This window comes from Mya arenaria, chromosome 9 (genome assembly GCF_026914265.1).
Source record: "Mya arenaria isolate MELC-2E11 chromosome 9, ASM2691426v1".
Lineage (NCBI taxonomy): Eukaryota > Metazoa > Mollusca > Bivalvia > Myida > Myidae > Mya > Mya arenaria.
In genome coordinates this window covers 69,253,536-69,313,974 of record NC_069130.1, presented here as the reverse complement: position 1 = coordinate 69,313,974, position 60,439 = coordinate 69,253,536, and the positions used below count along the sequence as shown (strand labels likewise).

Sequence of the window (60,439 nt, the reverse complement as noted above, 5' to 3'; positions counted from 1 at the left end):
TAATAGTTTATCACCTGTGTTGTAATTGTTTATCACTTGTGTTGTAATTGTTTATCACATGTGTTGTTATTGTTTATCACATGTGTTGTAATTGTTTATCACCTGTGTTGTAATTGTTTATCATGTGTGTTGTAATTGTTTATCACCTGTGTTGTAATTGTTTATCACGTGTGTTGTAATTGTTTATCATTTGTTTTGTTATTGTTTATAACTTGTGTTGTAATTGTTTATCACTTGTGTTGTAATAATTTATCACTGGTGTTGTGATGGTGTATTGCATGTGTTGTAATAGTTTATCGCTTGTGTTGTAATTGTTTATCACCTGTGTTGCAATGGTTTATCATGTGTGCTGTTATGCTTCATCACTTGTCTTGTAATTGTTTATCACTTGTGGTGTAATTGTTTATCACTCATGTTGTAATTGTTTATCACTTGTGGTGTAATTGTTTATCACTTGTGGTTTAATTGTTTATCACCTGTGTTGTAATTGTTTCACTTGTGTTGTAATAATTTTTCAGTTGTGTTGATTTTGTTGATCACTTGTGGTGCAATTGTTAATCATTTGTGGTGTAATTGTTTATCACTTGTGGTGTACAGGAATAGCTGTGCCTCTTTTTGGTGTAATTAATGTTAGATTAAATGCGGTCCATACTACAGCTGTGAGAAATATACTCCAAATGCAGCTGTGCATTAATGTTTAACTGGTCACATGACAATTCATGAAATAAATGCAACAAGTGCGCCACTGTTTAAATAAATATACAGAATTGTCATTTAATCGTAAACAACAATTAATTAAGTTAACAGTATGTTATTAAATGCCTGGTTGGTTGTTACAGTAATCAGAACTGAACACATATATGGGCGATGTCGTACGAAGTACAGGTCTTGATGCTTCATAAGCAAAAAGATGAGGCAGAAACCTATTGTAGGATAATTCTACCAAACTCACATTATTCAGCTTTGGATTAGTTTCGGTCATTTGTATGCGTTGCTCATTTAAGAATAAAAACTGACCGGTTTGAGTATTTTCTTGAATTTCAAAGAACATGTCCATTTTGTTCAACACTGAAGTGACATGCACGATGACCTTGATCTTGACGCTAGAGACCCATGTTGTCATCCAATGGTCACTATTGCAGAATTATACCAAATCCAACCATCACTATGGCATCAAAAACGATATTTAAACGACACGAAAGCAGGAACTTGACAGACAGGATCGTACGTGTGATTTTTACTTCGTGAAGCAGAGGGTATCATAGATAGATTCTATCTTTTATTATCCTATTATAACGAAGTATTGCTTAATCAATGTAATGTACAAAAGATTATTCAAATATCTTAAATGATTTTTGAGTTGTAGAGAAGGTTTAAGTTAAGTGCGCTGAAAGAAGCTGGATGTCACATTACTTTTCCACCACAAAAAACGACAACAATAAAATGATACAATATATGAGCAGGTCTAATAAGACAACAAAGCATGTTTATTTACAGTTTTCTTGATCATTGTATGCATTAATGGGGAAAACATCAGAAAACTGTTGGAAGTTTGAGGCCTTGAAATTCAAATGACGCTGTAATTATAATATATATAGATAACGGTAACGCAATCACCCCATCTCCAGTAATATTCATTTTATAATAAAATTTAAGAACCATCAATGAAATAAGCATTTTATTATTAACTTCATCAATATGTGGTAAAATAAAATGTCTCTCCCTATTGTTTTTAATGTTTTTGCACAGAGATGCATGACATCAAAAAGGTGTATGACTAAATCTACACTCAAAAGTCATTAATCCATCCTCAGGCTGCATTAGTCATGCTTGAATGTTTTCTTGTGTACTCTTTCAATGTGTTCTGTAGCAGTTCTAGGTTGTTAATTTTATCCTCAAATAGTCTTTGCTCTTCCTCAGTCTTGGTGGCTGGGGTCATGACTGACTGAGTCTGTATCACGCTGTAGGCATTCTCAACCTGGTCTTTTACATATGCCTGAAAATGTATATAACATAGCTGATAAAACTAGCTCTGACAATCGAGGCGATATATATGTGATCATTAAATATGGGATTATAATAGCATCATGGTTTTTTCCTCATCCCTGGGAATGTCTCTCAAGACATGGCTGGAAAATATGATCTGCATCAGCTCCAATTAGAACCAGGCTTACAAGCTTAAATACATGTAGCTTATTTCATCAAGCCAAATTTCATACTTACCCGGTAATTGTGATTTTACTAAATAAAACATGGCTAATGGTGGTGAGCATAAAGATAATTTCCTTTTGAAGTCCAAAAACTGTTAAGAATGTGGATATTGAGCAAATTATACCTAAACAAAACTAGTGAGCTTAGCTTCAGCCTGTTATAAGGGTCTCAAGATGTTTTGAGAAATTTGGGCCGGATTCTGAACTTTAACCCAACCACCAGACCAACATAAGATTTGTGAAAAGAAAAAAAATGTGTCTTGAGAAAAGAATTAAGTCAGGTTCAAGACCAGAAAAAGTAACCTACCATGAAGGTGGTATATATATATGACCTAAGCTCACTGCTAAAAGTGCTCCTATTCTCAAGTCCTGTCTTGAGGTGTAGACTACATACCTGTACCACGGTGAACACACTGCCCATTGTTAACTTCTCATTGCGGACCAACTGTCCTAGATGTATTGTATCCCTTGTCTCCATCAGCCTGTAAAATATTACCATAACACAAATGTAGTTGTTCAGAGTATGGGTTATACAGGGAACTTACCATGAAGATCACAAGCAGATTCCAACTCTTGTCTCTGACTGTTTAACAAGAGTAAATGTATTTGGAACAAAGTTCGCACAGCCATTACTTGGGAGTTCCTGAAAGCCACATTCCTGGTTTTCAAACTTGTTTGAGATGTTGTGCCAATTAACATTTAGACCAAATTTTGGTGAGAATAAAATGGTAGATGATGGAAGTCAGAGAGCAAACTATTAACAAGCACAATATGGTCAAATATTGACATTTTAAGGCGGTAAAACTCAGGAATTACTAAAAGAAAAACTGCTGGCTATCAAACTTGTCCGAGATTACATGCGTATATTAACATAGTGGCCAACATTTGAAGGGTTTGGATCAAAATGTTCCAAGTTTAGAAATTGGTCATATTTTGACAATTAAAAGGCCATTTGTCATGAGTTATACATGTGATAAAATACACAAGTACAATATTTAAGAACACATTTAACCATGAATTGAATTTAGCTTTAAAAATCATCGCTAGGTCTGATTGTCTAAAGTTAATTTAAAACGATTGGTAAACAAGTTAACACAACATTATATAAATCACTCATGTTGGCATGATTTTATGAGTGAGTGTGGTCTTGTGTTGTGGAGGAATCTGGAGTAACTGGAGGAAACCCGCTTGGTGACCACAAATCTAACTCACATGTTAACACAAATAATGCTTATTCTATCACCCGACTGGGTCACTGTTTTCTCACCTATCTTCCTGTATATAATACACCAGTAGCGGCTCTAGTTTGTCCTTCACAGCAAGGTGGAATACCAGGGGTCCGAAGAACCGCGTCCCCTCAAGCACTCGGAAATTCTCATTGGCGGCAGCATGATCATAAATAAGATGAGTTATCTGAAGGTTGAGAACATCAAGCCCATTACATAAGTGTGTGAAACACCTGTTTATTGTTATGCACATTAACTCTAGCAAAAGGATTCAAATTACTGATTTTTGTAATGTAAGAATCTTGACATCTCCCATGTTGAGGTGGATTTTCAGGTTGATACGTATATACTCGGAAGAAAATGTCTTAAAGATTAGTAAAAAAATTTTTTCGATCTGTTCTAATAATCTTTATAAGAATACAACCTACATTTACAGCCAATGAAATTGCAGTTAAGCAAATCATTAAGAACTAGGCTTAATCATTAAGAATTTCAACTTTCGCAGGTGTTTAAAGGTCCGCCCACTGATACTCATCCGATACACACTGAGCTTGCATTTTAAGTCAGTGAGATGACCTGAGTTAAAGGTTAATGATTAAGAAGGGTAACTTCTAATGCCTTCAGTTCATACAGAAGATACCCAAGTGCCAAAACCTGCTTATTAGATTAACATGGTCGATTTCATGCTGAAATGATTGCTTAAATTAATTTAGTCTGGTAATACACCTGTCACAAGTGCCGACTGATATTGATATAGCAAATCTTGTAAAATAAGATGTGATGGTACAGCCACAAGTTTGCAATGAAGAAATTTGGTCAATACCAATATAAAGTTCAAGAAATGTCAACAATTTCGAGGGGAGCCTGTCAGACTGTAGTAAGTCCTTCTACCAATATTAAGGTAGTTACTACATTTTGTCCCCATTCTTCAATATGAAAAAATGGTATGCGAATTGGCATTCATTTAAAGATAAAATTTTCTGTTATTTTCAGACAGTGATATCTTGACATTGCTCTTAAAGCCTTTGTGAAGAAATGTATCACTACACTTTATTCCCTGCTTTTTGTCTAATCGAGCTAGTGGGGTATACCAGTGTTGTTGATCACAGTATTGGGGAGAATTCCTTTACCTGACATACCCAGTTAACAACATTATGGAAACCAATCAACGTTTTGTTTGAAATTAAAGGCAAGTATTTCATATCAAACAAACTTTATGATAAGTGATTTGATATTTGGGATTAATACTTCCCTGTCAAAAATATTTATCATTCACTTTATGATGTACATGTATATAATATTCTTAATGCCTGAGTGGTTTCTCCGCACCATAGTTATATATTCATACAAACATCATTTTTAATATGAACTTATAAAAAGAAAAGCATAACTGTCTAGCAGAGTGGAGCATTGGACAAAACACGAAATCACATGTACTTAGAATGTGAAACAGTCTGTTTAAAATTAAATATGTTAAATTGAATGGAACAAAGATTGTTGAAATGCAAATTAAGTACGAACCCGTATAAATTCTGGATTATCCGGTTCAAACTGGCTACAAGCCAAGTCCAGAAGATACAGGTATTTCTCTGGCTGCAACAACTCCTGTAAATAGATTTTTGTACTGTACAAAGTATTTTGACCTTAAGAATAGTTTGATAATATCACGTGATAATGTCAATCAACCAATCACACTTCAGTAAATCGCTGAATCCCGTTAATAACAGTATTCAAAATTGTTGTCTTCAAAGCAATATCTGAGCAAATATCAACATTAAAATTTTGCTGAAGGGTTCTAGCTGTCAGTGTGTTTCTTTTAACACAACTATTTATTTGCCACACTTTATTACGAGGGCATAGCCAGAAGTTCGTGGAAAAGCTTGATAAAATGAAAACAATACGCAGCGTAGAATATCGTTAAAACTTTCATACTATAATAATCAGGTAATTTGAAATTAGGAATGTGAGTTTCATCGTATAGCATGTTATTACGACAACGTAGTGATCACTATGGAAACAGGTGGTCGCGCATTCCTCCGCAGTTGCTAAAATAACCCATGACAATATCTTGTTTTGTTGACCACTCACATTGAAACCAGTAAAATGGCGCGAAAGTTTGCACATTTGACGTGACATCAATAATGTGTGATGACGTGAAGTTTTAAGTCAGTGCGTTTGTTTGTTTATTTATTTCAAAGGAAGAATTTTAGACTGAACGGTATAGTTAAGTTTTGTTTAAAATGATGCCAGAAGACAGATTGAAAAAACGGGCAGTGATACAGTTCTGTGTGAACCTAAGAAAAACTCCATCGTAAACACTTAAACTGATGAATGAAGCATCGAGTGAAACTCCAGTGAAGCGAATGCTCGTGTACAAGTGGCACAAGCCGTTTAGTGAGGGGCGGGACAGCATTTATGACGACGTGAGGTCTGGGCGACCAGTTTCACAAAGTACGGAGAGTGAAGTCGAGGCCCTGAAAAACATCGCTGACGCTGATCGTCGAGTCACTCTTTATGAAATATGCAAGATGTTGGACATGAGTTATGGGTCGGTACAGAGGATAATGAAGACAGTTTGAAAATGAGTCGAGTGAGTGCGCGTTGGGTTCCACGGCTGCTGACAGAACATGAGATGAGCAAAAGAGTAGGGGAATCACACCGATTCTTAGCTCAGTACGAAAAGGAAGGAAACCGTTTTCTTGAGAATATAGTCACTTGCGTTGAAACCTGGCTGTGTTAATACGAGCCTGAGAAAAACAGCAAAGCAGTCAATGGAAGACTATCGGTTCCCCGCCTCCGAAGAAGGCACGATCATCCCGCACGATAGGAAAGCATATGTTCATTGTCTTCTTTGATGTGCACGGTGTTATTCTACTCCATGCAGTTCCGCAGGGCCAATCTGTGAAGGGTGCTTTCTATTCTAAGGTAAAGTGATATATAACAAAATTCATTTTTATCAATATTTAGTTCTTAATTAAATCTGTATAAAACAATGTTTAAAAAAGTTTATGATTAAAAATATGGGATTGAATAAGTGTTAGTTTTAATTTTAAGTTTTAATTATAATATTTAATGAAGTACGCAAAACGTGACAAATGCATTAATTTATGTTACAAGCCTCAGTTGTGTTCTCCATTTAAGGTTTTGAGGCCTGACTTGTACAGGGCGATGGCATTTAAGAGACCACAGGCGTTGCAAGATGGGTGGATTCTCCACCAGGATAATGCACCAGCGCATAGACCGGAGGAGGCCCAGACTGCCGCGACAACCCAGCTTGAAGCGGAGATCCTTCCACACACCCCTTATTCGCCAGACCTAGCACCATGCGATTTAGCCCTATTTCGGAAACTTAAATGTGAACTAAAAGGTAAACGCTTCAATGACTTTCAGGAACTACAGAGTAAAGCTCAGACACGCCTGTATTCTTACAAGTCAGAGTGGTTCAGTGACATTTACCGGCAGTGGGTAGCGAGACATCGCCGTTGTATTGCGGCGAATGGCTCTTACTTTGAGAAGTTATGACGTTGACGTCAGATTCTGACGTTTGAACTGCGGGGGCTATACTGACCTCATGTTAATGAAAAAGCTGTAGTTTCCTTTAGATTGTATCAGTTTGAAATTTTATATGTCATTTACAGCTGAAATAGATTATATAGCCCGCTGACGTTCGTTGAAATATGTTAAAATGTGTTGATTTTATTAAGCAATTCCACGTACTTCTGGCTATACCCTCGTAGGTATAAAAAAAAAAAAGTTTTGTAAAAAGTGCATTTTACAAACCATGAGTGAGTGCCTTTAAGTAACACATTTATGTTTATCATAGTGTACAATGACTATCAGTTTCATGTTCATATTTTAATGGTTTAAAGTAATGGCCAACATTTATGAATTTGCACACTATCAATGACACTGACATCGAAATGATGAAAATACTTGATTCTAAAACAAAGACATCGTGAATTTCTCTGACTGAAAACTAAATTTCCATAATTATTAGGGATGGCAACGAGTAGTAAAATTAATACTCGAGTACTCGGACGATCGTTCGATCAAGTACTCGGGTACTCGATTACTCGGAAAAATTGAATATGTGTTCGCGAAGACAAGATTGTGTATACATGTATCGTTAATGGCGTATATTGTGCATTGTTCGTATTATTGGTCATTTTCACCTTTAAAGTAAACTTTCTTTATGTATTTTAACAAAAAATGATATAAAAAGAAATTAAATGTTGTTTCTGGCTTTTAATTTGTTTTATTCTTTTCATTTTATACAAGCATGCACTGCAGAAATGAACAACAATCAGAATTTCAACGAACGAAAATTAATAGCATACATAAAAAAGTGAATGAAAATCCATACGAAGTTCAGTTTTTTAGTTGTTTATTCTACAAATTATTTTTTTTACTGTGTAATTGTTGTTTACCTCATTCATATTCATAATTCTCGATTTAAAATATCATCCAATCAATTGTGATAATCATTGCAAAAATAGTTAAAATACGCCAATTTAGAAATCAATTCTCGTAACGGTCGATACTCTTTCGCTTGTTAGCGTCCATTGTTTGGTGAAAGGTCTCTAATTGGTATACAAAAGAATTGTGTAGGTGAAAGTACCGCTATCAAAACTTCGCTAATTGACATCAGTGCTAATTTGAAATAGGGGTCCTTTGTTGACAGTTTGCAACTATCACAACAACTGTCAACTAATTGATTGAGGTCAATTGTATACATAGCGGGGATTAGAGGGACTGTAAATTGTCCTATTGGCAACTAACCAGATCTGATATTTTGTCTGTAAATCGTGTATTTGGTGATTTTTATAGATTTTTTTTTTCCGAGTACTCGAGTAGTGATTTGGTACCCGAATACTCGGACGTTCGATCGAGTACTCGGGTACTCGTTGCCATCCCTAATAATTATTGTTCTTTGTTGATAGTTAAGAAGGCCAAATTGTTACCAGTCTCAATAAAATTTTGCAAGGTTGTACTACTAAGTTGGTCAAACAAGTTTTCCTCACTGTTAATCAAATGACCAAAATTTGTAAAAACAGTAAATAATTGCACAACCTGGTACCTTAAGATGTTTGTCCTGGAAGAGTGTTGGTGGAATAACCTCCTGGCCTGGCTCCAGCAGGTAGGTGCGCACCACACGGTCATGAATCTCTGGATCAGCCACACACAGGTCTCCATTCTCATGGCGTACAACAACAGGGCGGGCGTGTTTCATCTGGTAAATGTCAACAAGTCATAAGTTATGCGTAAAACAAACAAGCACAACTTATGATTTTTGACTGATTTCTTAAACTTGTACATACCGGGGCTGGGGGCCATATTCAATATGATCCTTATTTATTCTGATCCTTAATTCAATAACTCACTCTGTATTGTTCATCAAATTTATTGTCCAATGAAAACATCGGCTATTTCCTTTACATTTTGATATATCTACTATGTTCATTGACCAGTAGCACACAGTATTAATACTATAAAGTTGGTTACATTCTTGGTCCGGTCAAGGCCAAATGTTTATTGTTGATCCATTTTTATCCAAGAAATACTATTAACAAATCAATTCTTAAACTAGAATGTATGAACTTGCCTTTAGATATCATAACCCCTAGACAACTTCTCAAAATTAGATACAATTTTAAAGTGGAGAGGCTTCATGCTGCATTTACCACTCTTTTTGTAACATTGATTTGTTTTCTCTGGTTACCTTGGAATATCAGGGTTAAGGCTAAAATGCTCAATGTACAATGAATGTTTCCCTATTTGAGATGACAGTGAAGTTTTTACAATTGTTATTATACCAAAGTCACTTTTCTGGCTTTATCATATCACAATTTGTATGATCCCTAGTCACACTGCATCAGGTAAGCATACCGTAATTAACATATATATATAAGGCTAATGTTGTGTGGCTAGACATGGGTTTAAGGGGGCAACATGTACAACAGCGTGTGCAACATTACAGCCTGTACTTACTGGTATTCGCTTTGACCTCGCTGAGATGTCTATGAACACATACTTGGAGTCTAATGCCGGTGCGATCTGTGGGTCTTTTAAGAGTGGTTTGCTTGGCAATACTCTCTCACTCATGTACGGGGGCATCTGCATACGTCGCTCTGTGAGACTTTCTGCTCGCTTCTTTTCCTGTTGGAGAGAACGATTATTGCAAAATACTATTTTGTTACACAAGAAGCCTCATATCTTACTCTACAAGAGCATGGGCCTATGCTCTACAGGCATGATTCTTTTTGTCATTTTCAATCCAGAGAATGTATGTACAGTTGGGTAACAGGCAACATACTGATATTTCACAAGACAAGGGAGAAAACCTACTGCACAAAGTCAGTACAGGTCGTCTCTCTTTAAATGTGCTTTTAACCTGTTAAACAAAGCCAAGGGAGTGAAAAAAAACTCAAAAAACACTACACTGACTGAATACAGGTTGTCCCCCTTAGGCTGTAAATTTTTACTTTGCAACAAAAGCAATTCTGATCATTTCAAGAGTTAATGTATAAGTTTGGTTAAGATGCTATCAAAACTGAAGACTTTATCACATTCACAAGCAATCGTTTACAGCCAAACAAACAAAGGACGCCTTTGACCAGTTAAGCTAAATTTAAAAAAAAAGGTAAAGGGTAAATTATACTTGCTCATAACCAGAGCTTGATTCCTTGGGTGAAAATTGAAAATTTTGAACAAATCTGAAAAATTTGCTTGGAGCTCAGGAGCCAGGGACACCAGAATCTCCTTAGGAAGAGGGGTTTCAAAGGGTTAGAAATGCATGTCCTGAGAATAAATTGACTTTGAAATAGGAATCAAGCCTGTCTTGAATTATACTTAAGAATGGCTTAATTGAAAGATAAACACACTATTATCAATTCATTTTAGTTACAGTATACTTAAATCATCTGATACATTTGGTAAGAAATGCCACATAAAGCACCGAGTTTTAAGTACATTGTAGTATGAGCCGCATCGCGCGATTTTCGGACATAATTATTACAAATGAAATAATCATTAATAAAAAATGCCAAAAATAATGATTTTTCCTATGTAAATCAATTTCTTCCCGACTTCTTTCTCTCTAAGGTTTGTCATTGGTGCATCATTTTCTCGACAATTTATGACCATTGGTTAACTCATGTTTCCATGGCAACCATGGATTTTGTCCCGACATATTTTGACTGGGTTGATAGTCTGTGTTTAAAATGGCCAAATGTATTAAAAATACAAAAATGATTCATTATTTTTATCTTAATTTATGTTCTTTAAAGATTCTGTGATAAGAAAATAATTTAAATCATCAGCTAGTTTCAATGTTGATATGATAATTTTGCACGCAATTTGAATAATGCACTTTCGTTACGACATCATTTGAATGACGTCAGATTTAGCATTCAAAATGCGCAATACATGGTCTCAATTGTAAACACGTAACTTACGCAATTTAAGTGATATCATCATGAAATTCTCAGAATATCTTCCTGAAATATCATGCCATTCAAATACCTTAAAACATTGTAATAGTGAAATATGTCCGAAGGCCCTAAATCGCGCGACGCAGCTCGTATATAAATGTCATACAAAGTGAATGTACCACAAGGAGAGCAGTTACGTTGACAGGAACTGTTTCAATGGTTAAACAGAAATTCAGCTTATAACATTAATAAACATAAATCATTATTATTAAATCTTAAAATCAACCAGAAAAACTTGTTTTCTAATACATTACACTATTACAATTGTAGTAGTAAAATATCTTTCGCAGAGGACAGTAGTAAACTATTTCATAACTTTTTCCTGGTGTATATATTGACTGTACATATATACTGGTACATCTTAAAGTACCAGCAATTATTGAATTCTATTTTACATTCACAAATAGATGGTTAGATGTTATTACATTTGCATTATGATGAGTCAAAAATTTAACAAAATTACATCATTTCACAGTCATCGAAATTAGCCTTTCGGATCAACAAGCCCGAATTATTATACTATTGCTTGGCATCAATTTTTTGAACAAGCCCTGCTATATAAAATTCAGAATTTGAGCAAGCCCGAAATACATTTTACCAGTGGAGGGGTTGCGGGCTTGTGCTAATTTTGACCACTGATTTCATTGTCCAAGCACAACATTAAATGTACCAACCTTCATTAATTCTTCATCAGACAGAAGATCATAGTTCACAAATTTATTTCGGCCTGCAACAGGCATTTGTACAACATTGTCATTCTGTGTTCCAGTCAAACGCTGTAAAATCTCAGTGACTCCAGGATGTAAAAACTTCAAAAGAATATCAGGAGTGGGTTTCTGTGTTGCTGTTAGAACTGTAAAAGAAGAGATCATTCAAAATTATCTGAAGAAGTTTTTAATACCAAACAGTTCCAGCATTAAATCACATAATTCATTCATTTTGTAACAAGAGATGTTTGTCAAACATTATGCCCCCCCTGAGCACCATGTTGTCAGGATTAAATGGACAATTGAATGAAATATGCAGGGACCGAAATGACAGCCGATTTGTCACTGACATTGGATGCCGTTGAGGCAGTGTTAAGATTATGACCATTCAAAGTGTGAGGATAGAGTGTGTTATGACCATGACCTTTGACTCTATGACCTCAAAATCCATAGGAGTCATCAGCTGGTCACCAAAAATCTAAATGTCAAGTTTGAGGGCCATGGGTGCAGGCATTGACAAGTTATCACACAGACAAGCTTTTTTCGTTCAAGGTTACTGTGACCTTGACCTTTGACCCGATGACCCCTAAAGTCACAAAGGGTCATCTACAGATAAGCCACAACTACAAGTCAGGTTTGAGTGCCATGGGTGCAGGCATTGTCGAGTTATCTCTTGAAACATTTCGCATTCAAGGTCACTGTGAACTTGACCTTTGACCAAATGACTCCTAAAATCAATAAGGGCCATCTTCTGGTCAGGCCCAACTTCCATATCAAGTTTGATGATCATAGGTTCAGGCATTGTTGAGATATCACTGGGAGAAGACTTGTCAACTTTTTAGCATTAAAGATTTCTGTGACTTTGACCCGATGACCCCTAAAATCAAGAGAGTTCATCTACTGGTCAGACCCAACCTTCATATCAAGTTTGATGACCAAAGGTCCAGGAATTGTCGAGTTTGCTTTCAAGATCACTGTGACCTTGACCTTTGACCCCTAAAATCAATAGGGGTCATCTACTGGTCAGGCCCAACCTCAAAGTCAAGATTGAGGGCCATGGGTGCAGGCATTGTCTAGTTATCACTCGGACAACCTTTTATCATTTAAGGTCACTGTGACCTTGACCTTTGGCCCGATGACCCCCAAAAACAATAGGGGTCATCTACTGGTCCAGCCCAACCTCAAAGTCAAGTTTGAGGGCCATTGGTGCAGGCATTGTCGAGTTATCACTCGGACAACCTTTAACCATTCAAGGTCGCTGTGACCTTAACTTTTGGCCTGATGACCCCCAAAAACAATAGGGGTCATCTACTGGTTAGGCCCAACCTCCAAGTCAAGTTTGAGTGCAGCTTCAAAAGTTAGCTACAATAATGAGCAATCAGGGATACTTGTTTATTATTTTGACATTTCTTATGTATACCTGAAACGCTACAACTCACTACCATATAACAACGGGCGAAATGATATAGTTGTAATAATATGCATTGATGTTGAATAATAATGACAAAGTTGTTCAATTTTTATACGACAGTGATCGGAACTGGATTTAATTTGTCATTAGAGTTGTTATTTTCACATTAATATATTATGGGTCACGAATACCGTTATACATGTACACAACCAGTCAGCTTTTTCCAAGATTTATACTTGATAAACAATCGACACTTGTAAGTGTTTTATGATAACTTAACATGTTTTTTGGGCATACTGACATAACTAAATATGTGTTTAATAGTAGGCAATAATATTTTCGTAGAAATTTGAATTTATAACGGAGATAATTTCAAAATTGTAGCCGCGAGGATTCTCTGCGCAAGGACCGCTTGCTACTTTTTGCTGGAATGGTGGACGTCACGAGTCTGCCATAGTAAAAAAATCGTCAAAAAACTCGTTGACGGCCATTTAGGTGGACTACTTCAAAAGTTAGTTATTTTCTTCTTAATATTGCTGAAAAAACAATTATTCCCTAAGTTTTATTTGAAATATGTATTTTTTCCACAAATTGTTTTTAAATATAAAAAAACTCTTACTTCACTTTTGCATATATGGACAATAAATGGAATTACGGAGGTTTCGTCAACTCTCCAGTTCGTCACACTTGTTCTATATAGTAAATTGCCAAGATGTTTCGTTACACCTATTAGCGGTTTCGTCAACTTAATTGTTTAGAACTATTTCACACATTTATGCAAAACCAATTAGCTTAAACAGTTGATGACCCAATTAATCGCACGTGTCAGCGTGTGTGTGGGCTTTAATGTGATAATGCTAATGAGACATCGGCTTGTGTTTGTACGTTTCTATCAGTTTGCCATCTTAGTGATGGATGTCAATAAGTCAGATTGCTTAAAAGCAATGTTCGATCTTGTTTTGTCACCAATCATGGCCTCTATAACCAACTGCGTACATTGCTCTAAAATAGTAACTGCTCGCATGCATGCGATCTGTTGCGACGTGTGTGAACGTTGGCAACATCGTAAATGCAATTCAGGGGTATCTGCGCAGCAGTACCAACAGATGGTAAAAAATGAGCTAAATCTGGCATGGAAATGTGATGAATGCCGAATGGATGTCGACGATCAGTCCAATTCTACGGCATCGATAGATATAACTCTTCCGGCTATGAACATCAGTGCATCGCCGATACGCCTGCTGTCTACAACGTTTGTCATCAGAGCAGCCGACGAAGTAGCAGAGGATGACGATGACGAAGTAGCAGAAGAAGGAGCAGATGACGAAGCCAACACAGTAGCCGCCGCCGACGAAGTAGCCTGCGACACCATCAGCACCAACGCCGCTGATGGTATCCTGGAAGACCGGACGTTTGACATCTCGAACAGGAGCTTCGATCGACCCCATCATCCACTGGATGAGTCGCTACCGGACAGGCCTCTAGACAAAGAGGTTCCCACTGATTTACCGGTGACTTTCGAGGTCGTAGAGGGTGGCAGCAAGCGAGGTGGCCGGAAGCTCGTCAGTAGTGCCGGATACACATACACAGCTCGCCGTAACAAGGGTGGTCGCACTTACTGGACGTGCAGTATATGAAGCAAGAAGATGACTTGCCCCGCAAGCGTCAAGCAATTCGGCGATATGTTCACTCCAAGCATCGTCGGTCATGTCCATCCGGCCGATCCCGGTGCCGCCAAGAAGATAAAGATATCTACGAAAGTGAAGGAAGCCGCTAGGGAGCGTGTCTTCGAGTCCGCAGCAAATATCGTCGAGCGAGTTATGAAGCAGATGACGACACAAGATGACTTCAGCCTACCAAAGCCTGAAAACTTGGCGCGAGCGGCAAACCATCACAGACGGCAACGCCCAGATGATCCAGCTGACCTTGAATTCCAGTTGGAGCGGGAATTCATCGGCGAGGAGTTTATCCTTGACGATATACGGGTCGACGGTCAGCGCCATATCATCTTCGCGACGCAGCAGCAGCTACACCACCTCCGACAGTCTAGGAGATGGTTCATAGACGGGACCTTCAAGCTGGTGAAACATCCGTTTTATCAGCTCGCCACCATCCACTGCTTTGTAAAGAAGGGTGAGGACACAAAGCAGGTCCCACTTGTCTACGTACTGATGTCACGAAGAACTAAACACGACTACATAGAGGTACTGAAGAAGTCTGCTACGACACATAGGCCAGCCCTTGGTGGAGTGGTTCATGCTGGACTTCGAGGCCGCCACATGGCAGGCAATCCGAGAAGTTTTCCCAGGAACCATAATAAAGGGTTGTGTCTTCCACTGGACGCAACGGATATACAGGAAAATCCAAGGGGAGGGCCTGGCGACTGCCTACATCCAGAAGGGGGACAAGTTTGAGTTCCTTCGGAAGGTTATGTCACTACCCTACCTGCCTACCGAGCACATCGTCCCTGCGTTTGGCCAACTGAAACTGACAGCAGCAGAGGTGGGCGGTCCTGTCTATCGGGTCGTCGAGTATGTGGAGCGGACCTGGATCAACGGTTCCATGTGGCGACCAGAGAACTGGTCTGTGTTCCGAGAACACATAAGAACAAACAACGACGTCGAGGGGTGGCATCGCCGCATCAATACCAAAGCTGGTAGAGCAAACCTTGGGTTCTATGTCTTGGTCCCCCTCCTCCGCGGTGAATCCGAGACGGTCGACCTGCAGATCCGCCTGGTCAGCGAACTTCTGCTGACCCGCATCCAACGTAAGAAGTTTGCTTCAACTCATGGACGACTCTTCGACGCCTGGGACCGCTACGAGGAGGACGAGCTCACCACCACCCAACTACTTCGGACGATCAGCAACATTGCGGGACTGGGACCAACGACTCCTTCTGACGACGTACACGACGGTGACATGACGAATTAAAATCAGAATCTAACTCATGCCCATTTATTTTTCATTATTGACTTTGTCATATATATGCCAATGAATTTCATATAATCTGACTGTAAGTGAAAAAAAATGCATAGTCATGTATGTCACATAAATAAATATGTTGTGTAAATGATGTGTCAAATATTGTGTTTATTAAAGTTGCATAAATAACTAATAAATGACTTTTGAGATTGTTGAGTTAAAAATATATATGCTATCCTGTTTATATTTATTAAATAGTTTTAAACACCAAGATTTCTTCATTTATTAACAATGCTATTTTAAATAAAAAATATGCAAAAACACGGTTTTGAGTAATAAACGATTTTACACACTACGCATGTCAACATACACATCAGAAGGTAAAATATTCAATAAAATGGTCTACTAAATTATTCCTTTCTTCCTAAATTGGTGTTTGCTCACACATAATAAATTGTACATAATAGTTGCATTAATTGCTACTTATAATAAGGTTGACGAACTGTAAAAATATGTTGACGAAACAACCATTTTGTACTATAAAATAAGGTAGACGAAATGGTAAGGTGACGAAAAATCCGGTATTAGTTGCATCTAAACCGGTGGGTGGGGAAGGAAAAAATGATAGCAATCATCAATTAATAATTCAAAGGAATCAAATGATATTTAAAAGATATGTCACATAAACAATTATACCATTTTTGCATGTGTGAAAGAGTTTCGATGAAGGAACTGGTTTGTGTTTGCAAGAATTTCTTAAAAGTGCTTTCAACTTGCAATATTCTTTGCACATGGACGCCATCTTGAAAGTCAAACTTAATATTTAGGTAGACGAAAAGTATTATTTTCATGTTAAGTAGAATATGATTCAAATTAAGATAAATAATTAAATACTTTGTGCTTTAATCAATGATTGATTTACAAAATAGTTTTGTCTCATTCCATTTTGATTTTTTTAAACAAAAAAAAAATAAATTCGTTTGCCGTAAATCGACACGTACATCCTTAGCAACGTTGTTATCAACGACGCTTTGCTATTTTTTCCTGAAAAGTAGTGCTTGTTATTGGCATTATTTTTATAATATCTAATTATTTGTAAGCGTGAATTTGAAGTTTTCAATATTAAATTACTTAAATGCTTTGTAAATATGATATTATATCGACATGACAATTGTTCTTAAACTTTTTATTCACCTAACAGCGTATGTATACATCATAACATCTGTCAATTTTTCCCGCAATACCTGTTATAATTGATCGTGTTGATAGGGTCAAAAGTAGGTTTTTTATTACAGTAAATTAATAACTTAAAATGGCTCAAGGAGATCCTATGAAATGGCACATGCCAGGGTGGAGAATAGAGCAAAAATATTCGCCAGGTGTTTTGATAGGAAACTGGGATGAAGAAAAGTATACGGTGAGTGATTTACAACTCTATTTTCATGTACACTTATAAATTGCATAAAACATTGTCATTGTTATGATTTAAATAAATACTGGTTGTACAATATACACCAGTGGGAAAACATCATATTGAATTTCACCACCACAAGTCAGGAATGATTAGCCTGAATAATCAATGAAATATTAGTTTTAATTTTAGTTAAATTAGTATAATGATTTTTCCATAAGATTTGCCTAATCAAAACCAAAAACATAAATTTAACAGGCTGGGTAAAATCCTGTTGCTCGTTAAGCTTAGTTGTACAGCACATAGTCCAATTGTCCAAATAATTGTACATGGTCAAATTATTTAGACTGTAAGTCTTATGGTGAATAAAAAATACTTTTTGTGTGTAAGGAGAATACTGGAGCTTTCTATGATGCAACCAACACTTTCTCTTAGAAGAAAAAAATAACAAAAAAATATTTGTATATGTTATACTGGAAAGAAAATATATGTCAATATGCACCTCCAAACATCTAGCTGAAAATAAACCTTCAGGGTGCATGTCCTTGAATCCACACAGAAATTGGCCTATACAATTTATACATCATGGGGGTTCATAATCAGAGGCCAAATTTGGCCTCAGAACAGCAGATTGAGCCCTGGATTGTATAATTAAGTCTGTATATAATTATGCCCTTTTTGATTTGCATTTATATAATTATTTACAGAGCATTACAGAAATAACAGTATGAATGCATGTTATACATTCAGATCTTTCAATTTTTTATTTTTCTATTTTAGTTTCAAAGAGGCAATGTCAAACATAACAGCACGCACCGAGTGGACTTCAGAAATGTTGGCAGTCATCGCCCGGATGTTTTAGTGCGTAGGAAGGCTTTACTTAGAAATGATGGACTTGGCCCAGAAAATCTTTTCTGGCATCATGGAAAGAAATATACAAACAACATGTTATCGTGGTACGATGAGCATTATAATGGCAGATGGCGCGAGAATCAGCTACCTCCTAGTCGACAATGGAATAGCCATCAGCTTGCGTGGGGACCAGAAAAGTCAGACTATCCATTACAAGGTAAAACTATGAATAGTGCACATACATTATTATTGAACCATTTATCCATATGAAGAATATTATGATAAGCCATGATGGCCAAAATTCAGATAATATCATTTGTGCTGGAATGTCATACTATTATATAATGTAACATATATTAGCTCTAAAGAGCCTTTAAATAACATATATAGCTTCAACACTGACTACTGTTAACATAAAATGAAGTAGCTCATGTAAAAAAAAAATCACCAACTGTTATCTGATGATTTATTCATCACAAATGATATATTTTAGACTCATTGCTAAATGGTCTTCTTGTGTTTGGTAAGTTGAAAGGATGTTTTTTAAATGTTTTATATTTTGTTGATTGTTTAATAAAATAAATTGGTGCTGTTGTTTGGCATTACTTCTGAAAGTGTTATAATGTTGTAAAAAGGCTTTATTCTTATTATAAAAATATCAATAGCCATTCATTGTATTTTTCAACAGGATTTGCAAATTTTGGCTAACAGTTATTTGTTCATGAACAAACGTGTTCAACCACTTTTCTCCCTGAACTGTCTTTGATTCACTTTGTCATACTTGTATTGAAATTAAAAGATTATTCAGTTATTAACACACCTTTAAGGATTCTTTGCTTTAATAGATTATTAAAAGGCATTTTAGTAACACATTTCACTTTGCCATTATTTTATTAATGTTTTGGCCAATTTTGTGTTTGGTACTATAATTGCGTTGGCCATTTAATGAAGGGTACTTTTGTTGCCTTGGCCCATGAAGGGTACTTTTGTTGCCTTGGCCATTTCATGATGGAAACTTTGTTGCGTTGGCCATTTCATGAAGGGTACTTTTGTTGCCTTGGTTATTCATGAAGGGTTCTTTTGTTGCCTTGGCCATCTCATGAAGGGTACTTTTGTTGCCTTGGCCATTTCATGAAGGGTACTTTTGTGACCTTGGCCATTTCATGAAGAGTACTTTTATTACCTTGGCCATTTCATGAAGGGTACTTTTGTTGCCTTGGCCATTTCATGAAGGGTACTTTTGTTGCCTTGGCCATTTCATGAAGGGTACTTTTGTTGCCTTGGTCATTTCATGAAGGGTACTTCTGTTGCCTTGGCCATTTCATGAAGGGTACTTTTGTTGCCTTGGCCATTTCATGAAGGGTACTATTGTTAGCTTGGCGATTTCAAATGGGAAATAAAGCCTTTAATTTTATTTCAGATATTGACTAACACTGTGGCCATCTTATCAAGTGTATCATCACTTCTACGAAATTAATATCTTAAAGCTGTTAAAATATCTATTTCGAAACTAAGAGCTTATTTATCAGTCTGACAGTTTAGGCAAAGATTATTTGATTTTGTAAGTAAAACTTTCAATTTAATTTGTGACACTGACTTAATGAATAACACTAATTGATGATCTCGCAAATTCTTTTTACGCTCTATGATAAGATGGCCCATTCTGTATAGTTTGCTTTTTTTTTTTATACCTGTGCAGAATGTGAAATGTAATGTGTAGTTTGATTTTCTTGATTTATTTCTAATGGCTTGAAATGTTTGTAGTTATTATTAATAGGTTGACATAATTTATTTCTATCATGATATTCTCAGATGACTTTTACCTACCATTGTTGCTCATAATGTTTTTGTTCACTGCACTTAGATTCAAGAGATGGTGACAGAAGAGGTAAAAAACTGCATGATCCCTTCCATGTTATAATTTACATTCCTGTATAACAGAAAGTGTTTTGTTTATCCCTTTTTAACTTCCATTACCCCAGATTTTTGAAGTCTGTTAAGAATTTGAATGGTCACTTTGACCTTAGACAACGTATATATATATATATATTATATTAATACTGAGAATTTTTTTAGACTGATGTAACAAGATCTAAAGAATGTAAAATTATTATATCATAATTTTTCTTCTAAGTTTATTCATAAAATATTTTGTTAGAACTTCACTGATATAATGCACCAGTCAATTGTAACCATGGCCCCCCCAGGTCTGGTGAATATTGGCGACTTTGACTTTCGGTTAAGCCAACCCCGGGTAAAATCGCCGCCCTGTGGGGTAGAACTGATGGTAAAATCCCCACCAAATTCCCCCGCACCCCAAGGACCCTAGGTTAGGCGCATTCACGGCTATATTTTGCGCAAAGACAAAGCCACCGTATTCACCCGGCACTGCGGGGTCACCTGAAAGGTAAGAACATGGCCCATTTCCCCGGTATACCCCCGGACCTGGGGAGGGAGCCGTGGTAACAATTGACTGGTGCATAATTATTACGTTAATGAGATAATGTGCTGCCTTTAGAATCTATGGGTCAAAGTTATCATTTTGGCATGTTATGTAATTGCATGTATAAAGTATATTCCATATAAAATGTGTCATGTTAACAAATAAATGTAATGCAATTAAACCCAATTTGTTTATACATAATGTAATGCAATGAATTGGAAAAAAGTGTGTATTATGTTTTTAAAATCATTTAACCAAAATTAACTAAAGCGTAATTTGATCCAAATTTCATTTAATTGTTTGTGAGTCACATGTGGCCAATTAGACAATGTTTATAATTGTTTACTTTTGAGTTGATGATTGAATATTATTATTTTGTTTATTCAATGACCCAAAATTGCCCAAGTAATATCAAAATGAAATATTTAGGGTTTTATAAGTGTTCACTATGGGGCCGAATCTGGCGACAATATATTGGTCATTTTAACTTTGTTGTTTAGTTTTTCAATTTTGCAGGTTTGTTAAAAGTCGTATGGTTTAATACCACAAATTTTTAGTCATTAAGATAATGCAATGGAAAGTTGGTTAAGCCTTTTATTATTTTAAAATATTAATTATGATTAAAGCTGTGCAATATTTCAATTACTGCTTTTGAAGTTGTTACTTCTAAAATCACAACATTTGAAGATTTTCTAAAATGAGCAATAAATTTATGTTATCTTTCAAATGACTTGACACTGTTAAACAGTTTTGAGCCTCCTTTAAGAGCATTTAATACCTAGTTGGCCACATTCTATTGCATTTATGTTTTAGTTGAAGAGTCTATACTTCAAGGATTAAACAGAATTTCAGCTATTCAATTTAAAATCTTACAAGATTAATGATCTGAATGCGATCAATAGGGTGATATAGTTGATCACAGTTGGCGATATTGGTAGTATTTGCTGTTGACTTTCTTCAAATTCTAAACAAATAAAGAACTGTTAGAAAGTTTGTTCAGTATGAAGAACGTTTGAAGTATCATTTTTTGCAGCTTTGCTTGTGCCTATTGCATCAACCAATATAAAACTGTTTTATTGCATGACACTGTTTATTCCGTTAAAGCTGCACTCTCACAGATTTACCGTTTTTATGCCCCCGAAGGTGGGCATATTAAAATCGCACCTTCCGTCCGTCCATCCGTCCGGCTCTGTAACTTTCCCTTGTATGGACAGATTTTAAAATAACTTGCCACATGTGTTCCACATACCAAGACGACGTGTCGCCTGCAAGACTCGTGTCCCTACCTCAAAGGTCAAGGTCACACTTAGTGTTTATTCACAATGGAGTGCTGCATATAAGGACATAAGAGTATAGGTTGTCGTGTCCGGGCTGTAACTTTCTCTTGTATGGACAGATTTTAAAATAACTTGCCACATGTGTACCACATACCAAGACGACGTGTCGCGTGCAAGACCCGTGTCCCTACCTCAAAGGTCAAGGTCACACTTAGTGTTTATTCACAATGGAGTGCTGCATATAAGGGCATAGAGTATGATTGTCGTGTCCGGGCTGTAACTTTCCCTTGTATGGACAGATTTTAAAATTACTTGCCACATGTGTTCCACATACCAAGACGACGTGTCGCGTGCAAGACCCGTGTCCCTACCTCAAAGGTCAAGGTCACATTTAGTGTTTATTCACAATGGAGTGCTGCATATAAGGACATAGAGTATAGGTTGTCGTGTCCGGGCTGTAACTTTCTCTTGTATGGACAGATTTTAAAATAACTTGCCACATGTGTTCCACATACCAAGACAAAGTGTCGCATGCAAGTCCTGTGTCCCTGCCTCAAAGGTCAAGGTCACACTTAGTGTTTATTCACAATGGAGTGCTGCATATAAGGACATAGAGTATAGGTTGTCATGTCCGGACTGTAACTTTCCCTTGTATGGACTGATTTGAAAATAACTTGCCACATGTGTTCGGCATACCAAGACGACGTATCGCGTGCAAGACCCGTGTCCCTACCTCTTAGGTCAAGGTCACACTTAGTGTTTTTTCACAATGGAATGCTGCAGATAAGGACATAGAGTATAGGTTGTCATGTCAGGGCTGTTACTTTCCCTTGTATGGACAGTTTTTAAAATCACTTGCTACAAGTCTTCCACATACGAAGATGACGTGTCGTGTGCAAGACCCATGTCCCTACCTCTAAGGTGAAAGAAGGGAATTCTGAATATAAGGACATAACAGTGTAGGTTGTCAAGTATGGGTGGTATTTTTTTTTTTATGTTCAGAGGCAATTTAAAATAACTTGCCATATGTATTTGACAAGGCAAGATCCACTTTTCATGTACTGACCTTGTTCGTAGGTCAATGTCACATTCGGGGGCATTCGTCACATACTGTGACAGCTCTTGTTATTATTTGTCTTGGAATAAGTTTTTTTTCATAAATATCTGCAAACCAGTGATAAAAGACAACTGACAAAAGATCAGATCGTAGATTTTCATATTTTTTTCGCTTCAAAATTAATGTTTTATGGCTTAAACCATTACTAACAGTTTAAGAAAAATGCACAAAACATCCATTTTTGAACTTAAATATGAAAATCTGCATCTTACATGAATTTTCGCATAAACTGGCTTAAAGACAAAAAATAAAAAAAAGTTATAAAAACGTTCAATCTGTGAGAGTGCGGCTTTAAGAAATGATATTTACTCATTTTGTTATTTCTGTTTTTCAATCTTAATGTCATATATTCTATGCACTTCTTTTGATTTGTTTGCATGTCCTTGGTGTGCAAACAATATAAGAGTTAAAAACACATTCATTATATTCACTTAAAAATTAGTTCACATGCTGCCCAAGCCATTATGCACAAGTGTAGTAATCAAAATATTACTGCTCTTTTCAGCTGCCCCGACCAACTTTGGCCTTCTCCAGAGTCTACAGGAGAAATGGAAGTCTGAGATCGCAGATGAGACCAGAGGGGATTTCAACTCAACCTACTCATCTTCCTTTGTACCTCACAGCAAGGAGGACATGACAAAAACGAGGTATAATTCAATAGTACATATAAGGCTCATAACTTGGACTTGTACTATATTGTGGGAGTTTTGAGTGTTTTCTTTTTTTAACATCCATATCAGAATCAGACCCCTACCCATCTCAATTTTCAATATAGGAGAAAAAGTGTGAAATATGACCAAAAAGCACCATTTTACCTAAGTTACGTCCACTCAAACGTCAATTTTTTGAAACGCCACTGCAAGTTTTTTACATATATTTTTTTGTTCCTGTGACAAAGAAAAGAGACATCAATTAGAACTAGGTATTTTTGAGGTGAAGATCAAGGTCACATTTAGTAGTCAATTGACTATAGAAACCACTGGAACAAGCATAGAAGCCTAAAATTTAACCAAGATCCTGTTTAAAGGCAGGGTTTCCCCTGGGTCCTTAAAAGTTGTCGCCACTTTTTTTGCAGGGGTTAAGGGGGTCGCGAAAGGCCCTCTTACGGGTCCAGGGCAGCGCCCTTGTGGGGGTTCAGAGGGGGCGAAGGCCCCTGAAGCACATGGGTTTTAAGCATTTTAAGAGCCTTAAATTGCATTCAATTAGCACCTTGTCTTGTAGAACATAATATAATATTGTTGTACATGAAGCACAAGTATATAAATAAAAAGAAAGGAAATATTGCAAAAAAAATATTGTTGTCTCCATAAATTTGCAAAATTTGAAAACTTGTCGCCACTTTTGCAATTATGTCGCAAATGGCGACAATGGCGATCGCCAGCAGAACCCTGACATGACAACACAATTTAAACAACTACCCAAACAGAAAGCCTGGTCTTGATTTTGGGTTTGCAGGCTTGTGCTTATTTCGATCACTAAATATTTCAAACTATTTTGCAGGTATGCAGTAACACGAGCTCAGTCAACTAACCTTCACCCTATCAACAAGATCAACAAGGATCTGCATTTCCGTGGAACATGCGTCCTCAAGTCCCCAGAAAAACTCCCTGAACTGCCAATGCGGTCAATGACCACTGTGGGACTGTAAATTAGAAATATATAGAAAGAATTATTAAAATATCAGCAAGAAACATTTTGCAACAATGCTAACATTGCATTCATAACAGCAAGAAAGGGAAAGACACTTTTGAGAACATTTTTTTTTTTTAATTCCTGTGATGAAATAGAAGTTTTATTTTTTAAATTGCAATAAAAATCTTTCTCAAGGAAATAAATTATTTATTTCTTTAACATATTGATAGAAGTATGTAGAACTTCATTGTTGACTTTTTAAAAAAATGTACAAGAAGGGTGAGTTAAATACTACCTTTAAATTGTATTCTATAAAAAATTGCCACAGTCATGTAAGTCTTTAAATGTTAAAAGTATTAAATATCAGTACAGTATTTTACATAAAGTATACTTTGTTACAGCGTTAATTGTAGGACAAATATTTTTTAGATTAGCTACCCTTGTTAAATGTCTACATATCAGTATTGTGTGTTTTAGACTGTTTTAGACTGTTTTCTTCATTTTTGCTCATATCAAAGTTATGTAGTTGGAAATTCTATCATTATTAATGGATGTATTTGCTCATTTTGTTTTTTTGTGTTACCCCATTTTTGTCTGTACAATTAGCCCATTTCATAAGGTTTGAAATAAAATAAATGTATTAAGATAAAAGAAAAAGGTTTTGCACACATTATTAACACATATAAAAGTATACTCTAACTGTTATGCTATCAAATGAAGTATGTTTGTGGTTTTAATTATTAAAACAAAATTAAAATATCATTCTGAATATCTGACAGTACTCTTTTAAGCAATAATTTTGTTTTCGTTTGCTTCTGAGCTAATTGTTCTAAAATGGTTTTATTTGAAATGTGTTGCATGTTGTTGTCAATTAATAATGACTGAAAATCATGAATACAGCACGTTGCTCTTTATTCAATATCCTTACATAATTGTATCATATTTTTTCAGAAGTGATTGTTTATTCATAGTCAACTTGAGAATTAAAATAAATAAATTTGTTTTACTGATATATTTCAAAGATCACTTAGATAGAATTACATAAAGAGCATTTATTAAGTTTCGTTGTCAAATAAAATCTAACGTTTTGTCAAATAAATCTTTTGTTTACAGGAAATAACCTTTGTTTTATTATGCATAACCTTGAGCAAAGACACCATAAACTGTCTGAATAGGTATAATAACGGTCATGGTAAATCAGCCTATTTCAATAGTTTTCTTGAATTCTCATTTTTTTTATATATTCAGAGGACCATTCCTGTGTTTTTCTACTTCTGACAAGCTCTATTGACTATGAAGTTTACGTAACTTGAGGTTACTATTTTACTGTAATGATAAAGGTATTCAAGTTGGAACTCCAATTTACATGTTGTTAAAGTGTCTTGCTCACATGTTGATTTTACTTGTAATAAGATGTACATTAACTGTGATATATTTATGCAAATATTTTACAAGACTATATATATATATATGCAAGACTTATTCCTAATTTGCTGTGATTGTAATTTTTAGACTTTTAAAATTGACTGATACAGACAGTGAGACTATAGATTACTGATACAGACTGTACTTTTACTGATACAGAGAACATTATATTTTCTGATATATGTTTACCAAAGATTTACAATTGTTAACATATTGAATTTGTAATGAAAAACACAAGTTTATAAAAGTGACATGAAAGTTACTTGTTCTGTGATAAATGATTTTATCTTACATTTTTTTAAATATTTATCTTCATACTAAGAAATACATGATAAACAGATAGAAAGTGTATCAAGGTATAATGTAAATGTTGTTTTATATTTAGTATATCAAATCAGTATTGCCTTAAATGTTTCCCTGATATCAAATATCAAGTTATCAGTATTGCTGTTGTTATGGAAATGTTTGAACATTTCAGAACCTAAGTATTAATTGTTATGCTCTTATTTAAAGCTGCACTCTCACAGATATACCATTTTTACAACTTTTTTATTTTTTGTCTTGGAAAGAGAAAAATTTTGCGCAAATATCTGCAAACCAATGATATAAGGTTGCTGACAAAAAATCAGATCGTACGTTTTCATATTTCCGTTCGAAAATAAATATTTTCTGGCTTAAACCGTTACTAACGGTTTAAGAAAAATGCATAAAACATCAATTTTTGAACTTAAATATAAAAATCCGCGATCTTATTTTTTGTCAGCAGTCTTATTTAACTGGTTTCCATAGATTTTCGCAAAAATTGGCTCGTTCCAAGACAAAAAATAAAAAAAAGTTGTCAAAACGTTCAATCGGTGAGAGTGCAGCTTTAACAGATACATAATTGTTGTAAACATTTATGCAGTTATTGATTACAGAACATTAGATATGCATATTCAATTTAGCTATCAAAAACTGTGCTGTACAAGTATTTTAACTTTTTGTCAATAGATAATGCTATTATTTTAAATGTTTAAGGATTGACTTTCAGAATAATTTTGACATATATGAAATATGCATGCATGTAAAAAAAAGGTTTCAGTATTATAACAGGGGTAATTGTATTTTGAGAGTATTAAGGGTACAATCATTCGTTTTGACATTTCCTAACATTTGTATGCAGATTTTGATACAATTAAAGACACAATTAATATTCATTTTTCGTATTTTCTTTAACTCATTTATATAAATCTTTGAATCACTCTATACTTTGACATGTACTTTGTAAATGATATCTTGTGCGTTGATGTGTTGAGAGATTCTGTTTTGTTTCAATGCCTCATTTTGAATAAAAAAATACCATCTCACTTTTTTCTTTTAAATGAAACTGAAGTTACTATTACGAATATCCATTTGTTGGATAATCAAATACATATGTTATATATTTATGATGTATGGCCAAGTGATTACACATTCAACGTTTACTTTTGGATAATGATCAAGACATTCTTTTTTAGCCACGCCGAGAAAGGGTCATGATACATTGACGAAGAATATTGAAACATGGATAATAAGCAGCTCTCTCGATCAAATTTTAAAAGAAATGTAAATACCGACATTCAAAATTCATTTGAAAGTTTTCATTTCTCGAAAACTCGTTCTTATTTATCCCACGCCATGGAGTGTGGAAGGGATTATAAGAATGCTCTTTGTCTGTCTGTCCGTCCGTCCGTCCGTCTGTCTGTCCCTGACCGTGACATTTCGTGTCCGGGCCATAACCTACTTATGCATTGATGGATTACAGACATAACTTCTTACAAATGTTGTCCTCACTGAGACGATGCGCAGTGACATTGACCCTGTCCATACCTCAAAGATCAAGGTTACACGGCACATTTAAAGGTCCAAGAACACATGCTCGTGTCCGCGCTATAACTTACTTCTGCATTGATGGATTTACCATATTACTTGGTACAAATGTTTGCCTCATTGAGAAGATGTGTAGTTACTTTGACCCGGATTCTTACTTGAAAGGTTAATGTCACATGAGACATTTAAAGGTCAGAACCTATGCTTTAGTCCGGGCTATAACTTACTTATGCATTGATGGATTACCATACGATGTGCACTGACCATGACCCGGGTCCATACCTCAAAGGTCAAGGTCACTCGAGACATTTAAAGGTCAGATTACACAATAAAAAGTGTTTGTTAATTGAAAGTGTTAAACAAGTTGCACGGATTGATACTTTGCGCACACTGCAGAACACTCATTATGTGCAACAAGTTAAATATTTAAAAATTAAAAAACAATGGACACAAATGTGATAATATATTCATAACATGCGCAAAATCAGTAAAACAATGTTATGACGTCACCATAATTTATATTTATAACTTTATTGAATTTTTTTAAGGCTTGCTCCTACATTGATGTTATAAACCAAAGATTCATTTTCCTTCTTTTTTTAGCCAAAATAACCATGGCATTGATCTTACCTACACTACACACAATCTTACTTACTTTAACAAATATTCTTTTATAACTTGTTCATATATCGAAGAATATTAAGTTACCAATCAAACAACTTGTATTTTTTATATTCCCACTCTTTACCAAAGGAAGTGTAAAATTTTGGCCATATTCAACGTACCAGTCAGGTTCGGAGCTAAATAAAATGTTTTAAAAAAACAACGGCGGGGGACATAGCTGTCGTTTGGACTCCTTGTTTCATTTGTAATTCCACACTGTGTAGAAAAATGCGTTTAATTCTAAAACTACGAAAGCGATAACCTGCTTACATACCCAGTAAGGATAACTGCAGCTGGCAGCATGGCATTAGAATAACGAACGTCGTTGTTCGGGCGGGCGGCCGGGCGTGCGGCGTCAAACTCACCTATGAAACTGAATAATTTTAGTAAAAGTTGACATATCTTGACCAAACTTGGTCTATAAGAAGATTCAATGGATACCTTTCATGGGATTGCGTTTGGGGTCCCTAGGGTCAAGGTCAAGGTCACTGTTATTAAAAATAGAAAAACGGTTGAAACTGAATTACTTTAGTTAGGGTTGACATATCTTGACCCAACTTGGTTTAAAGGAAAAGTTTATGGATACCTCAAGGTCAAGGTCACTGTTACTAAAAATAAAGAAGAATGGTTGAAACTGAATAACTTTAGTCAGGGTTCACATATCTTGTTTAAATATGAATGCGCAGATGTTTATATACAATGCGTCCATATTTGGAACTTGTGCAGAATGAACGTACATTTATCGATCCCAAGATTATAGAAAATGTATTTATTAGACGACCATACGTATAGTAATAATGTTGTTTCGTGCAGTTTCTCATCGCACATTTGCTAATGTTGGCTAAAAATAAACAACTTGCCGTTTGCAGTTCGATTCCATTTTCATATAACTAAAATTATTTTATGTTGTTTACTGCCTTTTAAAATAAGAATTCCTAAATCAGACTTCCTAAATCAGACGCTTTCCTATATAAATATCCTCATTTGAAGTCTAGTCACGCCGTCGATAAGCAGAGAAATGGATGAAGGTTGTAGACAGTGGCTTAGGGACTTGCAACATAGCACTTTATAACAGATTTGTCTCACAAGTATATAAATAATCTGAAGGACGCAACATAACAAATAATAGTGTTATTTCTGTCCTGTTTTATTCTTAAGAAAAGTACATTTAAAGAAACGGGATGCACTCCTTAGTTTCGTCTGAAATTTCTTTATGCATAAGCCACACCAGGCGAATGAGGAGAAAAAAATCAATGTAGTTTTAATCAAATGTGAGGTTGAAATATTCTTTACTCCCATTTATGACAGAGAAGCGCTCGAAAGGAGCATATGTCCGTCTTCCATTATTCGTCTACAATAGATCACGCCGATATCTAAACAAAAAATGTATGGAACATGTTTTTGGAAATGGCGAACATGGCGAACGGCCATGTAGCGTTGCCACTTTGCGTGTTTGGGGTTAGTTTTTGTTAGAGCTATTACCCCATGAATAATCTTCCTCATACATTTATAACATCGTGACACTATGTCAGCCGCTGTTTTTACGTGTGTTGATTCAAATTAACAAAACCATGTATGGCCTTGAAATAATTATGCATGTGAACGCTCAAAATGATGTATAAATTGCATCAATCGATCATCATATCACGTTGGGCGGTGTACGCCGCGTTCACTTGTCTGACTTTGTTCAAATGTTCATGTCAATGAAACAAAAAGCTCACTCCGAGGTTGGAAACATTATTCATTTAAGAATGAATGCCTGTTTTCAGTGTCAAATAATTACATGAAACATGTAGTCAAGAGCTCTATAATGTGAGAACCAAACACTTTCAAACTGTGATCCATGAGAGATCAAAGGAGATATATGATGAATGGGGAAATGAAATTCTTGCGCGAATATATCAATTCTTTAATGATGTGCATGCATCTGACGCAGGGTGTCATGAATATGTAATATGAACTTCTGAGTGTGTCGTGATGAGCCTTTAATAGGTTATGTATCAAGGAAAGTCGTTTATCTTGTGAAAGGACGACAGGTTCAACACAAGAAGTAAAAGAGGCTTTACTGAAAGAACCCAGCACATTGAGTACATATTACGATACACACTTCAGTTGTTAGATGGAGGAATTTCTTGATGGCAAGGCTGCTTTCTCTCATAAACATACGAACATAAGATGATTTCTCTGTCTGAAAAAAGATACAGACGACCTGCCGTTTTCACTAAGATGTTTCTTACGAATGTGTTTGTTGGAAAGTCTAGAGAAGTATAAATTGCTGTTATTGGACAATATTTTATCCAAGCATCATTATGGCAACCTGGTCGAAGGAAGGGGCATTACTGAACGAAATGTTGTCAATGACTTCAAGTATGCGCGGAGTCAGTCAAACATGTCTAGGAACGTGGCTTATAATACGCGTCAATACTGATTGGTAATACTAATATTAAAACAACGGAGCCGTTTTAAAGCTCAAGTTTTATTTTATTGATGCATACACTAAAAGAGCAAATAAAATATCAGATTTATGCCGTACGTATAATCAAGGGGAGAATTACTGGAATTAATGGGCTGAAATAGTTATAAAATATGCAGGATCGCACATCGTTGACATCTAACATACATGAATATGACCATTTCAAACACTTAGTAAAGATGATTAATATGGTAGTATAATTATTCATTAAATATATCATTAAATGCACGTTTTGGCTATAATTGCTGTAAAGTCTTGTCAAAAAGATGTGTTGTACAATAATGAGTGTCAGCATGGTGTTTTTCCGTATCTGTAATCGAGTTTTGGAGATGGACTATACAAGAAAGTTTGAGAGATGGCCTTTGGTCGACTTTTGAGACGGACTGCAGTTAGCCAAACATTGTCTTGCTCGAAGTATGTACGCTGCAGTAACCGAATAAAATATGAAACTGCGGAACAATGTCGTTGTCTATAAGTTGATTTGTGTTGAACAGTTGAGCGTCTCTGGCTGTTGCGTGCTAAATGGCATTTCAGGATCAAGTGATCCTTTAAATAGCATAGGTAAAACACATACCGTGCTAAAGTTAAATAAAAAATAAAACGGCACAATTGTGGTTTCAGTATATGGAGATGGTGGAGTTGCAAGGAGCCTTCTTAAAGGCGGTACGAAACGCAAATTGACATTTGTATCTACATATAGATTCTTGTACCGTTGCTGGACGTATCTTACATGCAAAAGGTGCCAGAAACACGTCTATTATTATACATGTTCATGAATAGATTATTTGATAACATGAAAATAAAGGTAAAGTTAAGGGTATTGGTCAGGACTTTCAACAGATTAAGTAATCTAACATTCGCTGAGGAGGTGATTGAAAACTGTTGGTGGTTTTGCAAGACGCCGAGATATGACTCATATGCAAATTGTCATCTGGATTCTCTGAAGACCAGCATCTGAAGCTTTGAAGAATTTTAGTGAATCGATGTATTCATAACTGAACAACACAAGAGCACAGACATAACAGTAGTGTGAAAGAAAGAGAGAAAATATATAATTTACTGAAATTACCACAGATTATCCTTACCAACGAAACCCATTCAAGAGTGAAGACAATCTGAAAAGTATAACCCGTGGAGTATTATCGCATTACAGCAATGCCGATTAGGCAATATAGGGGAGAATGGTATGTCGAAAATGAATGGCAAAAGGACATTAATGTATTAGCAAAAGGACATAATTGTACGGATGAATGATTATGTTGTAGTTCAAACCAATCGTGACACGCCAAGTTATTGTTACAGCGATTAGGCTACGCCACAAAACGAAGTAAAGAGGAGATTGAACATCCAAAACTGTTTTCCTATGAGCCATGCACACAGCGAAAATTCCCGATTTGTGAGGACAACCGTTAAAAATGCCGGCAAAATTGATTCAGAAATCATCTGATAAAAAACGTCTTGTAATATATGATGGAATGTTGTTAAAGTGGCTACACTGGAAACGTGGCCAAAGCAACGTAAACATCTGTGAATCGTTTATCTCATTCATAAAAACCATATCAATGCATCCTTTAATTTTTAGATTGGCACGCGGAGGTGCGCTCTAACCCAACGATAATACCTATTCGAAAAGGAAAACGAACATGTTGAAAAGAAGTGAACTTTAATAAGTCCACAAGGGTTTTGAGGAATTATTTCTAGCAAACGACAAGAACAAACAAGCAGTTATTAAGACGTTAGAACGGATGATGACTATAGTTGGTATGCAGACGGCAATTGATTTTGCAGACGCCGATCGATTGATTATTCTTACTGCTGTGAGTTGCTCTTTTTTAATAGTGCAAGTACTGGTTGGTATTACTACTTACTTGTTGTTGGTGCTGTGTCACCATGTACCGCCTGTGTCAATGGCTTTATTTGTTCAGCCACGACAGAGGCCACATCGGTTCGCAGAGTCCTGGAATATTGATAGTTAAAATCACACATTAGGGACGAAAGTTGCCTTAGCATTCCGTTCACCAAAATAATGCTTGATGTGGAACAACTTCGAACATTTCCGGAATTGGCAAGGGTAATGGGTTGATAATATTTAAAAATATGTTAAACGTTCATTGCTGCATCGATGTTGCCTTGTCCCAAGAAAATGTATCGGATGAATCGATTATACCACCAGAGCAGGCATTGTATTCCCATACAAAGATGTACCTGGACAAAATAGAAATTGGTTTAAAATATTTTATTTTAAAAACAACAACATTCAAATGCAGTAGTATACACACTCCTCACTTTAAGTATCGGGCTGGAAGAAGATAAACAACTACTAAGAGCCTACATGTATTAAAATTTTGTTCAGCTGTCGTCATTGGTTGAGAAAATGGTAAAAGAGTCGATGTCGTCGTCCAGAAGCGGTTACTTTAAATATCAGACAATGCAAAATTTCACAGCCTACGTGTGTTCGTACATACAAGCGTTGAGGAGAGGAAATGGTTTGAATCCATTAGGATTTGGTTTGGGAACTGTAGACAGTCATCTGTGCACGGTTACAATAGACAAAGGCGCAGCTTTCTTTGAAATATTAGCGGGTAGTGAGTTTTACATGCCTAACAGGATAAAACCTCATGTTTGTAGTTTCAGTTAAAGTTGAAGTAATTAGAAATCCAAGAGCGCTCAAATCAGTCTGAACCATAATTAGTGTCAAACATATTATGTTCCCCCATTTCATGCTAACAAATATAGGTTTGCAAAAGATCCGATATGGCCAAGAATCTGTCCTCCTAGGCATTGGGTGAATAAAGGTTTTGTTGATAATTTCAAGAGAATGTCATTCTAGAGTGAAATTAAATTTCCGTAGTGCATTAATGCGTTTCCATGCCTTCACTTTAATAATGGAAATGTGCCAAGTTCCAGACAATGGTAGAGTGACACCTAACTGTTTGTGGTTTTCTACTTCTTGTATGATTGTGTAATTCATATGAGTTCGTGGATGATAGGGTTTGTTGTGTTTTCGTGAGATAAGGAGATAATCTGACTTTGAAGGGCTAAAGGTAACTAGCTAGACACTCTTAAGCACATAGGTAGAGATTTGTGATATCCGATGTATTAGCAGCCTGAATACGATTATCAACCACAATGAAAGTGTCGCATCGTCAGCAAGAAGGCTTACCTTTGATTGTATTTCGTCAACAATATCGTTTTTGCATATGAGGAATAGCAATATACCTAAAATGGAACCCTGTGGAACTTTATTTTGAGTATAGCATGTTCAAAATCTGGTAATTTTTAACATTTAAAACCTTGTACACAAGCAATTCAAACTTTTAAAAAGATCAAGATGGGCAAGTCTAATGCTAGTTTAAAAGAGAAGTCTGTGAATAACGGTACACAACAAGACACATCATGCGTACATGTCCGTCTACTTTGAGACCGTTAATTGACAACTGGCTAACAGTCATCTTGGCGAGCATTTAAGAACTGATAATTTCTGAATCTGTACTTCTCGTAGAATTAGCAATCTAGTGTTTTCTTCACTTTTACTCGCACCATAAAAACAATAACTATAGAAGTAAAAGACAATATCTTTTATTGATGATTAAGTACAAGATACATATTCAATGAAAGGTAAATAACCATGCCAGGGCGGCTTGATCCATTGATGCATTGTTTATTTTATGTAATTGAATCATGCATCATATATAATATATTTTTAGGAGATAGCTTTTGGTGCTAAGGCGGGAGGTTCAATGTCTTAACCAAGACACAATCAATTAATTACTTGAAACTCCCCCATAAACCAGTCAATGTTGTCAGCAAGAAGACTAAGCTGCTGACGTCATTTCCATTTGCCATGGATACTTGAGGGCAGTTGCACGCACACGTGTCGTTGAAGGTTCGCCAAAGACGTTCGTCAAAATCGCCAGCTGGGACCTCGACGTCAGGCGACGTCATGCCGGTCTTGACGCTAGGCTTGCCAATGGCGATGTCGGAACAGCCATAAAACTGCTCTTGCTGACCGCAACCTGAATTGGAATGGACGTAACTATATATAAACATAGGCGATTTTGTTCACCAAGTTAAGTAAATGGAAATATATTTGAAATTAAAGGATGTGAATCTTAGCATATATTTTTCAAACAGTGCAACTGGCCAATAAGCAAAAAGGTAAGGAAGAGAAAAAGAAAAAACATCGAGAAAGTCGTGTTTCAGAAAGGAATCCTGCCTCAGAAAGACCTTAAATTTAAGCGATCATTTGACAAAATAGACATTCATAATTTTCGTTATTTTGTTTATCAATTAATAGGTAACTTTACTAACCCATGAACTTGGCATTAGCGGGGCGCACTTCAATTATTAGGATTATAGTCAACATTTACAGCCAATAAAATCGCATATCGGCATTCAATTTGTACTATGCTTAAGAACTGCATTTTTAACAGACATGACGTCATAATATGGTTGCTTGGCTGCTGTAAGCAATTTATAATCTAAGTAAGTTAAATATAATATATATTTATATACTTTTGATATATAAAATAATTATGACTTATAATAAAAGTATGCCTAAGCTTAATTCAGTTTTTGGTTAAACCCATGAAAAAAGTCCTACATGTATTTGACCGGGCAGGCTAAAGAAACCAAAAGAGCTGTGGTATCGAACCCGGAACTCTGCAAATATCTGGATGAAACTCGGAGTGCAGTGTCTTCTACTTCATGTCACTTATTGCACTTGTAACACTTCCAGTCGTGTAATTAAGTCACCATGCAGGAAACGCGTGCGGGCAGACATTCTTAATATCAAGGAAACAAACAAATCAGAAGCTTTTTGAATGCTGAATCAGAATCCGTCTGGCGAACGCGCTGGCGGCGAAACGAGCGTTATATTTGGGTTGAAGCAATACATTGTCAAAATAAATTGGAAAATGGTCTATTTTCATGACATCCAAAATAAAAATAAAGGAGAAGTTTTTTTAATTTGTCTCCGGCGAAATGCTATGTGGGCGACACAAATAAGCTGAAGAGTACACTGTCATCGAACGACGCGGAGGCTAACATTCTTCAGAAAATTAGATCGGTTTAAAACCAGTAAATGAGGGATGGATAGGTGTTTTTAATTTCTACTTCATACTGGTTATCGATGAGAGCAACAACTCACACCGGTGCACAATGAGAGCAACAACTCATACCGGTGAACAATGAGAGCAACAACTCATACCGGTGCGCAATGAGAGCAACAACTCATACCGGTGAACAATGAGAGCAACAACTCATACCGATGCGTAATGAGAGCAACAACTCATACCGGTGAACAATGAGAGCAACAATTCATACCGGTGAACAATGAGAGCAACAACTCATACCGGTGAACAATGAGAGCAACAACTCATACCGGTGCGCAATGAGAGCAACAACTCATACCGGTGAACAACGAGAGCAACAACTCATACCGATGCGTAATGAGAGCAACAATTCATACCGGTGCGCAATTAGAGCAACAAACTCATACCGGTGCGCAATGAGAGCTACAACTCACGCCGGTGCGCAATGAGAGCAACAACTCACACCGGTGCGCAATGAGAGCAACAACTCATACTGGTGCGCAATGAGAGCACCAACTCATACCGGTGCGCAATGAGAGCACCAACTCATACCGGTGTGAAATGAGAGCAACAACGCATACCGGTGAACAATGAGAGCAAGAACTCATACCGGTGAACAAGTAGAGCAAAAACTCATAGCGGTGAACAATGAGAGCAACAACTCATACCAGTGCGCAATGAGAGCAACAACTCATATCGGTGCGCAATGAGAGCAACAACTCATACCGGTGCGCAATGAGAGCAACAACTCATACCGGTGAAATATAAGAGCAACAATTCATACCGGTGCGCAATGAGAGCAACAAGTCATACCGGTGAACAATGAGAAAAACAACGCATACCGGTGAACAAAGAGAGCAACAATTCATACCGGTGAACAATGAGAGCAACAACTCATACCGGTGAACAATGAGAGCAACAACTCATACCGGTGCGCAATGAGAGCAACAACTCATACCGGTGAACAATGAGAGCAACAACTCATACCGGTGCGCAATGAGAGCAACAATTCATACCGGTGCGCAATAAGAGCAACAAACTCATACCGGTGCGCAATGAGAGCAACAACTCACACCGGTGCGCAATGAGAGCAACAACTCATACTGGTGCGCAATGAGAGCAACAACTCATACCGAAGCGCAATGAGGGCATCAATTCACACCGGTGCGCAACGAGACCAACAACTCATAACAACTCATACAGGTGCACAATGAGAGCAACAACTCATACAGGTGCACAATGAGAGCAAAAACTCATACCAGTGCACAATGAGAGCAACAACTCATACAGGTGAACAATGAGAGCAACAACTCATAACAACGCATACCGGTGCACAATGAGAGCAACAACCCATACAGGTGCACAGTGAGAGCAACAACTCATACCGGTGCGCAATGAGAGCAACAACTCATACCGGTGCGCAATGAGAGCAACAACTCATACAGGTGCACAATGAGAGCAACAACTCATACCGCTGCGCAATGAGAGCAACAACTCATACCGGTTGGCAATGAGAGCAACAACACATACCAGTGCGCAATGAGAGCAACAACTCATAACAACTCATACAGGTGCACAATGAGAGCAACAACTCATACAGGTGCACGATGAGAGCAACAACTCATACCGGTAAACAATAAGAGCAACAACTCATACCGGTAAACAATAAGAGCAACAACTCATACCGGTGAACAATAAGAGCAACAATTCATACCGGTGCGCAATGAGAGCAACAACTCATACCGGTGAACAATGAGAAAAACAACGCATACCGGTGAACAATGAGAGCAACAACTCATACCGGTGCACAATGAGAGCAACAACTCATACCGGTGAACAATGAGAGCAATAACTCATACTGGTGCGCAATGAGAGCAACAATTCATACCGGTGAACAATGAGAGCAACAACTCATACCGGTGTGCAATGAGAGCAACAACGCATACCGGTGAACAATGAGAGCAAGAACTCATACCGGTGTGCAATGAGAGCAACAACTCATTCAGGTGCACAATGAGAGCAACAACTCATTCAGGTGCGCAATGAGAGCAACAACTCATACCGGTGCGCAATGAGAGCAACAACTCATACCGGTGCGCAATGAGAGCACCAACTCATACCGGTGAACAATGAGAGCAACAATTCATACCGGTGCGCAATGAGAGCAACAACTCATACCGGTGAACAATGAGAAAAACAACGCATACCGGTGAACAATGAGAGCAACAACTCATACCGGTGCACAATGAGAGCAACAACTCATACCGGTGAACAATGAGAGCAATAACTCATACTGGTGCGCAATGAGAGTAACAATTCATACCGGTGAACCCTGAGAGCAACAACTCATACCGGTGTGCAATGAGAGCAACAACGCATACCGGTGAACAATGAGAGCAAGAACTCATACCGGTGTGCAATGAGAGCAACAACTCATTCAGGTGCACAATGAGAGCAACAACTCATTCAGGTGCGCAATGAGAGCAACAACTCATACCGGTGCGCAATGAGAGCAACAACTCATACCGGTGCGCAATGAGAGCACCAACTCATACCGGTGAACAATGAGAGCAACAACTCATACCGGTGTGCAATGAGAGCAACAACGCATACCGGTGAACAATGAGAGCAAGAACTCATACCGGTGAACAAGTAGAGCAAAAACTCATGGCAGTGAACAATGAGAGCAACAACTCATACCAGTGCGCAATGAGAGCAACAACTCATACCGGTGCGCAATGAGAGCAACAACTCATACCGGTGAACAATGAGAGCAACAACTCATACCGGTGAACAATAAGAGCAAGAATTCATACCGGTGCGCAATGAGAGCAACAAGTCATACCGGTGAACAATGAGAAAAACAACGCATACCGGTGAACAATGAGAGCAACAATTCATACCGGTGAACAATGAGATCAACAACTCATACCGGTGCGCAATGAGAGCAACAACTCATACCAGTGCGCAATGAGATGAACAACTCATGCCATATTTGTTATTGCTTTTTTGATCAAGGTTCTTGACTCATGTGCCTTTACAGAAGCTCATCGATCATTTCTGAAACTCCTAATGAGATGGTTGATAAATAAAGTAACATACAATCACAATAGTGCACATCTGAAGCTGTGGAATGTCAAATGTCTATCCAACACGCACCGTGCACCGGAATGATTTGGAAATGTAACAAAAGGCAGGAGTTTTGTTTATCGAATTCAATTGGAGAACTATTAGTTCTGAAAATACCACACGTATTCGAAGGTTCATGATTAACTCGCGGAGGATAATATAAATACATTTTATGGACACAGCTGGCTCGATTTATTTAATATTTTTACTGACGGTAATGATAAGCCACCCCATAGCACCGGCTAAAATAACTCCCACTAAACAAAAGTCGGTGGGCAAGACACAATACACGCGGAAAGTGTCGAGCATTTGGACACCTAAAGTGTTCCAGTTTAAGTAGCATATCTTCGTTTGAATACAAACGTTTTATCCAACTAAATCTTATAAGTACTTTTTTTCCTAAATTTCACTCAGCAGGTAAATACACCTTAACGTGTATGACGCGTGATTTTGATTATTACACTTGAAACTATACTTATTATACTACAGTTGCTTCGGTTTTCAAAATAGTGTGTTGAATGGTTTGTGTCACTGATCTCGGGCTATTTATTTTCATCCAAACTCTAAATATTTTTTAATTACCATAAGAAAACAACATGCTTGCATTAGGAAATAATACTCGGGTATTAATGCAGCCAATGGTGAATAGTAGAATTCTGTGTTGGTATCGTCCGTACAAGTGTGAGTATGTTTTTCATACGACGTAAAAAGTAGTTCTGTGGTAATACATGTCGCTCGACGTAGAATGCAGCCTAAATAAAGTACTTGAGACCACACATACCCATACATCCTTTCTTGGTCTCAAAGTCGGTACCCCAGCTGTTTCCACAGTTGTATTTCCACTGCAATACGCATGCGCTGCACGTGACACCGGCCGGTAGTTGAAGTTTGACTTTTACCATTTCCATTCCCAAGTTAATTGGAAACTGAGTTGCACCGGTTTCGCCTTTGAGGAGGTGTTGATCGAAGCAAGACTGAGTGACGGTTTTGTTGACCATGTCGTTCTGGCAAAGTCGGAATTCGAACCATCCTGGTAAAAAGAAAGTAAATTTAAGAAAATAACGGAAATGCGCGGTCCATTTTCCAACAAATAAAAAGGGTGTATATAGCATGTGGTATATTGCGTCACAATAACTCCCACGCACAGTATATTTTGGTCTCGGTGACAACTTTTAAAAGGGTATTCTTTTCATATATTCATGTTGAAACATACGGCAGTCTATGCCACTCAATGAAGCCTAACTCAATTTTTGTTTTAACGGAGATAAATAGTTAGTCTAATGTCTTCAAACCTTCCGACAACTCTTATTTCCAAAGCACATTCGATAATCGGCATTTTGTTTTTTTCTTAAATTTGAAGCAATTGCTTTTAAATGCATAATACAGCCAAGTCGTTTCCGAACATATTGCATAAAGTTTTCATCTGAAAGTGTTGTAAATAACGAAGAAATAAAAAAATGCTGCATGTGCAGCAACGAGAGTACACGGCGAAAAGAAAAATGTTTTAATTGTTTAAATAGAAGTTGGTTGTCAATGTGTTTTATGTTTATCGTAGTAGTACGAATTGGTACCGAGTAGGCCACTTTAATAATTGTGTGGTTAATATTAAACGCTGTGAGTACTCAAATGAAAACAACAAAATGTTCGTTTAGAAAGATTTATTTGTGAAAAGTATTAAACTTACTTAAGTTTGGCTGGTGTAAATAACGGTCACGTAGCAAGCTTTATCATTAGTGACACAGTGATTATATTGACATAGATTTGTGCATGCACATTAAAAAACATTATGTCAAACAAATGTCAACAGAGGCTGATGAGGGACTATGCTTTACTGGCTTGCTTAATTTGGTTATGTTATGACGGAATGTGTTATTGTCAATTCTACAAAATAACTTGTGTCATGTAAACAAGCTGAACTATTGCTTTGCACTATTTGAAGGGTCACAGCTCAGTCAACGATATACAAATCAAATGAATAAAAGAAGTCTTGCCTCATGAGCATTTAATTACTTTCCAAGATCGCTAAGAGGGTCAAAAATATTGAAGGCTGCATTTTATATATTTTGTTGAGTATTATCATAGAAAGAATATGGAAATTATAAATAAATCATATTAAAACATTTGTGTTATATTCATGTATATGTTCTTTATAATTTTAAATTACTTGAACTGTTTATTAAGGCATCAATCTCTTAACGTTTACCAACGATTTGCAGTTACATTATTAACACATGTCTTAAAAGTATAATATACGTAGTGAATACATGGACAATCTTGTAAAAAAATTGAACAGATATCCTGTGATTTTGATAATATTTTCTTATGGAATGTCGATTTATGAACAGCATCATATTCATGTACAGCTACTTCCATTATCACCATAAATTCTGACCCATGTGAATTTCCTTATAGCATGGGCACCCCGGAGCCTCATTCATTCAACTTTTAACAAATAGTTCAATTTTGTGAAATGAAATTCTCTATTGAGGTGAGTTGCTTTAAAATCCAACCATGTTCCACAAAATAAGTTCATTAATGTTATTTTTTGCTCGGGACATTTTCAAACTACTTCTTAACCGTTGAGTGCACACATTTTTTACAAGATTTCATCAAGTGTAACTGGCACTTGTACTTGAAATCAATATTAAAAAATGCATTTAGTGATAAACCTTCAACTTCTTACTAAATAATGCATTTATGGAAATGTTTAATTACTTATAACAATATTGTAACTATGTATAACCGAAACCGCACAAATATGAAATGACTGGTGGATCCTAAAAGATTCACAGTGATCAACAATCGTCTCATATCGTCTGCACCTTTCTTTATAATTAAACACGGAATCCTTTATTACAACAATTGTTTTCGATATTTATTTATCCTTTTCGGTAAATTTAAACAATTGTATTAAATGTGGTACATCTTATTTTGGAGCAAAAGAGCATCTTTATACATAAACATGAACAATGACAAGTTAAAATTATTCATATACACCCGTAACGAATAAGTACCCAGCGACAACATTGTAACAGATAAATGGGATTCGCATCTGAAACTAACGATCACCATCTGTCCGATTATTAACTATTGAAATTACATCCCTTTTCAGTCTGGCCTTACCTTACAATTGTTTACACCAACCTTACCTTTGAAAACAATGATTTTACAAATACTGTATCAGAAAAGCATTGTCACTTTTAATATTTGACATTGTTAAACAAGAAATATCTCCATTCCATTTCCATTGTAATGGACGACGGAATCAGTTCTATTTTTGCTGCGGACTAAAAGATGACTCCGTCCAACAGGACTTTCAGTGCTTTAATTCTAATGAGGCATGCATTTGCAGACTTATTTGGGCGAATAGAATTCGATGAAGTGCAAAAATAAGTAAAAATGAATACTTTCGGAGCATTGAGAAAACTTACTAGATTTGCAGAACATGTATTTCGAACAACTTGTAGAAACTAGGCCAACTAACAAAACTCCGGTAAAACACATCGATCGCCATGTTTCAATACAGTTAGTGAAGAAATGAAAAACGTATTACGATGTTTACCAAGACTAAAATATGATGCTTGTCGCATCATTTGGGAAGTCATATAACACGTTATGTACACAAACCGTATCAACACACAGAAAACAACATTTATTAACGTTTACTTGCAAAGTTCGTTTATTCCTAATGATAATTCAGTTGAACAAATGAACTTCATTCAACCGCATTTTGACTTCTAGATCACCGTGAAACTCGTAACCTCGCGGCTCAGAACATATACCAGTTATCAAACCTGACAACACACGCCCACTCATTCTTAATCAACCCTTAAAACAATCGCCCACTCATATTTTATCAACTCTCACAACCCATACTGTAGGGCGTTATAACTGCACAAAGGCTCTCTACCTCTTGTCACTTATATATATGTATGCATACCCTTGTGGTTCGCCGTTAAATGCACACTGACGTCAATGACCGCACCGATATCGTACTTCTTGACGATGATACCGGTGTAGTACTTCCCCCCGGGTTCGTTTTCTTTCGGCCCAGCCCAGTTATCTCCGCATACTCCGCACTTTCCTGCGTTTTGACCCCACTGGACCTGTTGCATTGAATAAATATGCTTTCTTTGTTTTGGATTCTACATTTATTTGGTAACCAGTAGCAGAAGCTCACCCGTTAAATTCCAACTGCTTTATAGTTGGAAAGAAAAACAAAAGTTTCAGCAAAACAGCTTGGTTATGAGAATGTCCTTGGGCGGTCAGGCGTGTCAGTGTGCGTCAAAAATTGGTTTCCACCCAATAACTTTAGCTTATATTAAGAACTAGCTTTGGATTGCATTTGAGGGGTTGGGGCAAGGTTAAGGTCACTGTTAATGGAAACAGAAAAAATTGTTTCCGCCCAATAACTTCAGTTTGGTTTGATGGACAGTGAATAAACGTGGTGTATCAGTAGTTTTTGTTAAGAGATAGATTGGGAGTGCTTTTGAGATGGGTGGGGACAGAATCAAGGTCAATATTAGTAATTTAGACAAAAATGGTTCGGCCACCTACATTAGATAGGATTGACGGGTATATATATATAGCAAATAAACTTGGTATGTAGTTCGCTTATGTGAATAGCTAGCTTGGGGTAGCTTTTGATGGGTGAGGTTATAAAACTTAAACAAAACAGTGATAGACGGACCAATCGACTTCACAAGAATGCACAGGTTCGTAAGGTTTTATATGTATTCTTAAGTTCTCTGTTATTTCTTTAAAACGCAGGGGCCTTACAAGCTGACGAGTGATTGGCAATGTGGTATTAAATAGTTACTTTACATAAAGTCTTGTTATTGTAACTGCACATACGCGCTTGATGCGGATAATTGTAAAAAAGTTGACACAGTGACAATTCAAACTGCTTCTCATAGTTAGTCATTAATCAACTTTTAATAAGGCTAATTATATACTGCAACAAATTTATAAAATTCAAACTAAACTTTAAAAATGAAATGATAACAATGTAATACTTGATCTAAGTAAAATTCAAATATTCACGTGATATAATTTAGCGGATACACCAAAATTCATAGTAATCATACCCATTTTCCGCCACAGAACAACTGGTTATCATTGTAGTTTTTCGGCGTGTCAAATCCAAACCTCCACATTGAAGAGCGGCCTGGTGGTTCTATCAAACGTCCGTGACCTTCAACATTTGCTATCATAAAAACAATAAGGAAAATACTATGCAAATTTATCAAAGCCATGATGTTTAAAACACATGTGCTTCGAAACTGATCAAGTAAATCCCTGAAATCAAAACACGTATAGATCTATAACAATATGATGAGGCGATGACACATTCACACATGATTAAAAACGGACAAGGACACTTAGAAATGACGCACTAATCTTATAGCACACTTAAAGAGCCAATTTAGACATGTACTTTGACACTGTTTCGATATTAACAAAATGGGATGTGAGCTGATGAATTGTTGTTTGCTTTAAGCCCCAATAATTATGTATAGGGGCCAGAATTAACGGTCAGAACTCTGTGTGACCATGCCCCTGTATGTGCCTTTAAGCACAAGTGATGACGATCTGTATTTCCTCCTTGGTTTGTAAAAGATCCATACTTTTCATGTGCATTCAAACGTTCATTTTCAAACAATCTTTTACAATTACATAATTAAAACGATGACATATCCACAGACAGGGCCAGCGGAACTTCCGACTGAATTATTATCATTTATTACTTAGCTTAAAACGTAATTTTACTGATATTAACATTTCGTATGTGTTCTGTCATATGAATCTATCGTGAGGTAATTGTAAGAAAATAATTATCAAGAGCTTCGTTTTATGCGATGTAACAGAAAACAGTAGAAATAATTAATACATCACCTATTTAGTATTGTATTTAAAATAAAATAAAACACAACAAGTATTTTGGCACGGCTATGTCAATTGATGGTTCTAGTCATCCTGCATAAATAACATCATGCAATAGAAGGCTTGATTGCGAATACGCATCTAACTCACTCTTAGATATACACCTGATAGTAACCTGATAGTAAAACTTTCGAAATGATCAACATACCTTTTACCCGCCTAATCACTTGTATATGACGATAAACTCGTTGACAACTACACTGTGGTCGAAAAACAGGATTTGGAAAAGATTGAACAAGAAGCAGCAATAATCGCTACCGTTTCAACGCAATCAGTTTCAAAATTATTATACTACTACTACTACTACTACTACTACTACTACTACTACTACTACTACTACTACTACTACTACTACTACTACTACTACTACTACTACCTACTACTACTACTACTACTACTACTACTACTACTACTACTACTACTACTAACAATAATAATAATAATAATAATAATAATAATAATAATAATAATAATATAATAATAATAATAATAATAATAATAATAATAATAATAATAATAATAATAATAAATAATAATAATAATAATTACAGTGTCAACTATAAGACATCATATTTTCAATGGCCTTCTAAAACAAAACATAATGACATCTTTACATAATTAACTCATGTATACATACTATTATTCAAATATCATCAAATACGATAAACAACAAGTCATATAAAACATTAATGAATAATAAAACATGTTAATTATGTTAAACACAAGTATACAATTCACACATGAATACTATCATTCAAATAGTAAAAAGGGTAAAAATAAATTATCACATGAAGCAGACATGAATAATAAACCATGGTAAACACATGTATCATTTCAGCGAATTTCAAGCACTTACCGACAAACAAACAATTTACAATAAGTTAGAAATATAATAATGAATATAACGTTTTAAACTAATTATTTACACACATTCAGTCGGATTTTAAGTCTTTACTAGAATGTTTAAATGTTTATTCAAAAGGAAAGTTTTATACTTAAATTTGAACGTTGCCAATTTATGGACATTTCTTACTTATATAGGTATTTTTTATACCATACGTGGATACTGTTATATGAAAAGGAATCAATATCAATATAAAGCAATATCGCACAGTCCAATACACAGGTATTTGAACCTTTCAAAGGCGCTGATTTTTACATAAATGCTAAAAATTACCGAGATTGACATATCCTATAATTAAACGGAAAAGTGCATTTGAAAGTACGTATATCAGTTTCTCAGGAACTAAAGTAATCAGATAATTAGAAATATGAAGTACCTCTGTCTGTCCCTTCTTATTTCAATGCTATGAAGGTTATCAAATAAAACCAAAATGTAAATATGACGCACACTTTTAAATTACACTGGTCATAGACAATGAACGTAAAATACGTGTAGCCCAATCACGCTTAATAATGATAAATTTCTATTTATGAAAGATTAAAATGGTTTTGGTTTGGATAATTGATTAACGAAAAGAAAAACTATAATGTGTCTACTGTACATGTATATAATTATATTTTTGGGTCAAGTTGCAACTTGCTATATGGGATCTGCCCTTAACCTACGAATTTAGACATAAACACGTGTCAAATGAATTTATTGTACCAAAACAGTTTTATATCCTCTTTAAATTTGTATTTATGAGTTTCTAATGGTCTGCATGCGCTGATTGCAATAAATTTGGATAAACCCTAAAGTGCCGATGGTAAAAATAGCACATAAAAAGTTATGCGCATTTCGCATACGAAAAGGTCTTTATTGTTCTCGAGCATGATGCTCAATTATTATTTTGCCGATGCAGCATGATGCTCGGCCGATGCTGCTTCTGTTAGTATAGCCTCGGAAAATATAAGAGCTTTCGTGATAACAGCGATGTATTGCGTCTTGCACAAAATTTGCCAGTGCGTTTCAAATCAGACATTGAAAATCTCTACTCGGGCATCCTGGTTGCGCCGATGCTAAAATAGCGTTCCTGAAAGTTTTGCACATTATGCCGTTGCGCGTACGAAAGGTTCTTTATTGTTCTTGAGCATGATGATAAATTATTATTTTGCCGATGCAGCATGATGCTCTGCCGATGCTGCTTCAGCCTGTCGATGGTGCATGGGCTTTGCCGATGCTGCATGGGCTTTGCCAATAAAGACCCTAATCGTACGCCATAACTTGAGCATCATGCTCAAGAACAATAAAGACCCTTTCGTATGGCGTCCGATTAGGATCTTTATCCGACGCCATATTAGCGCGTACGAAAGGGTCTTTATTTTGCCGATGCAGCATGATGCTCTGCCGATGCTGCTTCAGCCTGCCGATGCTGCAGGCTTATTTTACATTAGCATGATGCTGCATCGGCAATAAAGACCCTAATCGGACGCCATAAAAATATTCTATGTATAGATGATCTTTATCGACTTGTACACACTATTACTCAACCAGTTTAGGAACTAGTTTAGTAAGCGAGCCTTTTGCGAGCGTACTAACAGTTTTTATTGAGAAAAGTATGATTAAAAAACAATATAATTATGTCCGCCTAAGCATCAAAATCTAATTCCTGTCTGTCCAAAACATACTAGACATTATAATATGATCCGATTCGAGTCGTCATATAATATATAATTCATTCAACAAACAACAAGTTTAGGAAACATGTTTCCTTAACGATAATAAAGAAAAGCCTGTATGTAATGACGACTCGGAACAAATTCTTTATAGCACAAGCTTTTTGGACTAAGAAAATAGCAAAAATAACCTACCTGTTTCACCTAAGGTGCTGATGAGTCGAATCCTACAAAGGTATGTCATTTCCAGCGTTCCATGTATTGCTGAAATGAAGTACCCGGAATAATTGTAAACAAATTAAATATACGTTCGTTTTGATTCCGTTCATAAGTATAATGGATACTAAGATGATATCCAGTAAGAATCACAACATGAATACTTAATTATTAAGCGAATTTGCTTTCCTTAAAATATTAACGTCTTATCCGTTAATATTAGGGCATAAATATTTGACGAAGTGCAAAAACTATCAAAAATACCTGTAAGGTTCTTTATCAAGTTTTTGAAATATATTTACTTGAACCAATGTTTCTGAGGAATAAGTAATTTATATAAATAGTTAAAATCAAAATAAAAAAAATGTAAACGGAGTAACATTTTATTTTTGTAGAAATCATTAACATCTCAGTTTTGTATTGTTTTTTTTACTGTTCAAAAGGGCTAACAAAATACATACTGATGTATTTCGCTTCGTGTTACACTATCCAATGAATTTACTTGGGGGTGGTGTGAGCAAAACGACACGTAGAAATTGAAACATGTGCGGTGACGGCGTTTTCTGAGCCTGCTGTCTTTTCCGTCATTTGGTTGTGCCAACATGGTACTGTGACAGTACAGTTTCTACGTGTTTTTAATCGTACATTTTATGAATTATTTCATCTGAACCAGTGGATTTGCCAGTATGAAGCTTATCAAGAACTTCTTTCAATTCGGTTTTAGTTTAAACTTATTTATTTTACATCGATTGTGAAAAAAAGTTATTGCAACATTATATTTATACCTCTCGTCGGCACAACAAACCACAAACCAAACTCACATGCGCCTAGTTTTAAATGATTCACAGTCTTTGAGTACTCATGTATCAGTTGTTTTGTTATTTCACTATTCAAATTTTATTCTGTTTCCAACGGTCTGCCACTGTGGTTAGGAAGATAGAAACAAAAAGATTCCTCTCAAAAACTCTGTCGGCACTATTAGACCTATAGTTATTAAGAGTTTTTTACGTCATCTTGGAATGGAACTAAATTGACACATATTTACAAATCCGGTGACCAACCTTTAAGACAGCAATCAAAATTCAAAGATTCAAAGGAAATAGACACCAGATGATATTACATGTACTAGTATTGCAAGAAAAAAACCGCCAAAAACGTACATTTAAGTTGATGTCTTTCTGTACACCACACTGAAGATGTACCACATCCCATTTATCTTTCGAGGTTTTTAACTATTTTTCCAATTCAAAAATAACTGGTTTGTCTACCTATTCAATTAAAAATAACGTTTGTCTATTTATTGACACTCATGGTGTGAATTCTCATGCGAAAATACATACAGCATGGACAGTGAGAGGGATCGGAAAACTGCTGCGAAAGAAGGTAGACACAGAGCCCGACAATTAAACCTCAGTGATGAAATTGAAAAGATTACCACTGCTATAGATGACAGATGGTTGGCCAAAACCCTTATTTGACAGGTAAGTGAGAGACGATTACGTTACTTGCTAGTTGCTCGAAAAAAGAAATATCCTATTTTAGACTGGGAAACTCGGCGTGTGAGACGACATGATAAATCTTGTAAAATTATTTATTATCGGCCAAATACTAACTGGTATTGGCAATTTTATGCTTGTTTTCAGGAAATACTGTATTTGCCGATTTTGGGACCATCTGGTGTCTAGTCCCTTTAATGAACTTGTGGAAAGAAAACTTAATGCATTAACTTTATAAATTTGAGCGATATTTAATTAGAATCACTGGGGCAGGTTGCGTTGTTTTGACACACCACGCCCCCGTCCGTTTTTTGTTTTTGTTTTTTATCATTTTTTTATCAATTTTAAGTAAGAATATGATGTGGTAACTGTAACTTGTGAAAATTGGCAATTTTTTTTTTATTATCTTTGTAAAGGGTGACGACTTGACCCTGAATTTTTCATATATTTGCCGACATGTCCCTGTTTAAGAAGCCATAACTTTATTAAATCTTAACCAAACTCTACATTGTTGGCTTTCCCTTGTAGAGTTAGTGTCAATCTTTAAGAAAATGTACAGTTTTAACGAAAACAAATGCAATTTCAAACCCGAATTTCCTAAAACATGTTACTCGACGAACCAACTACCCGCTAATTTCACCGAAATTTTTCAGATTAAAATGCATTATCCCGCTATCAAGAGATATAACAATATATCTATCACAATACAGGTGAAATTGAAGTCAAATGTCGTCCCAAAGAGCCGTGCACGCAAAAAAACAACAATTTTCAAACTTTGTTTACAATAAATATATATGCCATCTAGTATGTGTATTCACGAACAAATTTACCCACGCAACGCAACTATATCATAGATGCAATTTCCGGTTGCGCAATGTCCATGTCGGCATATGCGTAAAGAAATAAACAATGATTGTAAATAGTGTGCACGGCTCTGTTGGACGATATTTGACTTCAATTTCACCTGTATCGTAATAGATATATTGTTTCTCTTGGGCATACGTGTTGAATTGATGATGCAATAGCGGGATAATGCATTTTAGTCTGGAAATTTTCGGTGAAATTAGCGGGTAGTTGGTTCGTCGAGAAAAAAAACAACGAAAAAAAAGAAACGGACGGGGGCGTGGTGTGTCAAAACAACGCAACCTGCCCCTGTGATTAGAATTAAGTTTTCCTGGCATGCTTTGAATTTTATACAATTCATTTATAAATATCATAATTGGCTGTTTAACATAACACTTTACTTTTATCGAAAGTACTTTTAACGTGTATTATATTTGTTAGCCTTAGTTAACCTACATGAATAATCCAATAAGCGGATTAACATTTTGGCACTATATATTTCAATATTAAAACACAAAAGGATTTACCCTTAAAACACTTTTTAGATTGATTAATACGATCAAGACTTTAAGCATGGTAGCGATTTATTATGGCCTTTTGCATACAGTTTTGCCAAATGTTTTAACAACCGGATTAACCCTCATTTAAAGATGACCGATTGATATTAAACAGTAGGAAATTTAAATTGGTAAGTTACAATTCAATTTTAATTAACAAATAATAAAAGATATGATATTGTTTATTTATCATAATTGTCTACATGTTAAACACTCCAAATTATAGTGTAGTTGAGATTGTATTGACATTATTTTTTTAAATTCTTTAATCTAAAGATAAGTCGATTGTACATTGTTGTTTAAAATGTATCGATGGTAAACAGAATACCAACGTGACGAAATAGAGTGTTGATTTAGCACTCAATATAAACGACGTTATGACGTTTTTAACAAAATTGTTTGTATTATTGTTGTTCTTCTTCTTCTCCTTCTTTCAAAAATATTTAAATCATTCTTATCATAAAAAGTTGGTTCTAATAAAGATTGGTCTCATTTCCTTTTTGATTATGATACACACCAAAAATGCTATGCCTATCACTAGAAAGTAATAGTTAGTTGCACCATGTAATCAGAGTGTGGATTACAATGTGATAAATGGCGTCATAATTGCTACGTCGGAGGGCAATGTTTTGCATCGAATGAAGACTTTAAACAAAGACATCTTCACTATTTCTTCACCATTTTAAATGAAACATGGCACAGTCTATGCCGCGTACGGAGCCCCACAGTCTATGCCGCGTACGGAGCCCCACAGTCTATGCGGCGTACGGAGCCCCACCCCACAGTCTATGCCGCGTATGGAGCCCCGCCTTCGCTTTATAACAGGAGTTTGAATGGGTCATTAGTTTCCACAAACACTTCGACAAACCTGTTTCCGAAATTATGTTAAGACAGTGTGCCATCAGGCGGTGTTTTTGTGAAAAGGTTTGTCGAAGTGTTTTAAGAAACTAAACCCTCAATTAAACTCTGGTAAAAGCGTAAGCGGCGTAAACTGCGCCATGTTTCATTTATAATGTTGAATAGTCTTCATTTGAAGCGAAATATTGTCTTCTGACGTAGCATTTATGACGTAATTTATCACTTGGTGAACACACACTGAAAAAGCCTAGTCTCATTTCCTTTTTAATTATCATACACGACAAATAAAACGTAGTTGCATATCACTAGTAAGTATAAGTTAGTTTCACCATGTAAAATATAGCCAAAAGAAACGTTTATATAACTAAGACTATAAAGGTATCCATTATTCAGTAACGATATTAGTCTAACATGTGATATTAGTCACTGTTATAACCGTTTAAAACGATCATACATATTTTACACAAGCATGTTTTAAAATGAACAATGTTTAAGGTATCCACTATTCGAGTTACAATGATAGTCCTACTTCCGGTGATGGCGTATCTGCTGGCAGGTGCGTGCGCAACGGCACCGGCTGGTTGTACGGAAACTGCTGGTAAGCATCATTTCCTGGAATTCTATTGCTAAAGAATCGCATGTTTTCTAATTGTCTGTCATACAGTTAGTTAGCGTATTCAATTCGGGGGTTCTTAAGTAGAACTGTAAACTACATGTAAATCAGTTGTTGAGTTCTTAAATTTGTTGTAGCCACGTTGTTGACCTAGTCCGTTGTTATTTATTTGTTCATTGATTTGTCAAGGATGGTATAAGTTATTAAAACTATATAGCTTCTCACTTTCAAAATATGATCGATTTAGTATGCGAGTGGCTGGTACCTTAGCGACCAATCCTTTTTTTACTAAAATATTACTTCTTACTACATGACAACGTTTGTCAATGGTTCAAATCTCAGTCCGGACAAATGCCAATTTGAAAGAAGACCATTATTTGGAACAAGTGGGCTTCCATGGACTCTCAAGAAATAACATTTCTCGCCTGACATCGTTCCAACGAGTGCAACTCCGACATCTCGCATTTCGCGGTTTTACGCAAATGCGGTTGTCCGTGTCTCTGCCTTCCTTGTTACGAGTCTCAAAGTATGTTGCGTTCCAACATCGACACTGCGATGTTCCAATGAAAGATATTGTTACATTTATTTATTTCATTCTACAGGTTTATACGAGTGTGATTTTGCAACAGTTTCTATGCCAATGTCCGCCTCGTCATTCAGCAGTCCCTCACCTCAGAGAATAAGAATCGTCGACATCAATGCTGATTTCAGCACCTCCATGTTCAAGTAAGCAGGTTTTGAACTGTGTAGATAGCTAGGTATATCTATTATGCTATCTGTCGTCACTCGATTGAATATTGGCTGTGATTTTGTAGGTGCAGTGCTTTATTTTCCCATGTTCGGATTTGTATTTTTTAAATGAATGCTACTCTTGTTTTGTCTGTTTTTGATATATGTGAGGCTGTACTTTGTTTGACAGGGCACTTTGGAATAAATGTTTCACTATTGGGCTTATGAGCATTTGTACGTGTTTATACTTAGATTAGCAGAAAACCTCGTTCTTGTTATCTATTCATTTTCAAAATCGATTTAAAAAAGGACTGAAAGTTCAAATTCCTAGTATTGTTTTTGGTATTGTATGTATTATTGATAAGTGACTGCCAGAAGTTACTGGATGCAGTCTTACGTCAAATCTAAGTAGTATTCTTCTTGATCACACACAGTGCTGATTTCCTGACTGTAGAGAGCGGGGCCAGCTTCGAAGCGAATTTTCCAGCCACTCTAGAACTGAAATGTTCACCTGCGTAAGTTTCAATGGCAAGATTTATGACAAAAGGGCATAATTACATAGAAGAAATTTGTTAATTTAGGTGTAAGAAAATAATTTCAAAGAAAGCAATATTTCCATGATTTGACTAGCCACGTGTAAAATTAAATTTTCGGTGATCAATTCTGAAATAAATTTCGATCTAACACTGAAATTCGACTATTTTTTTTATTCTAAAAATACCAAAGTTACGAATAAGTTCATTTAATTGGCTTTTATTGAAAAATAGCGTGTTATGTACAAGTCACTTTATACATGTAAAACAATACTTATTGCACGCTTCGTTACCGTTGCATAACAATACAGAATACAAAGTATATAAAAGAAGAGAAGATAAGATATTTTCACTACAGTGACCTTAGAAACCTTAATCCAATATCAATCATGTGATCTGCCAAGTTGTTATCTACTGTCACCTTCCCCGTCGCCCCTTTTTTCAACGATAATTTGTAAGCTTTGTTTTCTCCAATATCAGAATGTCGAGTACCTTCGACATATCCAGTGGATCCCTCGCCAACATGGGCTACATTTATGACCTGAAAATCATCAACTGTGATCTTGGACTTGGCGCAAACGCTCTCAGGTAACGGTCGCAATTGCAGAATATTCCATTGAGAAAGACATAAAACATTTGATAACGTATAAGTAACTGCTTGGAGACTTATGCCTTTAACTATAAAGATTCATTATATAGTATAAACTCATAAAAATCTGCAAGTAATGTATTGTGCCAAGTAACGCTGTGTCCGTATTCAGCCTAGTGAACAGCCGTATATCACACCGATGATGCTATGGCATAAGAAGCTCACTTTGACTTCTCGTTTACACAATCAATTGGAAGGAAAGAACAATGGAACGCACGCCCTTTTGGTAATGAATAACATGCATATTAAAAATTTGGACAACACTTCTGAAATATAAAAAAACACTACAATACTTGATATATATCAGTGGTTTGGGGACCTTGGACCGCCTGATTATCGAGAACGGGACGATACAGTCTATTGATGCTACAGCATTCACTGATGTCACCATTGAAAAACCGGCAAACCTGACTCACGATTTCTACGTTAAGTATGTGGTTTAAAACGTTTTGTATAATGTGCTCAAGGAAATGCACAATGATCGTCTGAATTAAATACTATAAGGCTATTAATTACGTGATTTCATATTGGCCCACTTATTTGTTCGAGATGAGCTGTATTGACCTTTGCCCGAAGGCTGTCTTTTAAAATAATTTACAGCATTCTCATATCAGGGCGAGTTTCGACAGCCAATGAAAATGGTCCGTTCCTCTAATCTCGTATTTGGCGAGTTAAGTAGCCAATCAAAAAGGTGGAAACTCGTATTGGCCGACTTTGGTCGAAAATGGGCATATATTGTTGTCAGTTTTAGTACTACGATTGTCCCGATATTATTCAAACACGTGGAGGTTGATTAATAATACATGTTACATGTGTCAAGAAAACTAGAGAAAATAATGCATGGATGTTACTTCTTAGTGTAAATCTATCATTTATTTGTAAAAACACAGTTTTATAAAGACAGCATAAGTTAACTATGGTACACATATATGAAATTAACTTATCCAGGTCGCTATAGTATAATGTATTCAAATGATGAATTTCAATTATCCGTACTTGTATCGTCGCTAGGACCGGAGAGTTGGTGATCAGAGACTCCAAGGTGGCTTCTGGCGCCCTGCCAGACACACTGCTCTCGGGACAGTCCGGGATTGTTTCTCTTACACTCGAGGTAAGAGCAAGATGCATTTAACTGAACCGGTGGATAACGATTGTGAAATTTTATCAACGTCCCCTGTACAAAGGCAACATGTATATTGAAAATGAATCATTCAGCTTTAAATCCTAGTTTCATATTGTTTACGATAGCTATGGACTTGCTTTCACAGTCATACATCGGGTTTCCTTTTCAGGGTCTAGAAGTGAGCAGTATCTCTTCCTCCATGTTCAGTGACAGTACCAAACTACGGTTCCTGTCGCTAGGGCACAATGCCCTTACAGAGCTTCCTTCCGGTCTGCTTGATGGTCTCGATAGCTTGGCGGAACTTCATCTTTACAGCACAGAACTCGACTGTAGCTGCGAACAGCTCTGGATGTATTCAGAATCCATAATAACCCGGATGAAGATATTTGGTGACGTCATTTGCCAATCGCCAGCTGCTTATTTGGGTATGTTTTTTTTTAAATTCGGAGAAATGTGTAATTTCAATATCATTTATTATTTTTACTGAACAAAATAACTTCAAAGACGTCTGGTTTGAATCAGTTTATAGTTATTTCTTAGTTAGTTTATCCAAGCAGCTGTTTTATATAGTGAATTATTCGTGTTTCATTCATCAACATGTATCTAATTTATATTAGGTTGGAAGGCCAGATACAAATATATTTAATATCTGTTTGAAAATGTAAATAAATCATTTAAAATGAATACAATCATTCAAGTTAAGGTAAGCCATCCATCATTAATATAAAAATATGCTACCGGTAAAACTTCATTTTAAACTTACTAATTGTTAAGTTTAATTATTTTACCAAGATAAACTTTTAATATTGGTATAAATGTTCTTCAAAAAAAAAATATATTGCTATATCATTACTGTTTGATTACCTCCTTTATGTCATACCAATATAGTAGCGTCATAAAAGCTACACTGATTGACCGTTTTGACAACTTTTTAAGTGGTCAAAACGGTCCATCTGTGAGAGTGCAACTTTAAGGTGTAAATTAAAATGTAACCATGCAAAATTAATATAATAGTATATTAATATATATCAAACATAGAAATATCGTTGTTAAAATATAAGATACACTACCACTTCGTTGCATCCTAACCATGTATGACTTACCTTAATATGTCATTCATGATTATGTATGTGTGTCCTGTTGCAGACAAGAAGGCCGTGGTTTACTACTACGCCGAGTGTGTTGCCGAGGTAGAAACATGCACTGGGGGTGAGTTCAACCTTTTATGTTCATTCCACAAACTTCCTCATGTCTAGTTATGATTAGTCATGTCTTCCTCATGTCTGGTAATCAACATTATAATAAAACACATCGATAAGAAATACGCTCTGTGATTAGCAATGCCACTTTTCGCATTATAACATTGAGGTAATTTTAAGCTTTAAATTTGAGAAACAGTGTTTTTCTTAAAAATTACGAATTTACGGATAACCCTCGTACATTCGTTTACCTCTTTCATATGCGAAAGTAAATCATATCAATTGCATACATATTCCGATAAACGCAATATCTATCTATCTATAACGCAATATCTTCGAAATGTCTGATATTTTGAAAAGAACGTTTGTGATTGGTCGAATAGTGTTCCATTGCGGTAGAATGGATACGATGTCGATGTATATAGATGTATATATTTTTATTTATATGGAAATTTATACGCATATATTTATATAGAAAGGGGGATTTATTGTATTCTCTAACTTTGCAGAACCGATTATCTGGTTTGCTCATACAATTTAAACAGATCGAAAAAAAAAAATTCTTAGTTAAGATAAGATGATTTGTGTTCTAGAACATGTACTATTTTAACTTGTAATAACTTCACTTATGTGGTTTTCTTTGAGTAAGAGTGAAAATATACGAGCATGCACTTTAAATAACAATTTTTATCTATATTATTTTATTTGTACCTATTATTTAATTAAATGTAAATGATATTGAAAACTTGCAATAGGTAATTACTGGATAAAAATGTTAGTTTACTTATTGAATAAACCAAATTGCTCATTTATTACATAAACCAGTTCATTTCAAAGATACTCAGATATAATTTGAAGTTTTTAATATATGTTTTGTTTTATCCATTCCAGACATGTTTTGTTTTCATTCCAGACATGTTTTGTTTTATCCATTCCAGGGATCACGTTGCTAGGCGCTTGTATCACGTGGATGGAGATAGGCCTTTCAAGCATGTGTTTTATCGCGTTTGTTCTCGCGATGGTCGTGTTTATTCTCGTCCTAGTTACCAGGAAGAAGCTGGTGGGCGCGGGAGGTGCAGGTGGAAAGAATAAAACCTCCGTAACAGCAAGCGTCACCAACAAGAAAAAGCCGGGACGGAAGCAGGGATGGAATTAAACAATGATACTATAATACTTCTACTCTGATGATATTAAAACACAATAAGTTTATATGGTCCGTGTTTAAAGGCGCATTATCGCCTTTAGCGAGTTTATGTTATCCTATTTAGTAAAACAAATAGAAAATGAGGATAGATTTAGGCCGTTTAAAAGCATCACATTACCCAACTATGCTATCACATTACCCAACTATGCTATCACATTACCCAACTATTGTATTACATTACCCAACTATCTCATAGCAAGTGCTGACAAAAAGCCAACGTTGTTTTAAACTAATTCCTAAGAATCTACAACAGTGTTCAAGACAAAAAGAACAAAACGACAAACATTCAAATGGTGACAATTTTCCTTTAATGTTAAAAATTCTTAGTTTTTTCAAGCTGTACTCTTACAGATTGAACGTTTTGAGAACTTTTTTTTATTTTTTTTCTTGGAACGAGCCAATGTTTGCAAAATCCATGGAAAACCTTTGTATAGGACTGCTGACAAAAATAAGATCGCAGATTTTTAAATCTAAGTTAAAAAATGATATGTATTCATTTTTCTTAAACCATAAGTAACGGTTTAAGCCATGAAACATTAATTTTCGAACGGAAATATGAAAATCTACGATCTGATTTTTGTCAGTAATCTTAAATTATTGGTGTGCAGAAACTTTTGGAAAAAATTGCTCTTTCCAAGACAAAAAATAAAAAAGTTGTAAAAATGGTATATCTGTGAGAGTGCAGCTTTAATATCTCAATATCTTCCATTAAACCGTCTCAAAGTAATGTGTACATGGTGTTATGGGTAGGGTCCGTTTACCCGTAGTTTTATTGCATTTTATTTATTTTTGCTTATTACATCGATTTTATTATCGAAACTACATACTTGAGCTTTATTTAAATATTCATTTCTTTTAGCATGCAATTTAAAAAATACATAGTTGATAGCTATTATACTAAAGAGTTTCATGACTTACCGAAACAAAAACTGAAGGACTTCGGACAGTTCGAGAAATTGGGGCATCACACATGAACTTTGCAAGAATATTGCTACGTTATTTAGACATAGACGTGAATGTTTTGTGACATGAAATTGTGATGACGAATTTAATACTAATTTGACAGTTTTAACGAATGACCACATCATAAATCACACTGATTTGTTATATCCAGATTTGATAATAAAAGTAACGTTAATGAAGCGAATGTGTTTCTCGTATTTGCATCCAAACAGTATATTGCACATTATCTTCTCAACATTTAATCAACTATTTTGAATGGCAATTTAAAATTAAACCAGTGGCCGCAATCAAAAACAACTAGTCCAGTAGTCGAAAAATAATACCAGCAAAACCCTGTTTAGGTAACGACAATGAACTAAAGGCACAGCCATATACATCGCTCAAACACAAATAAAAACATCACAATCAAACCTATCACGCACCAAAATGGCTTGACTGATAACTGCAGGATTACGGGATTACCGACTTTGCTTAAACTTATCTATTTTACTTCGATTGTGAAACAAGTTATTACAACATTATATTTCTTACTCTCGTTGGCACGATGTTGCGCGAAAGTGTGGTCCTGTTTTGTAGGTAAAACCTGAGATCCTGGAGAAAACTCACTTGTCCGGCTTGTTGACCACAAACCAAACTCACATATGCGCCTGGGCCAGGACTTGAACCCGGATCGTTGAGGTTAGAGGCGAGTGCGCTTACCACTGCGCTAACCGGATAAATGTTACCGACTTGGAACGGTCGGTGATACACGAGTTCACATTTTTTAGGTACACATTTTAATATCGCATACTTAATTAATAATTTGTTACCTAAATGATGAACAGTGCTTCTGATCATTGTAACAAGCCATTTAATTACAATAATAACATTTTATCTAAGGAAATAAAATCACAGTGATTACATTTATTTGATGACATTTGTCTGTCCATAGGCAGTCGTGAGAGTGGTTTGCCTTAAGTAATAAATGAAGTGTTTAGGCACAGAGCTTGTTTTCTTAATGTTTATCGTCTAAGAATATTTTAGGAGGGAAGTGATTTTCTACTATATGGCGTTCTTTGTTTTAATTTAGTCGAAATTTAAGATTTGTAAATGCAACCCCTGATGTCTGTCTGTTAACGTCATCTAAGACCAGACCAAATTAATGAGACATATAATTATACTCCTAACTTAAATCTAAATGATGTAATGAGCACGTAATGTCACTACAGATAACGAGCTGTAATGTCTTTGAAATGTGACCAAAGATAACTGAAAACCTCATTAGTTCAAATAACATTCAAAATTAATCTCGTTGTGTCAAATTAACTTGAAAAAAATAATATTGCTTGACACAAATTATGATCATAAAGATAATATTGTAAACAACGTAATTCCTTATGAACTTCTGTATGTACTTGACTCTAGAACTCCTTCTGAAGATGAACAAGAATCACTAGTATAACTTCATTCAGACGGGCAAAGCACACTCAAGTAATGCACTCAGTCGATTTCTCAGCAACATGTATACATGTTTGTCTTCAACAGCAACATATTTTACGTTTAAATTGTAGGGCGAAATTACGTCAATGTCAAGTCTTATGACATACTAAAAAGCTGTATCATTCTTTTCTTCACGGACGAACGAT

At 35.9% G+C, this 60,439-nt stretch overlaps 4 protein-coding genes across 5 annotated transcripts; 2 read left to right on the top strand and 2 right to left on the bottom strand.

Moving 5' to 3' along the window:
* Nucleotides 1-1,665: 1,665 nt before the first annotated feature.
* On the bottom strand, nt 1,666-16,773 carry LOC128246405 (28S ribosomal protein S22, mitochondrial-like). The gene is made up of 8 exons (XM_052964591.1): nt 16,663-16,773; nt 11,601-11,779; nt 9,425-9,592; nt 8,514-8,666; nt 4,958-5,041; nt 3,478-3,623; nt 2,605-2,692; nt 1,666-1,996 (listed from the first exon to the last, which is right to left on the bottom strand). The coding sequence occupies exons 1-8, from the start codon at nt 16,766-16,768 to the stop codon at nt 1,811-1,813; spliced, it is 1,110 nt and encodes a 369-aa protein (XP_052820551.1). The 5' UTR covers nt 16,769-16,773; the 3' UTR covers nt 1,666-1,810.
* Nucleotides 16,774-17,202: 429 nt separating this feature from the next.
* LOC128245586 (cilia- and flagella-associated protein 107-like) lies at nt 17,203-27,469 on the top strand. 2 transcript variants are annotated; one of them, XM_052963792.1, is made up of 5 exons: nt 17,203-17,383; nt 18,158-18,446; nt 18,723-18,752; nt 23,572-23,713; nt 24,567-27,469. In XM_052963792.1, exons 1-5 carry the CDS (start codon nt 17,279-17,281, stop codon nt 24,712-24,714), a joined length of 714 nt encoding a protein of 237 aa, XP_052819752.1. In that variant the 5' UTR covers nt 17,203-17,278; the 3' UTR covers nt 24,715-27,469. The 2 variants fall into 2 exon arrangements, with proteins under 2 accessions (XP_052819752.1, XP_052819753.1); XM_052963793.1 differs by lacking the exon at nt 18,723-18,752 and having other exon boundaries at nt 17,205-17,383.
* A 7,201-nt stretch (nt 27,470-34,670) lies between these two features.
* Nucleotides 34,671-44,666, bottom strand: LOC128246403 (uncharacterized). Its single transcript, XM_052964589.1, has 4 exons — nt 44,417-44,666; nt 43,270-43,435; nt 40,111-40,359; nt 34,671-35,123 (listed from the first exon to the last, which is right to left on the bottom strand). The coding sequence occupies exons 1-4, from the start codon at nt 44,582-44,584 to the stop codon at nt 34,876-34,878; spliced, it is 831 nt and encodes a 276-aa protein (XP_052820549.1). The 5' UTR covers nt 44,585-44,666; the 3' UTR covers nt 34,671-34,875.
* A 6,970-nt stretch (nt 44,667-51,636) lies between these two features.
* On the top strand, nt 51,637-57,803 carry LOC128246311 (uncharacterized). Its single transcript, XM_052964503.1, has 10 exons — nt 51,637-51,738; nt 52,297-52,399; nt 53,017-53,140; nt 53,578-53,658; nt 54,157-54,264; nt 54,633-54,755; nt 55,337-55,436; nt 55,618-55,873; nt 56,595-56,657; nt 57,586-57,803. The coding sequence occupies exons 1-10, from the start codon at nt 51,637-51,639 to the stop codon at nt 57,801-57,803; spliced, it is 1,278 nt and encodes a 425-aa protein (XP_052820463.1).
* Nucleotides 57,804-60,439: the final 2,636 nt, after the last annotated feature.

What these genes read in the sequence shown, in the direction of transcription:
- LOC128246405 (XM_052964591.1), bottom strand. Translation starts at nt 16,768, where the DNA reads ATGGCGTCCATGTGCAAAGAATATTGCAAGTTGAAAGCACTTTTAAGA. An exon ending in TATTATATACAGGAAGATAG is followed by an intron (nt 2,693 to 3,477) that starts GTGAGAAAACAG and finishes AATATTTTACAG; the next exon opens with GCTGATGGAGACAAGGGATA. An exon ending in GTGTGTTCACCGTGGTACAG is followed by an intron (nt 1,997 to 2,604) that starts GTATGTAGTCTA and finishes ATACATTTTCAG; the next exon opens with GCATATGTAAAAGACCAGGT.
- LOC128246311 (XM_052964503.1), top strand. Translation starts at nt 51,637, where the DNA reads ATGGCACAGTCTATGCCGCGTACGGAGCCCCACAGTCTATGCCGCGTA. An exon ending in GAACTGAAATGTTCACCTGC is followed by an intron (nt 53,659 to 54,156) that starts GTAAGTTTCAAT and finishes CTCCAATATCAG; the next exon opens with AATGTCGAGTACCTTCGACA. An exon ending in TTGTTTCTCTTACACTCGAG is followed by an intron (nt 55,437 to 55,617) that starts GTAAGAGCAAGA and finishes TTTCCTTTTCAG; the next exon opens with GGTCTAGAAGTGAGCAGTAT.
- LOC128246403 (XM_052964589.1), bottom strand. Translation starts at nt 44,584, where the DNA reads ATGGCTTTGATAAATTTGCATAGTATTTTCCTTATTGTTTTTATGATA. An exon ending in TTTAACGGCGAACCACAAGG is followed by an intron (nt 40,360 to 43,269) that starts GTATGCATACAT and finishes TCTTTTTACCAG; the next exon opens with GATGGTTCGAATTCCGACTT. An exon ending in GACCAAGAAAGGATGTATGG is followed by an intron (nt 35,124 to 40,110) that starts GTATGTGTGGTC and finishes ATTCCAATTCAG; the next exon opens with GTTGCGGTCAGCAAGAGCAG.
- LOC128245586 (XM_052963792.1), top strand. Translation starts at nt 17,279, where the DNA reads ATGGCTCAAGGAGATCCTATGAAATGGCACATGCCAGGGTGGAGAATA. An exon ending in GGGATGAAGAAAAGTATACG is followed by an intron (nt 17,384 to 18,157) that starts GTGAGTGATTTA and finishes TTTCTATTTTAG; the next exon opens with TTTCAAAGAGGCAATGTCAA. An exon ending in AAATGGTCTTCTTGTGTTTG is followed by an intron (nt 18,753 to 23,571) that starts GTAAGTTGAAAG and finishes TGCTCTTTTCAG; the next exon opens with CTGCCCCGACCAACTTTGGC.